At 33.8% G+C, this 72,089-nt stretch overlaps 1 protein-coding gene, 1 long non-coding RNA gene and 1 other non-coding gene across 3 annotated transcripts; 2 read left to right on the top strand and 1 right to left on the bottom strand.

Moving 5' to 3' along the window:
* The first annotated feature begins 38,890 nt into the window (after positions 1 to 38,890).
* On the top strand, positions 38,891 to 38,997 carry LOC131173693 (small nucleolar RNA R71). Its single transcript, XR_009144007.1, has one exon. It is a non-coding gene; the product is annotated as a small nucleolar RNA R71 (small nucleolar RNA).
* Positions 38,998 to 45,477: 6,480 nt separating this feature from the next.
* On the top strand, positions 45,478 to 46,461 carry LOC131173165 (uncharacterized). Its single transcript, XR_009143393.1, has 2 exons — positions 45,478 to 45,683; positions 45,769 to 46,461. It is a non-coding gene; the product is annotated as an uncharacterized LOC131173165 (long non-coding RNA).
* Positions 46,462 to 46,858: 397 nt separating this feature from the next.
* LOC110668357 (probable mediator of RNA polymerase II transcription subunit 26c) lies at positions 46,859 to 47,893 on the bottom strand. The gene has a single exon (XM_021829553.2). It carries the CDS (start codon positions 47,864 to 47,866, stop codon positions 46,859 to 46,861), a length of 1,008 nt encoding a protein of 335 aa, XP_021685245.2. The 5' UTR covers positions 47,867 to 47,893.
* Between the last annotated feature and the right edge of the window lie 24,196 nt (positions 47,894 to 72,089).

Genomic DNA, 72,089 nt, shown 5'->3' with positions numbered 1-72,089 from the left:
AATGCCAAGAAAATGCTTGGAAAAATTTTTAGATCGGTACAGATGTTTTTGGCTCAATAAGCCAAACGGAGGGCATTTTGGTCATTTCATCTTCAGAGATGATTTTTAACCGACTTGTCCAATTAAGTAAATAATTATTATGATATAAAATATGAATAAAATTAATGAAAATTACCAAAAAAAAAGGGTAGAAATGAAAAGAAATGAAAATAAAATAAAACTCACATTTATGACATTAACATGATGTCATAAATGAATGAAATTAAACCCTAACCAGTGGGAATTAACCAAGCCAATTAAAAGGGATAAGTATCACAAAACTAGACTAAAAAAATGAAAAAAGAAAAACATTCTGCTCATCTCCTTCAATTTTTGACAGCTCTCTCTCTCACTTCTCTCAACCTCCATTAAAGCTTCATTGTAAGCTTGATTTCCCCTTTCATCCCACCATAGAAACCCCATCTTCCCTTCACAAAAATTGGTCATCACCACTAGAGCAAGACTTGGGCAGCAAAAAGAAGTGAAAACAAAGGAGTTTGTCAAGCTTGGGTTGGCACACAACAAGGTTAGTGTCAATTAACCCTTTAAAATTTTATGTATGCATCATTAGGAGTGTAAATTGAGTGTGAATTTGAGAGAAATTAAACAAATTGTGCATGATTGATGTCCTTCAATTTTTGGCATCCATGTGAGGGGTAGAGTTTTGATTGTTTCCATTGAATAAATGTGGTATTTAGGCTGCCATTAATATGAATTTCAAGGTTAGGACTTGATTTATGAGTAGAAATGCAAGAATTCAAAACTTGGAAATTTAGGGTTTTGAGCTAAGTAGGGTTTGTTTGAATTGATACTCCATTGATGTTTAATTGGTCAATTGATGACCATTTGTTGTAGTTTGAACAGGAAATTGAGTGAATTGTGACCTTAAGTAAGGTAAAGAAGTGGACTGCCCTAAGTGTGCATTCTGGACCCAGTCCAGTGTACTCTTAGGGTTATAACTCAAGCTAGGTAACTCCAATTGGTGCAAGGCCAATTGGAGGTTAAATTAGACACAAAATTCAACAACTTTGATGAAGGAACTTGTTCTAGAAAGCCAAACCAAGTAGCCCTAAAAATTGACCTAATCCGGGTGGTATACATTCTGCCTGGGCAAAATGACCAAATGAACAGTATTCATTCATTTGATCATAACTCATTGTAGAAAGGTCCAATTGACCTGAAATTTATATCAATTAAAAGCTTAGACAATTTACAACAACTTTCATGTAGAACACAAACTCTAATTCTGGACTTAACCAAATGAAATTGTTAGCCAAATTTGAACTACCAAATCTAGCAGAATGGGATTTTGCCCAGAAATTCTGGGTAGATATCAATCCGGCCAGCCTTGTTCAAATTAGCATATCTTGAGTTGGAAAACTCCAAATGGAGTGATTCAAAAAAGAAATTAAAGAAGACACATAAAGGAACAACTTTCATGAAGAGAATTTTGTCAAATTCCTATTGTACAAATGACTAATGGAACAGTAAACTTAGTACTTGAAATCTGAAAATTTTAAAATAACCAACACTAAGCTTTATAATGGTATTAGCAACCAATGCCAACAATTTTAGAATGCAAAATGTGGTATGTTGGTGATATTAGAACCAATATACCTATTGTTTATGAAAAAGTCAACATTTTAGTCAACATTGTTTATGAAAAAGTCAACAATTTCAAAGAATTGCATAATTAAAAATGTTAAATGCCCTAGTAGGCCTAGTGTGATTGGGTTGGATAGGTTGGCATGCCAATAGGGTTCGATTAGCAGTACTGCATATGGCATCATGCCATTCTGTGATTTTATGGCTTTTAGCCATTTCTGACCTTATTGTGATACTTGGCCTTGTGCCTAATACTTATTACAGCTTATTAGCTGTTCTGTTGCACACCGGGAGACACATTGTGACCGATGGTGTGACGGCCCGAGGTACTTAGTACTCAGTGCTAGTTTACCTGTTATCCAGTCCAATCAACTGGTATAGGTTACTTGGGCAATAAAAAATAAATATTGATAAATTTTAATTAATTATTGATATAAAAAGTACCAAATAAATAATACTACAAATAATTACCAAAAAAAAAAATTATCTGTGTGAGAAATCAACATATACACTGCATGTTTATTTTTTTTAGTTCTTTTTATTTTATTATTAGCACCACTAAGTGATACTGCTTAGCGCGTTGCTTTTGTCACGCGTAGGTACTGGAGATGCAGAGCGTGATTCCAGTAGACCCCAGTCCGGGTGAGGATCAGATATGCGAGTGTCCTGTGTCACCTCACAGCTATAGTGCATTGGTAGGACACTAGATTATATTTTTGTATTTGAAATTTTTGTAAATTGTGTAATTAATCTTTTATTTTATCATGTATAGTTGCAACTTATGTAATGTAATTTTGTATTAATATAATTATCTGTAAATTTGTGTTCATAAATAAAATTTGAGTATTTGCTTATAATTTGAGTATAAACATGATGTGAATTGAATGATTGAAATTGTTGAGAAATGGATGAGAATGTGTTGAGAATTGATGACATATCTGGAGTTGTGGATTTGAATAATTATTGGAAGTGTTTTCTACTAGTTCTGAAGAACTGTTTTCTCCATTTTTAGCCGGAACTCTGCTGTATTTTCTGTAAAATCTTTGGAACCTCAAATTAATTTAAAAATTTCAATAAATGATATAAATGATACCAATTTCATAATTTCACTTAGTGACCATAAATAAATAAATTAAGAAATGAGAAATATCAATGAGATAAGATAAAGGAAGTGCTCCAGCACACTGTGTGACATGTTTTGCTTGCTTACACTGTAGATGGGTAAGGGGTGTCACATTTCTCCCCCCCTTTCGGGACTCAGCGTCCTCACTGAGGTTTGCCCCACCATCACCCAAAAGGACACGTGAGCGGCTCTGATACCAAATTGTAACGGTCAGGCTACAACCACTAGAGGAATTGTCCACTTTGGCCATAAGCCTCACGATTTTGCTGTAACGCCCCTCACTCGTCTACAGTGTAGCCGAGCGAGGAGTACCACATTCGGTGCCAGAGCACCCTATCTTATTTTATCATATCTATTATTAACTTTTAATATCATTTAAAAGTAGTAATCTATGTGTAGAATTTTTTTTTTTATATATATCTTATTTCTGTGGAGACCCGGACAAAGCCTCCCCTATTTTATTAGCATCTGGTGGGTTCCACTAATCACCTGTTAACATGTCCATATTCATTTCACACATTTCCATATCATATTCTCTTGTATCATATCATTTACAATTATTTATGAGATCTAAAAATGAGGTATCATCTATTGCATTCATATAGAAATTCATAGATAATAAGTTACAACTTTTCATTTCAATCTCAAGTTTAATCACAAGTCCAAAATGAAATACATCATGACTAGACATAATGAACCAAAATACTAGTCTATACATGGGCCCTACCAAAATACAAAAGACTGGTGAGGTGACTCTGGTCGGTGGCAGATCTGGTCGAAACTCTGTCCGAATACTACTGTGGCGGCTGCTGATCTTCAGTACCTACGCGATGAAAAACCAACGCGCTAAGCATAATGCTTAGTGGTGCATAATTTATAATAACAATAATTAAACAATTGAATTAATATATGCAAATCATAATTTCTGGGTCTTTTACATTTTCATTGCTCTTTGGAAACAATTAACATTATCAGAATCTTTTATTATTACTTATTGTATTTTAAGTCTTAATTAATTTTTTTATCAATGCCTAAGAAACCTATAACAAATTATAAAAGCTAGATGCACGGGTGTATACTGGTTAGACAGCCATATGTCTGTCCAGTATACGTCTGTCAGGCACGAGGCCAGCTGTCGGGGATGAGACCCTCTGTCAGGCTTGTAAAGCCAAAAATAAAGTAGGCACAATGACCAATGGGTAGGCATATAGCCTGTAGAACAATCATGCCGGACATATATTGTCAGTTCATGATTTGCTCTGTAAGCAGTACTGCTATCTGTGGTCCCTAATTGGTATACCAATCGATCCAAACTAAATAAATAAGTCTAGGTATACTATAGGCAATTAAATATTTTTTTAATTATTTTAGCACTATTCACTGTTACTATTTTCTGATACTGTTCAGTGGTACCATTAATTTCATATTAATAGGATATTAGTCCCAATTTACATATTCATATCATTTTTAATATTTAATTAGCCTTATGAGTATTTTAATCACCATGTATAGCATTTTTCCCATGAACCTTTCTTCAGGTTCATTTTAATGTGTTATCTTTATCTAGGAATTTGACTAGGTTAGGATGTCTATTTGGTCACACTTCCTTCATAACAAATGCTCCTCTATGTTTAAACTTGAATTTCAGCTTTTGAATCATTGAATTTGGGTTTATAAAACTCAAGTTATGGTCAAAATACCATAACTAGTCCCTTTGCCTCTAAGCTGTCCAGAATTTACAATTCCTAGTCAATAAACTTTAAACAGTCATTTGATCATTTTATGGTCATTTTTAGACTTAGGTTCCTTCACAAGATATGTTCCTCTATGTCTTAGGGACTCCCAGGTACAATTTCATAATTTTTCAAGTTTTTTGGAATTATTTATGGCCAATTAACTGACTTGGCTTCATGTACCCTGTGCCAACAGGGGCTCAGTTCCGGATAGCGACTGCAGGTCACTTTTTGAGATTCTTAAATTCATAATTTGAGGATGGTTCCTAAAACAAAGTTGTAGTCCTATTTCTTAGGTTTCTAGAAAGTTATGGTTCATCTCAATTGGATTTTTGTAGTGAGAGTTATGACTAAAAGACTGTTTTGGGGTTAAGTGAAGTTTGGTCAGATTGTAGGTTTTGATGCAATGACTTATTCTAACTGTTTGACCTAGTTCTCTTATTTTCTGGGTTTTGGTCAAAACACCAATTTTGTAGGTCTGTGTCTTGTGGACATTTTGCCACTAGTTTCATTACATTTGAGTTCATGTAAACCAAGTTATGGTCATTTTGCCAAAACTGGTCGGGTGAGGTTAGGTCCAACAGTTTCTGGGTAACCTAATTCTGGGCAGTTTTGTGACCCAATTTGGTCCAGCAATTTGGTTTGGTTTTTGGCATTTCTGGGTTTGGTGGTCTTCATGAAAATTGTAGCCCTATGTCTATGTCACACCCTACCCCTCTGTAAGGCATAACATGATCCCGTAGTATACCTAATGAATTACCAACTTCGTCTACTGATAACTCATTAAATACACTACAAGGGATTTTAAAACTTTTCTTACTTCTTTTTATAGTGGTGAGCACTATTTACAGGTGTTAAAAAAAAATTTGAACTGAAGTAAAACAACTAATACATTTTAAGAATTAATAATTTCTGTAAAAATTTTGGCAGAGTACCATATGTATTTTGAACAAAACAGTTCTTCAGAAATCCTGTAAAAAGCACTTCAAATAGATTTCTCAATCTCGACTCCAACAGTTAAACAACACAATATATTTCTCAAGTCAAATCCACAATAATTTTTCAAAGACTGAGATAAAAGAAATATAATACAAATTTTACAAGTTAAAATAACTCATAATTTACTTTACAACTTCAATGTACAATTTTGATTTACAACTTCAATGTACAATTTTGATTTACAACTTCAATGTACAATTTTAATTTACAACTGCTCAAAACCAAGAACACTATATACATACAATGAACATACATTACAATATAAAATGAAGAATATGGTATACTCAATATACCCGATGATCTCTCAGTGTAGTACTAACAGCCTAGTCTCACGCTCGATCATCTGTCACTGTGACAAAGAATGAAAAGCTATCGCTGAGTAAAATTTACTCAGTTGTGCACAATAATAATTTGAAATGCGATATATAAATCTTTTATTGACATTTCACAAATTAAATGATTCACAATTCCATTTCATAATTTACAAAATTCATATAACACAAATTTGATCAAATAACTGAGTAACACAGTTTTACCAATCAATAACACAATTTGATCAAATAACTGAATAACACAGTTTTGCCAATCAATAACACAATTTGATCAAATAACTGAATAACACAGTTTTGCCAATCAATAACACAATTTAAGCTATGACACAGTTTTTCCGCACATGCTGTGTTGTACACCACGACAAGACACACTCACCCCAATAATCGAAATCAATGAGGGAGGAAGCTAGCTAAATAATGAGTACTCATCCACACTCACCTCAGACTGACAAGTCAAAGAGGGAGGAACATAATCACACTCACTCCAGACTGATAAGTCAAAGAGGGAGGAATATATCACACTCACCCCATAAATGGAGGAGGAACATAGTAACAGTGTCATGCCAAGTGTGAATCAAAACAATTTCAAATCACAATATTTCATACAAACCATAAATCACATTTTATCTCAAAATTTCCATTTGCAATGTTGGCAACACAATAATTTCCAAATAATATTCCCAAAACCAAAGCAATAAAAAATTATTCATAATTCATTTCTCCAAATAAATTTGCTAGTAAAAGTAGTGAATATAAAAGTATTGTGCACGGACACAATTTAAAATAATAACATACAAATAATTATAATTTACTTCAATTGAAAATTTCAAAAGAAATAACTATTGTGCACAAACACAATTTAAAACAATACAAATAATCATAATTTATTCCAATTGAAAAATTCAAAAGAATTAATTATTGTGCACAAACACAATTTAAAACAATAACATATAAATAATCGTAATTTATTTCAATTGAAAAATTCAAAAGAAATACTTATTGTGCACAAACACAATTTAAAATAATACAAATAATCATAATTTATTCCAATTGAAAAATTCAAAAGAATTAATTATTGTGCACAAACCTTTGATATATGCCTCTTGGCTCTGACTCAGTGTTTCCTTCCCTTTCCCTGAGTCGTTGCTAACTGAGAAACACAATTTGAAGTGTTTCAGTACTCATTTAAACAGTCTCTAAGAATAAGGTTCAATAATTAATTTATCGAATTCTATTATTTCCTTAGTCAACCTAATATGTTGACCCTCGATACAGTCTAGGTGGATTAGGTTTTAATGTTACCAATATGTCACATTTGTAGCCTTTTAATTTCGGTACATGTTACCAAATTCATTTCCATGTATATTGCGCTTTATTGCAATTTGTTAGATTTCGGTTTACTAATTTGACCTAGCCGGACGACCTAGTTCCCTCGGTTTTCAGGTTTCGGTCAAAACTACAAACTTGTAGATCTATGTCTTATTGCACGCGAGGCAAAATTTCAGGTCATTCTGAGTTATGTAGACCAAGTTATGGTCATTTTACTATTGCTGATCAAATTGCATCAAAATTGGTCACTTTAGGTCATTTTAGGTCAATTTTGGTTCGGCCAGTTTTTGGACCCGAACTTGTGCAAGCTGTTTGACTTGCTTATGGTCATTTCTGGCCTTTGGTGTCTTCATAAGACTTGTAGATATTAGTCTTAACTATTTATGGTCAAAATTTCAGGTCAATTGTGTAACACCCTAGGCAAATCCCTCATCGACAAAACACGGGAGAGATGCTGGGTTCATAAGTTGATAGTTCGTAGCTTTTCTTGCGGACAATATCACTAGTGGGCGGGCAATTTGTGGTATCGCCGCTCTTGAGCGATGATGGGGCAAACCTCGGCGAGGGCCGAGTCCCATAAGGGGGTGGATTGTAACACCTATCGACAAAACAGAGAGATCTTGGGTTCATAAGTTGATAGTTTGAACCCTATTGGCGCATTTTAAAGCCAATATCAGGCCATTACAAATTGGACTGTTTTGAGTGAGTTATGGCCCAAACACTAACTGCTGCCCAAATGGTAAATTTTCGTGCCTTATTGCACTTAATCCGGATTTGGTCATTTTTCAAGCTACCTTGCAAGCAGAATTTTGGCAAGCTTCCTTCATGAAAGTTGGCACATTTTGTGCCTAGTTTCACCTCCAATTGGTCTCATACCAATTGGAGCCACACACTTAAAGTTCTAGGCCCAAAACACAAACTGCCTTATTGCATTTCTTTCATACACATCAAGGATCACTTTTAACCCTTACCAAACTTCACCATTCAAGCCAATTCTGGTTGTATCATAACCTAAACATAAGTCACAACATATTATAGGTCATTTTGACAGCTTACAATTACATTCAATGTGCACCATTTAGTACAGAATTTTTCAAACCCAATTTACAACAATTCAATCACCTAACCATAACACTTTTACATGTTCAACACCATCATACATACACTCAAACTGCCATAACCACTATCACAATTCAACATTAATATTCCATAATCCAAACATGAAATAACATCCTTATGGTTCACCAAACCAAGCTGCAGATTCATGCATTACATTCCATTAATTTCCAAGCTTCAAATTTCAATACACATTCACATATAATAAGTATACATCACCCAATATTTCCTACATACATAAACATTTAATCAATCATTTAATCTACCATATACAAGCAAAAATAAACTACCCTTAAAGAGTTTCCATGGCTGCCAAAAATAAGGTTCACCAATACTCAATCATTTCCTCAAATTTTCTTAGCAATTCAACTTACCCAAAGCTCAACACAAGGATTAATGAGGGAAAATGGAAAGATTAAGCACTAACCTCAACTTGGGCTTAATTAAACTTCACTAAAACTCCTCTTTCTTGCTTCCTACATGCTGCCCATGGTGTGTAGAACACTTTTAATGTAGAACAATTGGAGAAATTGTAGCTTGATCATTAGGAGTGGAGCTTGCATGCAAGGTGTGGCCATAGTGGTTTTTAGGGAAGGAAATGGATTCGGCAAGGTCAAATGGGGTGATGAAGAAGATGATGCTGAGTGCTATCTGTTGTCCCAAGGCTGTGATAAGGGTCCCAATATCCAAGTTAGGGGAGCACTAACTTGGATTTTAATGTTAATTATTCAAAGTTTCATAAATTGGATTTTATCCCCCATTTCTTTCACTATTCTTATAATGTATCACAATTTAATTTTTTCATGACATTTTCTAAGCGTAATATCATTTATTTTTAATGGACATTGAGGTCCAAAGGCAACCCTAGGTATCAAATGACCAAAATACCCCACTTCGGGTTATATTCCTGATTTTTCGGTAACACCGATTTTTGTCCGTTTTTCGATTTCTCACTTTTCTTTGTACTAATTAATTAATTTTTCTTTGATATTTCTAATGGTATTTGTACTTCAATTGGTGTCTGTTTAAGTCCTAAAAATATTTTCCAGGGTTCCCCGTGGTCCAGGGCTAGTCAACGGTCCACACCGTGACTTCCCGGTGCGGTCACCCATCGCTAGGGTTCTCGGCTCGTTTAACTTGGTTACATTTCATTGCTATTATTTTTCCTTTGTTTTTCTTGTATTTCCTTTTCTTGTATTTCATTATTCTATGTCTCCTCATCTATATCTAAGTGTAGTTCTAGGCATCCTAGCTGTCCGGACAACACTGATCACTGGAACAGTAGAACGCACTACCAAACATAGGGGTGTTACAATTCTCCCCCCCTTAAAATAAATTTCGTCTGCGAAATTTTACCCAATAGCCATCTTACAATAGTCATACGTTTATTTTCTCCTTTCTATATGATCGTATAATCTTCTTTTCCTCAAATTTGTATAAGACTTTTAACAATCTAATACAACGTTTAATTTATTTGTATAACACCAATCTTCTCTTACTATTGTGCTATCTAATATTTCAGTTCATGTTCTTTCTTGAATGACCCTTGAGGTCATGTTAGAATGATTTATCTAGTCATTAGTCCTCTGACCATTCTAGTCAATAGTCTTCCTCAAATTCGTTACATTTCTTTGTTATATCTGACCAATTGTTCAAATTTTTACTTCCCCAATTCTTTTTATCTATTAATATTCTATAACTTACTTCCTTTTGTATTAAACTATAACCTTTCGATATTCTAACTTTTGAGTTTTAACTCCCTAAGTAGGATTTTCAAACTTATTTCTAACAATTAAATTATGTTCTGGCATAACTATACCAAAACAGATGCCGTTGGCAACTATTCTCATCTTGGTGTACTATCGAGTAGTACGTAGCTCTACACAATAATCTCAAGTCAGTACTATAATCTGCAACTTACAGTACAAACATCAAGAACATTGTATAGTTACTACGATACATCCCAATAGATCAAATTTTCCTATCTTTTATCCTTTTCGAATTCACTAATACCCCGAACTTATTATGATTACAATATCCATTAACAATTACTAACAGTGACATCCTTGCCCTCATCTAGAGCAATTCTATTACTGTAGTTTACTTTTACGTCCTCTTGCCTTACATTAAGTAGGCTTGCCGTTTAGCTTTATAATTTATGGTGTGTTAGAAAATACTTTTCGCCGATAAACTCTTTCAAAACTAATTTCACTTATTATCACAATCCTTATCTTAAAGGACTAATCACTAATGCATCAAAATTTATTCCCCTGTAAAGGAATAACAATAGAACATATAGTTCTAACACTAACATAAAAGTATGCAGACCCCAGGTCAAACAATACATATATATATCTTAGTTACTATTTGAGAAAGTACCAGCAATAATATCAAAAGTCTAAGCCTCTTCTCTCTGCCGCATAGCGTATACTCCAGCTGGAGCATCACCTTGTTCTGGCTGATTCACAGTACTCTGACTTCTAGGTGTACTACCCCTACCTCTACCTCTGCCTCTACTAACTGATGGTGAACTCTTTGGGTAAGAAACTTGGGTTGATCCCTTTGGTGTAGTAAATGATCCAGAACGACATGGATTTACACAATCCCTAGCAAAATGACCAATCTCTCCACAATTAAAACATGCTCGTACGGCTCTATAACATACCCCACTATGTGGTTTACCACAAGTTTCACAAAGTCGATCTGACAGCGCATTTTTGGGTTTCTGTTGAGTTTGCTAATCGGATCGAGGTGGTTTCTATCTAGAAGATCTATCTCTACCGGACTTCTTACTACCTCTGTTGTATCCCCCAAAGTTTTTCCTCTTTCCCATAGGACCACTAGAACTCTGTTCTACTGACTTTCCCTCTTTTTCTGTCTTCTCTGATTTCTTTTTCTCAGGAGCCGCTTCAGATTCAATTCTTTCTAATTCTAGTGCTTGAGAAATAAGTTCAGAGAAGTTGTTATGTTTGAATCCGACCACTTGTGTCGATACTGTGCTTCAAGCCGGTTTCAAACCTCTTACATCTCTCCCTACTGGTAGAAAGTAGACTTACTGCATAATGGCTTAGGCGAAAAAATTTCCTTTCATATTCAGCCACCGATCTACTCCCCTATTTCAGACTTAGGAACTCTTGTAGCTTCTGGTCTACATAAGCATCGGAGACATATTTTTGTCTGAATTCCCTGAGAAAGTCATTCCATGTTAGCACTGTAGGTTCTAACAGACCGTGGGGAATGGTTTTCCACCAGTCATAAGCATCCCCAGAGCAAAGATACCGAGTATTCAAATCGAGCTCCTCATGCAAAGGCGCTTTCTTGAATACCCTATCCATCCTCTTTAACCACTGTTCTGCCTCTAGAGGATCTACTGTCCCCTTAAACTCTATAGCCCCATATTTCATCAATTTGTCATATTGTCTAGCAGAAGACTGTGGTTGTACCATTGGTGTCTGTATTGGGACTTGAGTAGGCACATTACTAGCCATTTGTTGAAACATTACTGACCATCTGTCACGAGCGAATCGAGCAGAAATCGCAGATCGGCGGTAGTGTCACTTGAACCACTGACATTGTGTAGGGCTGGGGCATCCCCTTGTACCTCAGCCTCTATAGATTGATCGACTGAATGATCATCCTCTTCCATAGTCAATGCGAGGATCTTAGACCTTTTGAACAAATAACACAAGGAGATTTCCTCCCGTTAGTGCATATTTATAATGTAATGTACTGTATGTATCAAACAATGATATTGAGCAGTTGTACTATGAAGAAAGAATATTCAAATTATAGGTGAAAACAAAATTTAAAAACTTTGCTCTGATACCACTAAAACATGTCACACCCTACCCCTTTGTAAGGCATAACATGATCCCGTAGTATACCTAATGAATTACCAACTTCGTCTACTGATAACTCATTAAATACACTACAAGGGATTTTAAAACTTTTCTTACTTCTTTTTATAGTGGTGAGCACTATTTACAGGTGTTAAAAAAAAATTTGAACTGAAGTAAAACAACTAATACATTTTAAGAATTAATAATTTCTGTAAAAATTTTGGCAGAGTACCATCTGTATTTTGAACAAAACAGTTCTTCAGAAAACCTGTAAAAAGCACTTCAAATAGATTTCTCAATCTCGACTCCAACAGTTAAACAACACAATATATTTCTCAAGTCAAATCCACAATAATTTTTTAAAGACTGAGATAAAAGAAATATAATACAAATTTTACAAGTCAAAATAACTCATAATTTACTTTACAACTTCAATGTACAATTTTGATTTACAATTTCAATGTACAATTTTAATTTACAACTGCTCAAAACCAAGAACACTATATACATACAGTGAACATACATTACAATATAAAATGCAGAATATGGTATACTCAATATACCCGATGATCTCTCAGTGTAGTACTAGCAGCCTAGTCTGCTTTGCCTGTCGATCTGTCTACTGCGGCAAAGAATGAAAAGCTATCACTGAGTAAAATTTACTCAGTGGTGCACAATAACAATTTGAAATGCGATATATAAATCTTTTATTGACAGTTCACAAATCAAATGATTCACAATTCCATTTCACAATTTACAAAATTCATGTAACACAAATTTGATCAAATAATTGAGTAACACAGTTTTACCAATCAATAACACAATTTGATCAAATAACTGAATAACACAGTTTTGCCAATCAATAACACAATTTGATCAAATAACTGAATAATACAGTTTTGCCAATCAATAACACAATTTAGGCTATGACACAGTTTTTCCGCACATGCCGTGTTGTACACCACGACAAGACACACTCACCCCAATAATCGAAATCAATGAGGGAGGAAGCTAGCTAAATAATGAGTACTCATCCACACTCACCTCAGGCTGACAAGTCAAAGAGGGAGGAACATAATCCAACTCACCCCAGACTGATAAGTCAAAGAGGGAGGAATATATCACACTCACCCCATAAATGGAGGAGGAACATAGTAACAGTGTCATGCCAAGTGTGAATCAAAATAATTTCAAATCACAATATTTCATACAAACCATAAATCACATTTTATCTAAAAATTTCCATTTGCAAAGTTGGCAACACAATAATTTCCAAATAATATTCCCAAAACCAAAGCAATCAAAAATTATTCATAATTCATTTCTCCAAATAAATTTGCTAGTAAAAGTAGTGAATATAAAAGTATTGTGCACGGACACAATTTAAAACAATAACATACAAATAATTATAATTTACTTCAATTGAAAATTTCAAAAGAAATAACTATTGTGCACAAACACAATTTAAAACAATACAAATAATCATAATTTATTCCAATTGAAAAATTCAAAAGAATTAATTATTGTGCACAAACACAATTTAAAACAATAACATATAAATAATCGTAATTTATTTCAATTGAAAAATTCAAAAGAAATACTTATTGTGCACAAACACAATTTAAAACAATACAAATAATCATAATTTATTCCAATTGAAAAATTCAAAAGAATTAATTATTGTGCACAAACCTTAATATATGCCTCTTGGCTCTGACTCAGTGTTTCCTTCCCTTTCCCTGAGTCTTTGCTAACTGAGAAACACAATTTGAAGTGTTTCAGTACTCATTTAAACAGTCTCTAAGAATAAGGTTCAATAATTAATTTATCGAATTCTATTATTTCCTTAGTCAACCTAATATGTTGACCCTCGATGCAGTCTAGGTGGATTAGGTTTTAATGTTACCAATATGTCACATTTGTAGCCTTTTAGTATCGGTACATGTTACCAAATTCATTTCCATGTATATTGCGTTTTATTGCAATTTGTCGGATTCCGGTTTACTAATTTGACCTAGCCGGACGACCTAGTTCCCTCAGTTTTCGGGTTTCGGTCAAAACTAAAAACTTGTAGATCTATGTCTTATTGCACGCGGGGCAAAATTTCAGGTCATTCTGAGTTATGTAGACCAAGTTATGGTCATTTTACTATTGCTGGTCAAATTGCATCAAAATTGGTCACTTTAGGTCATTTTAGGTCAATTTTGGTTCGGCCGGTTTTTGGACCCGAACTTGTGCAAGCTGTTTGACTTGCTTATGGTCATTTCTGGGCTTTGGTGTCTTCATAAGACTTGTAGATAGGAGTCTTAACTATTCATGGTCAAAATTTCAGGTCAATTGGACCTGTTTTGAGTGAGTTATGGCCTAAACACTAACTGCTGCCCAAATGGTAAATTTTCAGGCCTTATTGCACTTAATCCGGATTTGGTCATTTTTCAAGCTACCTTGCAAGCAGAATTTTGGCAAGCTTCCTTCATGAAAGTTGGCACATTTTGTGCCTAGTTTCACCTCCAATTGGTCTCTTACCAATTGGAGCCACACACTTAAAGTTCTAGGCCCAAAACACAAACTGCCTTATTGCATTTCTTTCATACACATCAAGGATCACTTTTAACCCTTACCAAACTTCACCATTCAAGCCAATTCTGGTTGTATCATAACCTAAACATAAGTCACAACATATTATAGGTCATTTTGACAGCTTACAATTACATTCAATGTGCACCATTTAGTACAGAATTTTTCAAACCCAATTTACAACAATTCAATCACCTAACCATAACACTTTTACATGTTCAACACCATCATACATACACTCAAACTGCCATAACCACTATCACAATTCAACATTAATATTCCATAATCCAAACATGAAATAACATCCTTATGGTTCACCAAACCAAGCTGCAGATTCATGCATTACATTCCATTAATTTCCAAGCTTCAAATTTCAATACACATTCACATATAATAAGTATACATCACCCAATATTTCCTACATACATAAACATTTAATCAATCATTTAATCTACCATATACAAGCAAAAATAAACTACCCTTAAAGAGTTTCCATGGCTGCCAAAAATAAGGTTCACCAATACTCAATCATTTCCTCAAATTTTCTTAGCAATTCAACTTACCCAAAGCTCAACACAAGGATTAATGAGGGAAAATGGAAAGATTAAGCACTAACCTCAACTTGGGCTTAATTAAACTTCACTAAAACTCCTCTTTCTTGCTTCCTACATGCTGCCCATGGTGTGTAGAACACTTTTAATGTAGAACAATTGGAGAAATTGTAGCTTGATCATTAGGAGTGGAGCTTGCATGCAAGGTGTGGCCATGGTGGTTTTTAGGGAAGGAAATGGATTCGGCAAGGTAAAATGGGGTGATGAAGAAGATGATGCTGAGTGCTATCTGCTGTCCCAAGGCTGTGATAAGGGTCCCAATATCCAAGTTAGTGGAGCACTAACTTGGATTTTAATGTTAATTATTCAAAGTTTCATAAATTGGATTTTATCCCCCATTTCTTTCACTATTCTTATAATGTATCACAATTTAATTTTTTCATGACATTTTCTAAGTGTAATATCATTTATTTTTAATGGACATTGAGGTCAAAAGGCAACCCTAGTTGTCAAATGATCAAAATACCCCACTTCGGATTATATTCCCGATTTTTCGGTAACACCGATTTTTGTCCATTTTTCTATTTCTCACTTTTCTTTGTACTAATTAATTAATTTTTCTTTGATATTTCTAATAGTATTTGTACTTCAATTGGTGTCTATTTAAGTCCTAAAAATATTTTTCAGGGTTCCCCGCGGTCCAAGGCTAGTCAACGGTCCACGCCGTGACTTCCCGATGCGGTCACCCATCGCTAGGGTTCTCGGCTCGTTTAACTTGGTTACATTTCATTGCTATTATTTTTCCTTTGTTTTTCTTGTCTTTCCTTTTCTTGTATTTCATTATTCTATGTCTCCTCATCCATATCTCAGTGTAGTTCTAGGCATCCTAGCTGTCCGGACAACACTGGTCACTGGAACAGTAGAACGCACTACCAAACATAGGGGTGTTACAGTCTAAGCTTTCCATTGATGTAAATTTTAGGTCATTTGAACCAGTATAGAGAGAGTTATAACTAAATTAGCACATACTGTTCATTTGGTCATTTTCTGGGTTTCAGTGTTTGGCCATTCGGGTTTGGGTAGAGAATTGGTCATGATTTTGACAGAATTTAGGTAGGGTTCCTTCTTGAAAAATGAAGGTTTAGATGTCCCAAAACACCTCCAATTGGCCTCATACCAATTGGGGCAACACAAAGGGAGATATGGCAATAAAAAGCTACTGGATTCAACAACAACACAACCTGCAGAAAATTCACACTCCCAATTTCAATCTCCTCTTTCTTCCAAACTGCAAATAAGCATATATGGCACTTCTATAAGCATCAATCTCAACTCATCCAAGTCAATTTCAAGAATTTACATAAAGTCCCCACATCATATGCATAAACCCTAATTCCAATCACCCAATTTACACAAACTCAACTCTTTTACACTTCTTATCATATCAACTATTCAAACATCCTTATGGAACTATTTTTCATCATTTAAAAATAGCAAATCTCACAAGATTCATAGCTGCCAAAATTTGGGTTCTTCAATTCCTTTTTATTTGTTTTCATTTTCATGAAATACTCACTTATCTCATCATTCTTACAAGATTTAAAGAAGAGAGGGGGTGATATTTTTGCACTTACCTTGTGACTCAACTTGCAAACTTCAATTTCTCTTCTTCAAATGGGTATCTAAAGCTTCCTTAGGGTGTGGGGAGTATTTTTTGTGAAGGGAGGTTAAGGTTTTATGGGGAGAAAGCTTGGGAAATCTAGCTTTGAGAAAGAAGAAAATGGAGGAAGAGAAAGCTTCCATGGTGTCAGCTCAAAGAGAGAGAAGAGGAAGATGAAGAAGACTTGTGATTGGTGAATTTTTGTCTCTTGTGTCTTATATATATTCTATAATTATTGTACTTTAATTTTTTAAAATGCCATAAATCTATTTCCTTTCTTTTCTTTTCTTTCCTTTTATTTTCTTTTCTTTTCTTTTCTTTTCTTCTTCTTTCTCTTCTCATTTTCCAAATTCAAATTCATAAATTTAATTTATATTAATTATTTTATTTCCTAATTTTAATTTGACATTTAGGTCAAAATTCACCTCTAGCGGTGAAATGACTAAAATGCCCTTCTTGGTGCTCATCGGGTTATTTTTATTATTTATACCGATTAATAAATTCTTTAAATTTTATTTTATTTCTCAAAATTTTTCCTATATTTTTTTAATATTTATTTCATTAATTTATGCCTTCTCACTATAGTTTAAGTGTAGTTCCAGACATCCTGACTGTCCGAACAGACATTAGTCGTTGGAACAGTAAAATGTACGGACTACCTACGGTGAGGGCGTTACATTTGCCCCATAGGTGGAATGGAGAACTTCCCAGGAGGTCACCCATCCTTGGATTTCTCTCAAGCGAGCATGCTTAACCCTGGAGTTCTTCCAACTTTTCAGGCCATTCCACCAAAAGGTGCCTCTAGTGATTAGTTCCCCTATTTTATATATCATTACTTTTTGAACCCAAGACCATCTCTGTGCTTTGCCGATGTGGGATTTGCCTAAGAGACCTTTCTCCCCCCCTTTCGAGACTCAGCGTCCTCACTGAGGTTTGCCCCACCATCGCCCAAGAGGACACGTAAGCGGCTCTGATACCAAATTGTAAGTTGTAACGCTCCTATATTCATTAGTGCCATACATCCCACTGTTCTGGTGACTAGTGTCGATCCAGACAGTCAAAGGGTTTAGAACTATATCTGTGTCATCTAGAAAAGCCATAGATAAAAATTAATATAAATTATATGTGACACCCCTTACCCGTCTACGGTGTAGCCAAGCAAAGCATGTCACACAGAGTGTCAAAGCACCTTATCTTGTCTTATTCCATATTCCACATCAATTTATTATTTCTTAATATATTTATTAAAAGTCACTAAGTGAAATTTTTTGTCATTTATGTCATTTATTGAAATTTTATTTAATTCGGAGTTCTTCAAAACCTGTTAAAAACACTCCCAACATGGTTTTCAATTCCACAACTCCAATATATATATCAACTCAATCTCCAAATTTCAACACAAATTCCACAATTTCATTTTCTTTCAGTTCATGTCACATTCAGGCTCAAATTTAATAAGAAATACTCAAATTTTATTAATTAATAAAAATTTACAAAAAATTTACATCAACATATAATTACATAAGTTTATAATGTACATGAATTCATAACTTACAAATCAAAACTAATATTTACTACAAAATGAAAATACAAAATCCAAAAGGAACCTAAGGGTCCTACCAATGATGCACTGTAGATGAGAGGTGACTCTGACTCTATGCAGATCGGGACTCCCTCTCAGTCTGGGCTCTGCTGGGATCTCTCTCTTTATAACTCCTGTACCTACGCGTGGCAAACAGCGACGCACTAAGCATAAAGCTTAGTGGTGTTAATATAAAATAATAGTAAACTGAAATAAAATAAAATAAATGTTTATGCAGATTTGTTATTGATATTTTATGCAGACTAAAATTTTTGGTAATTATTAACAATTTTATCAATTTGGTACATTAGTTATTAATAATTTATTAAGACATAATTTAATTGCCCAAGTAACCTATATAGTTGACAGAACTGGATAAACGGATAAACTGGCACTGGGTACTAAGTACCTCGGACCATCACACCATCGGTCACAAAGTGTCTTCCGGCGCATAATAGAATAGCTAATGAGCTGTAATAATCATCGGGCACAAGGCCAAATATCTCAATAGTGTCAGAATGGCTTAAAGCCATGATATCACAGAATTGCCACAAAAGCCATAAATCACAAAATGGCATAATGCCATATGCAATACTGCTATTAGAACCCTATTGGCATGCCAACCTATCCAAACCAATCACACTAGGCATACTAGGGCATGTTATAAAATTTTATTATGTAATTCTTTGCATTTGATATACATTAGTTACTATTCACTTTGCTAGTCAACCAAAATGTTGACTTTTTCATACACAATGGGTAAGTTGGTTTTAAATACACCAACATACCACATTTTTGCATTTTACAAATGTTGGCATTTGTTGCCAATTCCATTTTAAAACTCATTTAACATTATTTCAAATTTCCAAATTTCATAGCTTATGTTTACTATTCTATTGGTCATTGCTACAGTAAAAATTTAACCAAACTCTCTTCATCAAAGTTGTTCCTTACTGTATCTTCTTTAATTTCCTTTTTGAATCACTCCATTTGGAGTTTTCGAGCTCAAGTTATGCTAATTTCTTTAGGACTGGCCGTATTGGTATCTACCTGCATTTCAGGCGAATTGGTTCTGCGCTTTGGTACCTGACTTTGGCTAGCAATTCAGATGGGTTATGGTCAGAATTTGGGTTAGTAAAATGTACAGACTACCTACAGTGAGGGCGTTACATTTGCTTCATAGGTGGAATAGAGAACTTCCCAGGAGGTCACCCATCCTTGGATTTCTCTCAAGCGAGCATTCTTAACCCTGGAGTTCTTCCAACTCTCCAGGCCATTCTACCAAAAGGTGCCTCTAGTGATTAGTTCCATTATTTTATATATCATTACTTTTTGAACCAAAGACCATCTCTGTGCTTTGCCGATGTGGGATTTGCCTAAGAAACCTTTCTCCCCCCCCCCTTTCGAGACTCAGCGTCCTCACTGAAGTTTGCCCCACCATCGCCCAAGAGGACACGTGAGCGGCTCTGATACCAAATTGTAAGTTGTAACGGCCCTATATTCATTAGTGCCATACATCCCACTGTTCTGGTGACTAAACTAGTGAACACTTGAGCCCTTCATTGGTGGAAGGTAGAGCAACTTCTAGACACAATGCCACGTGCTACTTTTAGATCCTTCACTCTCATTAGATCCTTCACTCTCATTAGCGGTCTACATTTTTAAAATTGTTCTTTGAAACAAAAAAAAAAATTTCAAAAGATTCAAATTATGAATTAAAAACATAAAATTGCTAGATCTAAATGTTGCATTCGTTTAACACCAAACTCGAGGGTTGACAACCCTCCAAAATTATAAATTTTAATTTAGAGTGCTTTAAATGTGGGTGTAACACCCCTTGCCCAGTCTACAGAGTAGTCGAGCATAGCATGTCACACTCTGTGTCAGAGCACCTTATCTTATCTTACTACATTCTGTAACACCCCTATGTTCGGTAGTGCGTTCTACTATTCCGGTGACCAGTGTCAATCTGGACAACTAGGATGCCTAGAACTACATTTAATTGTTAGTGAAGAGACATAAAATAATGAAATACAAAATAAGAAAATACAAGAAAAACAAAGGAAAAATAATAGCAATGAAATGAAACTAAGTTAACGAGCGACCGCAATGATGGGTGATCGTGACGGAAGTTACAAATACAGCAATAGCCGACCCCAGGACTGTAGAGAACCCTCAGAATTTAGTTTCGAGACATAATTAAAGACTTATTGAAGTATAAATATCATTAAAAATATCAAAGAAAAATTAATTAATTAGTACAAAGAAAAATGAGAAATCGAGAAAACGACAAAACTCAGTGTTACCGAAAAATCAGGAATGCAACCCGAATAGGGGCATTGTGGTCAATTGACACCCCAAGTTGCCTTTTGACCTAAATGTCCATTAAAAATAAATGATATTAAACTTTGAAAATATCATGAAAATTAAAATGGTGGTCCATAATTTAAATAGTAAAAGAAATAAGGCTAAATGTGGGAATTGTGAAACTTTTGATTAAACAAATGTTATAACTTCATTAGTGCTCCACTAACATCATACCACTTGAGAGTTAAGGATCTATGAGAGTGAAGGATCTAATGAGAGTGAAGGATCTAAAAGTAGCACTTGGCGTTGTGTCTAGAAGTTGCTCTACCTTCCACCAATGAAGGGCTCAAGCGTTTACTAGTTTCCAGCCGATATACCACTTTGTTGAGAAAGAAGATGGCAGAAAACAGAAAAGAGAAAGGATGGGAAACATTTAATACAATATTTAGAAATTATTATTTCTTAACCAGATATCTAAGAGACCTACAATGACACGGAACAACACTAAAGTCCTTTCATGTTCTCGACAATCACAATAGATGGTGTGGGTTTCTAGATGTTGATTGCATAGATCAGTGCCATTTCTTACTAGTTCTTCTCTAAGATTTTCTACTTCTAGTCTATCAGTTAAATTAATGCATAGTAAATAAAAAACAACACGCTCAATATAAGTAGACATAAGTAAACATAATTAACAAAGAGATTTCTGATGCACAGGGTCCCTATTTAGGGCAAGTGCAGAGCATACTTATCATAGTATAATGAACAGTGTTATGGAACAATATTTAAATAGTAATACTTACAAAGCTACAGTCGTTGTCCCAACCAGTAGGGGTAATGGATGAGCTTGGTATGGCTGCAGATGGTGGAGAAGAATAGTAAACCTAGTAATCATACTTACCAGATGGTTGTCCAAGAAGAACCACAGTAGTCAAGGATAGTGTTTCAAGTTCTTGGTTAAGTTCTTTTGCTTGATTAATTAAAACATCTATCTCATTACTTACTCGAGAGAAAGCAGATTGAGATTGAGAAAATACCATATATTTTATTTATAAAATAGTATACACTTAGAACACTTTGAACAAAATAGAAAGCGGAATAGAGAAACTTAGAACAAGATCTTTTACAGAGAAAAACTTAAAGACTTTTATTGCATACTACATTCTGCTTGTTAAGCAGGTCGGGAGTCCTTCTTATAGGAGCTAGAGAGAATCTTCTGGCGTCATTGAGGACATCACTTAGTGGCAGACAAGGATGAGTGGGTGGCTGGCAGTAGTGGATGGCTTCTACAGTCCATAAGGGTCTTGACTGTCTTCAAAGTATTGTCCTTCCATGTCAGTGTCACTGTCACTTTCTTCTTTATCGTGGGCTCTTGAACATTCAGCCGAATCTTTTGCTTTTGAGCTAGCAACTTTTGAGCTGGCTTCTTTGTCATCTTCTGATAATGCATTGAACAACTGTCGACGAAGCTCGTCTTTTGGTACTAACTTGAGTAGATCTTTGAATAGGTCAGTAAGATTGGAAGCGACTGATGGCTTTTTAGCCAGATGAATTAGTCCTTTGGAGGAGTAGATTGAAGGCGGTTCAAAGAACTCACATTTATCCCACCATTTAATTAGGACTCTTCGAGTTAACCATGGAACATGCTCTGTAAAGAAGTCGAAAAAATTTTTATATTTCTTTTTTGAGATAATATAATCCCATCTAACGATCCAGGAAATTTTATATAGGATAGTGAATAATAGTCTTGGATCCTTTAAGGATTTATTTGAGTCAGCAAACTGCTCATAAACTTCTCTGACCTTATTAGGTAGAGCTATAGGAAAAAGTCCCCAATTGAAAAACCATTCATAGAACCAAGATGGAAATTCCCAAGAATCTTTGTCTAACTGGAACTGTATGAACCAGCTAAACTTCCTTTGCCTATTTTCATATATTAAGGCTCCAGTCCAGGCTTGCATATAATCAAAATAATTAAAGTACCTGGGTTTTCTGAAATTTAATTCCTTTTGCTTGAACAGAGAATCTCCCCATTCATCATAGGATATTATCCTTTTAATTATTAATTTGCTGAATGCCACTCATTAGCGGACCTTTCTGTTGGAGAAAAGACAACCGAATTAGTTTTGGCTAAGATGGCTTGGTAATAAGTGTAGTCCTTGGGTAAATAAGGATTCACTGTATGGTGCTCAGTGTAAAAATTAGCAACCTCATAAGGTTTTAGGTCCTTATGTTTTTTATCCATTAGCATAAGGAAACAGTAGCTGATAGGGATGTAGGGATAATTAACCTCTTTTGCATTATTAGCTTCGATGCTGACAGCATAAGCATCTTCTCTGAGTTTATGCATTATTAGCTTCGATGCTGACAGCATAAGCATCTTCTCTGAGTTTATCCACCATTTTAGGCGGAAGAGGTGATACCTCATGGGTTCGCTTTGAGGGAATCATTGGTGCCTTTGAACTCATGTCCTGTAAGAAATTCATGAGTTAAAAAATCAGGTAAAGAATTATTTTCTCCCTTGATGAATTTTATATCAAAGTCAAATGCAGATAAGATGGCTTGCCATCTAACGAAGATTTGTTTTGAAGCAATGTTTTTAACATCTTTTAAGAGTATCTCTTTAGCACTCGTACAATCAACCCTTATAAGGAATTTCTGATTTAATAAATCAGATTCAAACTTTTGTATATAGAGAACTATAGATAAGATCTCTTTTTTAACAGTAGGGTAATTAACTCTTAGTCCTATCCATATACCGCTGGCAAATCTAACCAGGGTTTCTTTGTTAGCAATTCTTTGTTTTAGAATTCCTCTGTATCCTTTGTCAGATGCGTCTATTTCCACTATTTTAAAGGCTTCAGGATGAGGAATAGCCAGGCAGGGTAATGATTTGACTCTTTATTTTATTTTTTTGACAAATAAGGTGTGTTCTTGGGTCTAGGGTATTGGATTCTTTTTCAATCATTGGAAAAGTGGTTTGGCATCTTGTGCTAAACTTTTATAAAAGTCAGCAACATAATTGAGGCTGCCTAAAAAACTCTGTAATTGGGTCTTGTCTTTTATTTCGTCAGGAAATTTATCGGCAAACTCAATGGCTCGATCTTTGAGAATAATAGATCCTTTTTCTATGTTATGTCCTAAACTTGGCTGAGACTACTAAACCATTTATTTTTACAACTTTGATAAACACATTGATGTGCTTAAAAGCAACATCAAGAATAAAGAAAATTTTATAAATTCCCTAAAAAGAGAAGTAGAATACAAAACCATGGAAGAAAAGGTTAATGAACCTAAAATACAAAGAAAAATCAAAAGTTTACATGATGAAATGCTTAATAGCATTTGTGCTGACATTCCTAATGCCTTCTGGGCTAGAAAAAGACATGTGGTTAATCTACTATATGAGCCCGACTTTGATGAAAAAATGATACCAACCAAGGCCCGACCCATTGCAATGGGTCCAAGACACTTAGAAATCTGTAAACAGGAAATTGCTGACCTCGAAGCAAAAGGGCTTATTAGTAAAAGTCAAAGCCCATGGAGCTGTCCAGCTTTTTATGTTGAAAATGCTGCTGAATTAGAAAGAGGAGTTCCTAGACTAGTCATCAATTATAAGCCTTTAAATAAGGCCCTTAGATGGATCAGATATCCATTGCCTAATAAAAGAGATCTGTTAAACAGACTCTATGAGGCCCAAATATTTTCAAAATTCGATATGAAATCTGGCTATTGGCAAATCCAAATAGCTGAAGAAGATAGGTATAAAGCGCTTTCTTTGTACCATTTGGGCATTACGAATGGAATGTGATGCCATTTGGGCTTAAAAATGCCCCATCAGAATTTCAAAAGATTATGAACGAAATATTTAATGCTTATTCAGCATTTGCAATAGTATACATTGATTTAAGGGGTTTAGAACTATATCTGTGTCATCTAGAAAAGCCATAGATAAAAATTAATATAAATTATATGTGACACCCCTTACCCGTCTACAGTGTAGCCGAGCAAAGCATGTCACACAGAGTGTCAAAGCACCTTATCTTGTCTTATTCCATATTCCACATCAATTTATTATTTCTTAATATATTTATTAAAAGTCACTAAGTGAAATTTTTTGTCATTTATGTCATTTATTGAAATTTTATTTAATTTGGAGTTCTTCAGAACCTGTTAAAAACACTCCCAACATGGTTTTCAATTCCATAACTCCAATATATATATCAACTCAATCTCCAAATTTCAACACAAATTCCATAATTTCATTTTCTTTCAGTTCATGTCACATTCAGGCTCAAATTTAATAAGAAATACTCAAATTTTATTAATTAATAAAAATTTACAAAAAATTTACATCAACATATAATTACATAAGTTTACAATGTACATGAATTCATAACTTACAAATCAAAACTAATATTTACGACAAAATGCAAATAGAAAATCCAAAAGGAATTTAAGGGTCCTACCAATGATGCACTGTAGATGAGAAGTGACTCTGACTCTATGCAGATCGGGACTCCCTCTTAGTCTGGGCTCTGCTGGGATCTCTCTCTTTATAACTCCTGTACCTACGCGTGACAAACAGCGATACGCTAAGCATAAAGCTTAGTGGTGTCAATATAAAATAAAAGTAAACTGAAATAAAATAAAATAAATGTTTATGCAAATTTGCTATTAATATTTTATGCAGACTAAAATTGTTGGTAATTATTAACAATTTTATCAATTTGGTACATTAGTTATTAATAATTTATTAAGACTTAATTTAATTGCCCAAGTAACCTATATAGTTGACCGGACTGGATAAACGGGTAAACTGGCACTGGGTACCAAGTACCTCGGGCCATCACACCATCGGTCACAAAGTGTCTTCCGGTGCACAATAGAATAGCTAATGAGCTATAATAATCATCGGGCATAAGGCCAAATATCTCAATAGTGTTAGAATGGCTTAAAGCCATGATATCACAGAATGGCCACAAAAGCCATAAATCACAGAATAGCATAATGCCATATGCAATACTGCTATCAGAACCCTATTGGCATGCCAACCTATCCAAACCAATCATACTAGGCATATTAGGGCATGTTATAAAATTTTATTATGTAATTTTTTGCATTTGATATACATTGGTTACTATTCACTTTGCTAGTCAACCAAAATGTTGACTTTTTCATATAGAATGGGTAAGTTGGTTTTAAATACACCAACATACCACATTTTTGCATTTTACAAATGTTGGCATTTGTTGCCAATTCCATTTCAAAACTCATTTAACATTATTTCAAATTTCCAGATTTCATAGCTTATGTTTACGATTCCATTGGTCATTGCTACAGTAAAAATTTAACCAAACTCTCTTCATCAAAGTTGTTCCTTACTGTATCTTCTTTAATTTCCTTTTTGAATCACTCCATTTGGAGTTTTCTAGCTCAAGTTATGCTAATTTCTGTAGGACTGGCCGTATTGGTATCTACCTAGAATTTCTGGGCAGAATTGGTTCTGGTAGTTTTGGTACTCTAGCAATTCAGGCGGGTTATGGTTAGAATTTGGGTTTGTGTTCTTATGAAAGTTGTTCTAAATTGTCTAAGCTTTTTATTGACATAAAAATCAGGTCAATTGGACATTTCTACACTGAGTTATGACCATTTGAACAAACATTATTCATTTGGTCACTTTTCCAAGGCAGCATGTGTGTTACCCGGATTAGGTCAATTTTTAGGTCAACCTAAGTTAGTGTTCTGGGCATGGTTTCTTCACTAAAAATATTGCATTATGTGTCTACTTTCACCTCCAATTAACCTTGCACCAATTGGAGCTACACAAATTCAATGGGGGCTGTCCAAATACACTGGACTCTAATGGTCCAGCATGCATCACATAGGGCAGCCTACACATTTCAATATCCAAAGCCACAATTTGTCTCATTTTATGGTCAAACCTCACCAAATGATCACTAATTGACCTTTAAAATGTTCATCAACCACCACATGAGCAAACCCTAATTTTGCTTAAACCCAAATTTTCAAAGTTTCAATTCTTGCATCAAACATACAAATTAGTGTTCTAATTCATAAATTCATGTTAAGGTATCATCAATTCCCAATCAATTCATCAAAATCCTAACCTAAACAAGGCTGCCGAAATTGGGATTTTCATACACATGAATTTCATTTATTTTCTCACTAATTCTAACTTTAATCAAGCTCCTAAGTAAGAATTAAGAGAGAGAGATGAGTGATTGGACACAAACCTCTTTCGAGAGATTTTCTCCCTTCAATTTCCTTCACTTTCTTTGGTTTTCTTGGCAGCCAAACACCTTCCCAAGTGGTGTAGACAAGTTTTAATGAAGAAGGTCTAGGGTTTTGTGGAGGGAAATCAATGAAAATTAAGAAAGATGAAGAAAATTTTCATGTAAGAGAGAGATGAGAGATTTTCGGCCATGAGAAGGAAATGAGGAAGATGGCTGTTTGGTTTTTGTTTTTATCTCATTTTTATTTCATTTTTATCCCTTTATTTAATTTGTCAAATTGTGATTGGGTGTTGCTTTTTAATTGCATCATGCTTAGGTCATAAATCTAATATAATTTTAATTTCTTTTCTCATTTCTTTTACTCATTTCTAGTTAAATATTTAGTAATAGTTATTCACATTTTATGTCATATAATTTATTTACTTAATTGGACAAGTTGATCAAAAATCATCTCCGAAGGCGAAATGAATAAAATGCCTTTCGTTTAGCTTAATGAGCTAAAATTGTCTATACCAATTGTTTCAATTTTCCTTGGCTTTTCTTAGCAATTTATTGTCATCGAACCCTCAATCACTCCTCCCTGAAGTCCCAAAAATTATTTCACAGAATTCTCCTAGGGTTTAGGATTGCTAACTGTCTTCACCGCAACTTTCCATTAGGGTCACCCATTGCTAGGGCTACGGCTCATTTAACCTTAATGTATTTTATTTCTAAAATTTTTCCTTAATTTTTCTTGACATTATTTGGGCTATTTATGACTCCTCACTCTAGTCTAAATATAGTTTCAGACATTCTGGCTGTCCGGACCGATATTAGTCATCGGAACAGTAGAATGTACGGACTAGCTAAAGTGAGGGTGTTATAGATCTTCCCCTTTAAATAAAATTTCGTCCTCGAAATTTACCTGATGTAAATGGTTGAGGAATTTACTACCTCCTTGCTTCTCCACTTCCTTGTGTTGTCTCATCAATGTCTAGGTCTGGTTCCTCCCGAGCTTCCATAGCATATACCTATGGTGCCATTCTAGCCTCGGGCCTTTCGACTGTCTTAGAAACAGCTTTTTGTGAAATCTGAGCCATCTCTGCTCTACCAGGTCTTCTACCCCTTTGCATTGTGGGGGCAGGTCTATCGGCTTGTGCTGGAGCTGATAAATCACTCCTCTGGGGCAATCTCTTATGTAATGATCCGTAGCCCCACGCTTGAAACACTCTCTAGTTAACAATCAACACTCCCCTCCGTGTCTCTTACCACAGTGAGTACATTTAGGCACTGGGGCTGATTCCCTTGTTACTGTGCCTGGGGAGCTAGCTACAGATAGCCCAACCTGGCCTCTCTGGCCCTGTGTTTGTTTCTGTGAACCCTTTAACTTCTTACTATCAAACGGTATACTTGACTGCCCTGATCCAAATTCCCTCTTAAGCTGTCTATCTTTCCTGCTTTGTTCACTTACTCTGACCCTTTCCACTTTCAGTGCGGCTTCAACTAGTTTTGCAAAATCCAAAATCCCCAAAGCTGTTATCATAATTTTGATATTATCATTTAGGCCCTCTTCAAATCTTCTACACCTCTCTTCTGTGGGGACTATCTCCCTTCCGTATCTGCTCAGTCTAACAAATTCTCTCTCATTTTCTGCTACTGTCAGCTGTCTCTGCCTCAAACTAAGGAACTCTCTTCTTCAAACTAATGAACTCTCTTCTTTTGTCTTCTAGATATACATTTCCAATGTACTTCTTCCTGAACTCCATACGGAAGAACTCCCAAGTAATTCTATCTAGCTACACCTCACTGGATACTGTGTCCCACCACTGGTACGCATCATCTTGAAGTAGGAACACAACACCCTCCACGTTCTGCTCTAGGGTGCAATGAAGTTGGTTTAGTACTCTTATGGTTCGATCTAACCAATTCTCAGCTGCCACCGGGTCATCTTCTTTCTTACCCACGAAATCCACAGCTCCAAACTTCCTAATCTTTTCCAGGTGAGATTTCTACTATGGAGGTGGTTGCGGTGGCATAGCTCCTGCTGTCTGTCTAAAAAAACTCAGCCATTTGCTGAAACATGGCTTGTGGAGGCTGTGTAGGTGCCTCATGTACTGGTGGAGCATGTCCCCCCCTACCTCCAGCTTCAGTCACAGGCGGAGCATGACTCTCCACCTCTTCATTGACTGCTCTCTATGATGTTGGGTCCATATCCTAATCAAAATAACCAAAAACAACAGATCTGCATCAGTATCACCTCCACACTTACAAATGTAATGCAATAGTATACACTCTATCTAGACCCAGAAACACCTAAATCGTGCTCTGATACACGCATAGGAGCCTGGCTTAGGATGGACGTAGCGTAAAGCTCCTTTGAAAGACAAGGAAACACGTCCCACATCGGAATAGGAGGATAAGGTAATGATATATAAAATGGGGGAACTAATAACTAGAGGTGCCTTTTGGTGGAATGGCCTGGAGAGTTGGAAGAACTCCAGGGTTAAGCATGCTCACTTGAGAGAAATCCTAGGATGGGTGACCTCCTAGGAAGTTCAAGGCACTCAACTAGTAATATGAATAGTAACACCATAACATTAAGTGCAAGGCACTCAACTTAGGAAACTTTATAAGTGAATTTAAAATGCAAAGTTCAATTATTGGAATTATTATTAGAAATAATTTGAATGGATATTGAAACACTCTAATTATGTGTTTCAGTGGGAAAGGAGCCCTCCAAGGAAGGAGAAAAAATTGGACCAAGTCAAGATTAGTTAAGAGGTTTGTGCACAACAACTACCCCTTTTTGATTTGCAAATTGAATTTTGAATGGAATGAGTTGTGACATTAATTTATGGCCTTATTTACATTGAATACTTTGATTGACAAAAATTATATGTTGTTTGCCCAATTTTAGGAAATTATAGGAAATGAAATAAGAATGTGAATTGATGAATATTTTTGATGCTTGCAAAATTATTGAAATGGTTTGAAGCCACAGTATCATGGCTATATGTTTGAATTCCTCACTAGCTTGCCTAGTGGGACGAATTAGATTTATATTCCCTCTTTAGCTGAAGTGTTGAGGTGTGTGCCAGCTGAGGATGAATTGAATGAGTACTCATATATTTATGCTAGCTAGCCTTTGCATTCCCCATTAGCCTTTGGTTATTGGGACGAATTGGATATTTGTGTCATGATCAAGCTGTGTGACTTTACAAAATTTTGTTTTATGATTTGTGGAATGAAATTTGATTTATTTAAGGAATTTTCTGGCTTTAGAAATAAAGCATGATTTTCTATGTGTTAATAATTTAATTGATTTAATTTGAAAATTTGTGATTTTGGAAGTGTGTAAATTATTATTTTCTTTAAGTTGTGCATCACTGAGTCTTTGACTCAACGATAGCTTCTTATTACTGTCGCAGGTAAAGAGATAGATAAAGCAGCAAAGTAGGTTGCTGGTGATATGCAGTAATCATTATTTTGGAGACATCACAGGGTATATAGAAAATGCCCTCGTAAATATTTCTTTTAATGTATATATATCTGTGTGTATGTACATACTGGACTTGAGCAGTTGTATAAAAATTTTAGAATTTTATTTTGACCAGTGTAAATATTGATAATGTAAGCCAGTTATTTCTTATTAATGAAATCCTTGAGTTTCTTTTGAAATTTTTTTTTAAAATGAATTGCTTGAAATTGTGTTGATTAAGAATGGATTGTGATGAGTTTGTAAATGGAGTTGTGGTTTAAATGTATATTAGGAGTGTTTTTCACAGGTTTTGAAGAACTGTTTTCTCTATTTACAAACGAAACTCTGTCAAAATTTTTGTAAAAATTCTAGAAATTCCGAAAAGGTTAAAATGTATTGTTATGATATAAACCCCAACTAAAAGTTCTTTAATGATAATTATCTTCTCTTTTCACCTTGAAAGAAATTGAAATTCTACAAAATCTCTTGTAATATATTTAATGGACTACTGGTAGGTGAAGTTCAGTAATTCATTGGATATATTACGGGATCATGTCATGCCTTATGTGAGGATAAGGTGTGATATGATAACCATAACTTCCCAGATTTTCTATCACGGGCAATTCTCATGCCAATGTTTGCTGGTTTACAACCTCGTAAGTGCACGGATCGTGATTAAGTAATATAGTAATGAGTAGAATATCATTCCCATAAGGAATTTATAAGTGCTAGTACCAAGCTAAACAGTAATTTTAATTGTTTAAACTACCGAATGTTTTGAGAGAACAATTCTAAATTACTACAGATGTTGAGAATTGAATGAAGATAAAGCTATAAACTTAAATTTAAAAATCAAATGACTAAAACAATTTCAGAATTAAGATTTCACAAATCAATTTTATTATGGACTTAACTTCACCTATTTAATAGATTGAGAATTGCTATTTTGATGGAAATTAATCCTAAGATATCTTAAGTCCTCTTTCAAGGCACCTAAGGTGTATTTTAATTAACTTGAACTCTACTTTTGCAGCGATCAATCTTAATTAAAACCCTTTAAGCTCTTTGATTAATTATGGGATTCCACAAAGGATCTCAGCCTATCTCTAAGTCAGATTTCCTAGGTTCAAAATTCTGATTCTAATACTAATCTTCACATTTCAGTTCTTTAACTAGTGTTTTATATCATCACTAAGTGGGTACCAACACATAGCATGCATTAAGAATATAGAATATTAAATCAAAAAACAAAACTCAAATCCATTAAATAACCTTAGTATATATCCATAATAAAAATTGAAAGTGCTACTCTCCTAATCTTAGAATTAAACAAACTGCTCACTCATGATGAGTTTGACAGACATACTGAAATTAAAATAAAAGAACATAAGATAATTTGAAAAAATATAACAAAAGAACTAAGAATAAAGATTTGCAGCCTTGAACTTTTAGAACTTTAGCTGAGAGTCCTTCTCCTAGAGGTTAGTGCAGATTCTCTCCAAGTTGCTTAGAAAAACTAGGGTTTGTATGTAAACTAAAACCGACTTAACTCAAACTAAAAGCTCTCCTACATGTTTTGGTCTTCTAGTATTTATATCAAGTGCCTCAAAGTCATGTTTCAGAGTTTTAAAAACTTTAAAAGTCTATTTAGAATGAGTGGAAAGAAATTCAAATCGAAACAGAAGTCTATCTCTTGTAAAGTACATGGCCGGTGTGGCACTACGCAGCCCTATGTTGTGTAAGTCTCTTGACTACTTTAGGTTTCATTCATGAGGGAGACAACAATTTACATGAGGGTAGAAAGGTTACACATGGCTATTAACATGGCTCGTGTACTGTTATCTCTCCTTGGTTCTCTAAGTCTTAACTTCCAAAAGGTTACATGGGGTTGGGTGAGTTACACGGGGTCTGTTACACGACTAGTGTAATGTAGCTTCTCCATGCCTCTTAAATTTCACTTAACCAAGGGGTTACACGGGTCAAGCTCCATGCTTACATGACTCGTGTAATGTTATGCAGCAGTCTTTCTTGCTTTTTCTGTTTCTCAAACTTGTCTAATTGACTTCCATGCCTTGGATCTTCTGTAAAACACCTGAAAAGATATAAAAAATACGAAAATAAGCAGAGATTAAAAAAATTAACAAAAACTAATGAAATGAAGTAATATGTATGCAATTAACTACCTAAATGCTATGAAATATAATGCAGTAGTGCCTTAAAATACTTATATGATATAAGTGTATCAGCTAAGAATTTGCTTTGCTGGCCCCAAGTCCTTAATTGCAAAAGCCTTGCTCCCCTATAACAGAATCAATTTTCTTGTACCATTACCTTGGCACTTGTTTTAAACCATACAAGCACTTGTTCAGTTTGCACACATAATTCTCTTTTCCTTTGTCCTTAAACCCTGTGGTTGCTTCATGGAAATTTCCTCTTCTAAATCACCCTGAAGAAAAGTTATCTTCATAACTATTTGCTTAACTTCTAAGTCAATACCAGCAATAAGACCCAATACCATTCTAATTGAAGACATTTTCATAACAAGTAAGAAGATCTCCTTAAAATCAATCCCTTTCTTCTGGCTAAAACCCTCTTCCACCAATTTAGATTTTGTACCGTGGATGTGAAGAATTTTCTTCTTGCTTTAATATATAGATCCACCAATTTTTCAAAGCTCTTTTACCCTTAGGTAGTTTCACTAAGTCAAAAGTGTGGCTGTCATGCAAAGATTTCATTTCATCTCTCATAGCATCAACCCAACATTGTTTGTGCTCACATTCTATTGCTTCTTCAAAACATTCAGGTTTTCCCCCATTAGTTAAAAGCACATACTGGTTAGAAGAATACATGGTGGATGGTTGTTCATCTCTAGTAGATATCTTAGGTGGATTCACTGAAGGAGCAACTTGTTCATGATGTTGACCACTAGAAGTGTCATCTGCAGAAGCGTCTAAATCATCTTCACTTTGCTAGTCACCTTGAATGCTTTCTTGTACATCATCTTGAACACCACCTTGAGCACCATTCTCAATTACAACTGGTAAATATCTTAAAGGGATTGGATCTAAAACACTTAATTTCTCATTATTTTGAGGAGTTAGACTTTCTACCTTCTCATGTCTTTAATGGTCTGATCTTCAAAGAACACTACATCTCTACTTTTGACAAGTTTCTTTTCAATTGGATCATACAATCTATATCTAAATTCATCTTGAGCATATCCAAGAAAAATACTTTGCCATTTCTTGGAATATAGCTGATGGGTGTCGAATCCACCTGAAATTACTAGTAATGAAATATTTTCTACGGCAAGTGGTAAATCCAGGTCAAACCCTAGAGACTAAATTATTAAATTTCGTGCACTTGTGTGTAATGGAAAATGAAAGAAACAAAGATTGGGGGCGAGGGGGGTTTGTAACACAAAATCAGAAGAAATCAGAAATTCAAGAACTAAATATGAAAATCTCAATTTAAACAAACTTCAGTCCAAGGTAATTCACATTCCAATGCATTGATTTGATCATAGACAAAAGAATAACAATTATATCTTATTGAATACTTAACGTAGATTTACCAAACAGCGAGGTAAACCCCTGACTTCCCTATATTCATCAATTCGAGCCCAGCACTCTTATTGACTCTAATTATTAACTAAGTTGGTATTAAGCAATCCTCATAAAATTAATAACTGCTTTAAGAAAAGGAAGTAGTTAAGCTGAACCAAAATTTATGAAGCATAAATCATTTAATCCACCCTATTGTTTCCTTAGGTTATTATCAAAAAATGGGATCATAATAAATAAAACCTAATTGCTACTCATGTTCAATCTTACACAACAATTACGGATTATGAAGATGAACTAGCAATTGATCAAATCAAACAATTAACTAATAGGCCTTTTTAGCAAATCATTCAACAGATCAAAAACAATTAAATCAGAAAACAATAGATATTCAAAAACACATAAATTAAATTAAAAACCTGGTCTCACAAATCACACATAAGAACTTGAATCCCTTGAACTGAATTAAAAACTTAGCCACTCATGCTCATGGCTTACAGAAAATTAAAGAAGAAATAAAGAAGAAATCTAGAATGTAAATGGAGAACGAAAGTCTGAATTGAGATGCTCTTAGCTGCTGCCCAAAGACGTATTTATACTAAAAAAACCTAATCCCAAAGATAGGAACCAAACCAAACTAGGAAAGGTTTTGAAATTCAAGATGCAGATTTTCAGCCTACATTCACGTTTCTAGAATCAAGGCAGATTTTCAGCGAATTTCTTTCCAAATCTGCCTCTACCCTCTCCAGGAAAGTTGTAGCTCTATTTCTTAGCTTTCCAACAGGTACTCATGGACCTAAATCCGAGGTCTACAGCCCAAGTTATAGCCCAAAAACCAGGACTGGTTCAGTCAGACAGTCCAGCCCATTGTGACGACTTCATTGCCATTTTTGACAATTAAAATGGCCTCATCTAGCATCCAACCCTTCATAGAAGTTGTAGAGGTAGCTCTTAAGGTTCAATTGGGCTTGGCCTTGCTTCATTTGGACGTCTGAAACTCCAGATACAAAATAAATACTAAAACTAGTTGTGACCCATCGAGTCTGAGCTTTTGCAATAGATCCATAGCTCATTTTGTCAACCTTGGAGACTGATTTTGTAATGGCTCGGCCCACTAGTGATATTGTCCGCTCTGGGCCCACAAATGTAATGGTCTGACCCACTAGTGATATTGTCCGCTCTGGGCTGAAGCCCTCAGGGTTTTAAAACGCGTCACTAAGGGTTACGAACCATCAACTTATAAACCCAGCATCTCTCCCGTGTTTTGCCGATGTGGGATTTGCCTAGGGTGTTACAGATTTGGGCTTTGGTCCCTCTTTATCATTTGAAGTGCTCTATCTTAGCTTTTCAATGGATTAAACAGCAATCAATTTGGAGACCCACAACTTTAGAAACACCTAAAAAATACAGCAAAGGTCAAATGCTGAAAATTTCTCCATTTAACACAATTATTCCACAACTATCTAAAAATATGTCTAAATGATAAATATATTTTAACCAACTGAATTAAACATAAAAACACACTAAAAACACTAAATGTGATGGGAGTAAAATTAATAAATTATGCACTTATCAAATTCCCCCACACTTATTCTATGATTGTCCTCATGCATGACTTAAACTCTCAATCAACTCCACTTAAAAGTTCCTTAACTTCACCCTATCACAAAATTTTCTAACAAAAGATTAAAAGTTTAAAAGAAGAGGCAAGTAAGGTAATAACCATCATAATAAATTTCATCAACACCATACCAGTATATCAATAATTTTTCAACACAAAACAAAAGGCTTGAAATCAATTAAGCTCACACAATTAAAGTTTCATAAAATTTTAAGTCAATACACACCAAAACACAAGGCTAATTTATCAAGGCACAACAATTATAGCTCTTTACAAATCTTAGGGGAGATAGAATTGCCCTTTTTTTTTAATTTGAAATTGGTACTTCTCTCTTGTTAAAATTATCACTTTTTTTTTTTATTTCAACCGTCACCTTCAGAAAAGTACCTTGCTCATATCCTAGCTAGCTTTTGGCCTGAGAATCGACATGGGGGTCATGAAAACCCCTGGTTAGTTTGCTTAACTAAAATAGCTGAGCAATTTTCAAGTTTAACCTTTTATTTCCCCCAATTTATGCATCTACATATTATAAAGTGCCCAGATAGATTAAACAAAGTTCTGAAATGTGTATGACACTAGTTTAAAGCACATATAACTAATCATTTCACCATCAAGCCTGAATGATTTATGCAGGAAAAAATTGCTCTATGGTATGGAGAAGAGGGAAAATCCATAATTAAAGTTACTATTACCTTGCCTAAAATCTCAAAAATTCAATCTAAAATAGAAAATTCATTTCAAGGACAAAGCACTTCTCTCCGAGAGTTAATATAGAATCATGAATTAAGCTTATAAGAATAATTTTTATTTTATTTTTAATTTTATTTTATTTTATTTTTTTATTTTTATTTTTATTATTATTATTTTTTTTAACAATTAAAAAGATTGCAGTAACAAATTTCTCCTTCCTCACACTTAAAACTTACATTGTCCCCAATGTAAAGCCCAAATGAAAAAGAAAAGAAAAAAAATGCTAGAAAAATAAAATAAAATAAAATAAGGGAAAGAAAACAAATCTGATTGTGGCTAACAAGCCACCCATGGGTTGCCTCCCAAGAAGCACTTTTGTTTATCGTCGTTAGCTCGACATGGCAAAGCTCCTTAATCCACTGAATTCTCCTGAAACCCCTCATAAAATAAAATAAGGGAAAGAAAACAAATCTGATTGTGGCTAACAAGCCACCCATGGGTTGCCTCCCAAGAAGCACTTTTGTTTATCGTCGTTAGCTCGACATGACAAAGCTCCTTAATCCACTGAATTCTCCTTAAACCCCTCATAAAATGGCTTGAGTTCATGACTGTTGACCTTGAATATTTTGTTAGTTCCTAAACTTTGAATTTCAATTGCACCATAAGGAAACACATTAGTAACAACAAAGGGTCCAATCCAACGATAATGCAACTTACCAGGCATCAGCTTCAATATGGAATTATACAATAAAACTTTTTGCCCAATCACAAACTGCTTCCTTAGTTTATCATGGAATGCTTTTGTCTTTTCTTTATAGATCCTAGAATTCTCATAAGCCTTAAGGCGAATTTTCTCTAATTCATGCAAATGTGATTTTCTTTCTAACTCATCCTCCATGCTTAACTCAAAAACATCCTACACAAATGTATCAACAACATCAATAGAAAAAACAGAATGATTATCAGCAGGAAACTTTATGGCATCAAAGATATTAAATTTGACAGTCTCTCCATCAAACTCCATAGTTAAGGTACCCTCATTCACATCAATTTTTGTCTTGGCAATTTTTAGGAAAGGTCCTCCAAACAAAATCAAAGCTGAATTTGATGAGAGAGCAGTATCATCCTCCATATCCAGAATGTAAAAATCGGCAGGAAAAATCAATCCTCTAACCTGCACTAACACATCCTCAACTACTCCCAATGGGTAAGCATTAGAACGATCAGCTAACTGAATAATGACACTGGTTTCTTTCAAATGACCCAAATTTAAAGTTTGAAAAACTGATTTTGACATAACATTAATAGATGCTCCTGAATCTGCCATTGCACTTTCAAATCTAGAATCACCTATTTTGCAGGGAATAGAAAACGAACCTGGATCCTTACACTTAGGAGGTAATTTTCGCTGAATTAATGTTGACACATTTTCCCCCACACTGATCTTCTCATTATTCCTCAACTTACGCTTTGTAGTGTATAATTCCTTAAGGAATTTAGCATACCTAGAAATTTGTTTGATCGCATCATGTAAAGGTATATTGACCTCTACCTTCCTGAAGGTCTCTAAAATTTCTTTCTCTTGTTCTTCTTTCTTCGTCTTAGCCAACCTGCAGGGGAATGGAGGAAGAACAGAATTATTAACCTTATTCAGTTTAGGTTAAGTATTTACCTCAACTTCAGGAACTTCAGACTCTTTTGCTCCTTGCTTCTTCTTTTTTATTGACTCGTGTGGAGTCTGATTATCAACTTCTTTCCCACTCTATAACAGTATCGCACTCGCATTTTCTCTAGGATTCATGACTGTTTGTGATGGAAGCTTTCCAAAACCTTGAGCTTCAAGCTTGCTCACAGATAAAGCTAACTGACCAATCTGCCTCTTTATGTTTTGAATGCTATTTCTGGTCTCCTATTGGAACTGTTGTGTATTGTTAGCCAAAGCCTTAACAATTTCATCAAGTGACATACCTTGATTTGAGGGAGGCAGAGTTGGAGATGGTTGATTCACTTGTGGTCTTTGCTGATGGTATCGGTTTTGCACCGGTTGATTCCCATAACTCAGATTAGGATGATCTCGCCATCCTGGATTATAAGTATTGGAAAAGGGATTATACCTATGTTGTGGCTGTCCATAATTTCCTACTGCATTAACATGTTGCATTGATTCATCCTCTTGTAATGCAGGACACATATCAGTAGCATGACCCAAACTCGAACAAATCCCACATACCTTAACAGTTTGCATTTTCCTTACAGCCAATTGCCTCACCAAAGAAGTTAAATTAGAAATCTGTTTCTCAAGGTTAGATGTACTTACCTTATTAACCTTCATAGGTGTGTGATCCATTCTCATTCCAAACTACTGAGAATTAGATGCCATGTTAGCAATCAGCCTCCTTGCTTCATCTGGTGTCTTATCAACCAAAGCTCCTCCACTAGCAGCATCTATCATACTGCGGTCCATTGGTAGAAGTCACTCATAGAAATATTGAATCAACAGCTGCTCACTTATTTGATGATGGGGACAGCTTGCACACAGCTTCTTAAATCTCTCCTAATACTCATGCAAGCTCTCTCCATTGTACTGTCGGATGCCATAAAATTCTTTTCTAATGTTGGCAGCACGGGGAAGCAGGAAAATACTTCTCCAAAAATAGCTGCTTCATCCCATTCCATGAGTTAACAGATCCAGAAGGAAGGTAATACAACCAATTCTTAGCTGTGCCCTCCAGTGAGAAAGGGAAAGCCCGAAGCTTGATCTGAACCTCTGAAACTCCTTGAGGTTTCATGCTGGAACACACAACATGAAATTCCTTTAGATGCTTATGTGGATCCTCACCTGCAAGACCATGAAACTTAGGCAACAAATGGATTAGTCCAAATTTCAATTCAAAAGCAACATTTAAAGCAGGTTATTGGATACACAAAGGCTGTTAGTTTAGATCAGGAGCAGCCAACTCTTTCAAAGTCCTAGCAGTAGCCATGGCCTCGTTTTTGAAACTTGACTCTGAATCTGAATCTGAACTTAGCTCCTTTGGAGATTGGACTCCTTCAGATGTACTTAGAATCTGCCTAGCTTGCTTAGCCAATTTTCTCAACCGTTTAGCTGTTTTTTCTACTTCTGGATCAAAGATCAACTCACCAGATTGAGAAATTCTTGTCATAAACAAAAAAATCAAAGTAAAAACAAAAAAATGCCTCAAAACCCTAAAAAACAATGGAATTTGGCCTCAAGAGGGTGGGGCCAAGGAATCCTATGAATTTATCGATCTTGATCAGAGCGTCGTTTCCTTCAAAATAGGTATGGGCCGCCCTCCAAATTCAACCAAAATCCTTAATGAACAGTAACAATGAACAGTAACACCGTAATTAATTTTCTTTTTTTAAAAAACTGAAAACAGCAACACTTCACAAACAGAGTTAATAACAATATATCCTAACACCAAAAACACGAATTTCAATAAATTTCAGTCCCCGGCAACGGTGCCAAAATTCTTGATGGGTGTCGAATCCACCTGAAATAAAATTAACTGAAATTACCAGTAATGAAATATTTTCTGCAGCAAGTGGTAAATCCATGTCGAACCCTAGAGACTGAATTATTAAATTTCATGCACTTATGTGTAATGGAAAACGAAAGAAACAAAGATTTGGGGGGGGGGGGGTGGTTTGTGACACAAAATCAAAAGAAATCAGAAATTCAAGAACTAAATATGAAAATCTCAATTTAAACAAACTTCAGTCCAAGGTAATTCGCATTCCAATGCATTGATTTGATCATAGACAAAAGAAATACAATTATATCTTATTGAATACTTAACATAGATTTACCAAATAGTGAGGTAAACCCCTGACTTCTCTATATTCATCAATTCGAGCCCAGCACTCTTATTGACTCTAATTATTAACTGAGTTGATATTAAGCAATCCTCATCAAATTAATAACTGCTTTAAGAAAAGAAAGTAGTTAAACTAAACAATAATTTATGAAGCATAAATCATTTAATCCACCCTATTATTTTCTTAGGTTATTATCGAAAACTGAGATCATAATCAATAAAACCTAATTACTACTCATGTTCAATCTTACACAATAATTACGGATTATGAAGATGAACTAGCAATTGATCAAATCAAACAATTAACTAATAGGCCTTTTTAGCAAATCATTCTACAGATCAAAACTATTAAATCATAAAATAATAGATATTCAAAAAGACATAAATTAAATTAAGAACCTGGTCTCACAAATCACACATAAGAACTTGAATCCCTTGAACTGAATTAAAAACTTAGCCACTCATGTTCATGGCTTACAGAAAATTAAAGAAGAAATAAAGAAGAAATCTAGAATGTAAATGGAGAACGAAAGTCTGAATTGAGATTCTCTTAGCTGCTGCCCAAAGACGTATTTATACTAAAAAAACCTAATCCCAAAGATAGGAACCAAACCAAACTAGGAAAAGTTTTGAAATTCAAGATGTAGATTTTCAGCCTGCATTCACGTTTTTGGAATCAAGGCAGATTTAGCGAATTTCTTTCCAAATCTACCTCTGCCCTCTTCAGGAAAGTTGTAGCCCTATTTCTTAGCTTTCCAACGGGTACTCATGGACCCAAATCCGAGGTCTACAGCCCAAGTTATGGCCCAAAAATCGGGACTGGTTCAGTCAGATGGTCCAGCCCATTGTGACGAATTCATTGCCATTTTTGACAATTAAAATGGCCTCATCTCGCATCTAGCCCTTCATAGAAGTTGTAGAGGTGGCTCTTAAGGTTCAATTGGGCTTAGCCTTGCTTCATTTGGACATCTAAAACTCCAGATACAAAATAAATACTGAAATTGGTCGTGACCCATTGAGTCTGGGCTTTTGCAATAGATCCATAGCTCATTTTGTCAACCTTGGAGACTGATTTGGGCTTTGGTCCCTCTTTATCATTTGAAGTGCTCTATCTTAGCTTTTCAATGGATTAAACAACAATCAATTTGGAGACCCACAACTTTAGAAACACCTAAAAAATATAGCAAAGGTCAAATGCTAAAAATTTCTCCATTTAACACAATTATTCCACAACTATCTAAAAATATGTCTAAATGATAAATATATTTTAACCAACTGAATTAAACATAAAAATACACTAAAAAAAATAAATGTGATAGGAGTAAAATTAATAAATTATGCACTTATCAATAGCTTTGACCTTTTAATCCTTTGGAGCATGTGCAAAGGCCTTAAAGCCAAAAACATGTAGGTGATCATAAGAGACATCCTTTCTAAACCATATTTTGTCTAATACTTCATTTTGCAAAGGAAAATTGGAAGACAAATTAATTACATATGCCATTGAGTATAGTGCTTCACCCTAAAAGGAATTAGGTAACATTGCTCTTAAAAGCAAACATCCAACTCTCTCAATCTAAGTTCTATTCATTCTTTCAGTTACACCATTCAGCTGAGGAGTCTTTGGAGGAGTTTTTTGATGTTTGATACCTTGTGACTTGCAATACTGATCAAATGGCCCAGAATATTCACCACCATTGTCAGTACATATGCACTTTAACTTGTTTCCAATCTGTCTCTCAACTGAAGCTTGAAATTGTTTGAGCACATCAAGAACTTGGTCTATTATTTTCAAGCCGTAAACCCAAAGCATTCTAGAATGATCATCAATAAAGGTGATGAACTACAAAGTACCACTATGTCATCTCACCTTCAAAGGACAACAAACATCTTAATGAACTAACTCTAAACACTCTGGTTTCCTCATAGGATGATGAGTTTGAAATGAAACTCTAGTATGCTTTCTGACCAGACAATGATCATATTTCTTCAACTGTGATGTCTACACTTTGGGAAGTTAGTTCTTCTTTGCCAAGCAATCAATTCCTTTCTCACTCATGTGACTAAGTCTCCTGTGCCATAATTCACATGTACTTGCATTTTCTACCACATTTATAGTGCCATTAGAAATTGAAGCTTACATGAAATATAAATTAGAATACATATTTCCTCGCGCTATAACCAAAGAGCCTTTTGTGAGTTTCCATTTACTTTCACCCATGATATTTAAATAGCCCTTATCATCAAGTCTTCCAGCATAAACAAATTTCAAATGAACATTTGGTGCATTTTTGACATCTTTGAGCATTACTTTCATTCCATTGCCAGTATCCAAACAAACACCTTCAATACCAATAACCTGTGGCAATCCACCATTACCCATCCTCAATATGCCAAAATCACCAGAGGCATAAGAATTGAAAAATTCCTTCTTCAGTGTGACATGATGTGAAGTGCCACTATCAACCAGCCAAGTAGTCTCATTGAATTCTAAACTGACTATATCCTCATCCCAAATAATAGTCAGATAGTTAGTAGTAGTAGCAACAAATTGATTAGGCTTTTTTTTATCATTCCTTTCTTACTTAGCACCATTTTTCTTATTTGCCTTCATCCATTTGAAACACTTTTTTTATATATGACCTGTCTTGCATAGTAATAAAACTCAACATCCTCATTTCTTGACCTTAACTGCCTCCTGCTTTTATCTCTGCCCTTTTGAGCTTTTTTTTTTTGCTTCTCCCCCTATTCTCAGTGACCAAAACCTCTGTTTGTGATGAAGAACCTTGAGATCTTCTCATTTCTTCATTCAATACACTTCCCTTAGCCATTTCAAAGGAGACAACACCATTAGGGGCTGAATTAGTAAGTGAGACTCTAAACATCTCCCAAGAGTTAGGTAGAGTGTTCAGCAACCATAGACTAAGAACCTCATCATCAAATTTGATACCCATGCCCAATAACTAATCCATAGTTCCATAAAATTCACTCTTTCTTTGTATTTTATCTGTATCATTTTCTTCAGTAAAAATAACTTATTAGCCACTCTTCGAGGTGTGTAACAACTCAAGCTTATCCATAGTGTTCTTGCATGCCTTTCATTACTAATATGATTATAAACATTATCATCAACAAATTGCTTAATATACTTGCATACTTGCTCATGCTCAAACTCCCAATCTTCATCACTTTTTAATTAAGGTTTTTGAGTAGCAAACACAGGCAAATGCAATGACTTCACAAATAGCAAATCTTTCATTTTGTTCTTCCAAAGGTGATAATTTGTTCCATTCAAACAAATCATTTTACTCAAATTCCCTTCCATCATTCAAGTAGGTAAGCTAACAAGAAAACCATGCTTTGATACCACTTTATTGGGGTTTTTCACAATGCAGAATCAACAAATTAACCCAAGCAAGTAAAAAATAATTCAAACACAAAAAGAGCAAGTACATCAAGAACACAAGATTTTTTATGTGGAAAACCTCTCTGATGTGAAGAGGAAAATCATAGGACTTTAGGAGTCCACCCTCAAATCTCCACTATCACCAAAATAAGATTACAAACACCCTTCAAAAGGTCTCACAATAGATTCACCAAATAATCTCAACAACAAAGAGATTAAATACAAGAGAAATGGAGAACAAAGAATAGAAATACACCAAACTAGAGGACAAAATTCATGGGCCCAATCACTAGGCTAGAAGTTTACGATCTCCATCATCACCGTTCAAATTGAAGAACCGAATGTCAAGAATATGTAGACAAAATTTGAGCCTGATCTAACGGTTAATGAACTGCCAAAGGCCAAAAGAGTGAAGCTGGTCCACATTAAAACTAAAAGACACCTCTGACTTTTGTAAATTCACTTCCTAACCTGAAAACTACTCATATCTCTATAGTACTTAAGAAATTTCACTTCCTTCATTGAGTGTAGCCCACAAAAAAAAAAAAAGAACGCAATCATCGACAAAAAGCAAATGAGACACTTAGAGAGCTCCCTTGCAAAGATAAATACCATGGAGTGAACCAGACAACAGTGACTCTATTGGATAATGGCTTCTTATAAAATTTTATATTTAATTGAATGCCCAATAGGCAAATTATGTCTATAATTATTGTAAGAATCACGAACTCGAAAGTTAACTTAACCACTAGTGCTCGAGCAGATATGAATTGGCCAATAAGATAAATTAGCATAAAGCTATTATGTGTCTCGACTGGAGTTTCTTTCTTTGATTGAAACTTTACTTGGATTTAGACATATTTGAAAAAAGTGTTCAAGAATGGATGAATGAGAAAATTATTAAACTAATTCTATAAAAAAATTCAATCATAAATAAACTATATAAAAAGATTCAATTATATAAAATTTTCAAATTTAGAAGTAATATATTATATATTGACTAACAAAATACTTAAATTAAACTGAATGGAGGAATTAAATAGTAAACAGTACAAAAATATAGGGACAAACTATTTTTTTTTTTAAATTGGAGGATCAAGTAATTATTTCATTAAAATAGAAGGTTTAAATAATAATTTTCTTAAAAGTAATAATTTTTCATTTGGATGAAAAGACAATTGTTAATAAAATGGCAAGAAACCAATGGTCATCGATATGTGAAGGGTAAATTATTATTTAGTCCCTCAATTATGTCGTAACTAATGACTTGATTATTTTATTTACTCCCTCATATTTGATTCCATTAACTATTTGGTCATTCCATTCATTTTAATCAATTTAACTATATGCCAAGGAACTAAAACGTAGTCAATGAAAGACAAAAGCATTGGCAATGATAAAAATAAAAAAACCACACTGAGGGATAAAAATGTTTACAATGATAAAAACTCAAAGACGAAAATGTTTACCATTAATGCAAAAGTTTAACCAAAATAGACAAAGCAAGGAAAGTGTGCAAATCAAAACTTATAAATTAGCTAATGTGTTTGGTGGTATTCCAAGTGAGATCGGTGCTCTCCAACAGTTGATAATTTATCTCTCTTTGGCACATAATAAATTCCAAGGACCTATACCAGGTTCAATTGGGAGCACCTGGATCTCTCCAATAGCATACTCTCTGCTGTGATTCCCAAGATTGTAAATGGTCCTCTGCAAGGAATTTCTCCTTCTAGTCTGTTGTAAGACAGACTTGGGAACAGCTCTTTTAAGCACAATCTTGGACCCAGCGGAGCTCCTCAGCTAGGCTTCAATAAGATTTCTGAAATATGTTTTACCGGCTACAAAATCAGCAATATTGGTACTAGCCCTTGTATATGTGCTGGCAAGGCGGCAAAGAAAAAAGGAGAACAGTCCTTTCTCTACTCAACCTGATTTGCTACGTATAGCAACATATAGAAGGTTTTCATACCAGGAACTCATGCAGGCTACAAATGGATTAGACGAAAGTAACCTACTTTTGGATATGGAGGGATGCTTGGTATGGCTGTTGCAGTAAAGGTATTCAATTTGCAACTAGTTTTGACGCAGAATGTGAAGTTCTTTGAAGCATTCCTGACAGAAATCTTATTAAAATTATCAACAGCTGTACCAATGTTGACGTCAAAGCATTGGTGATGGAGTTCATGCCCAATGGAAACCTTGAGGCATTGTTGCACTCTAATTCCTATTGCTTGGATATGCTACAGAGGTTAAACAGCTTGGTAGATGTTGCACTTTCTTCGGAATATCTTCACTACAATTTTGTTTTGATTTTCATGATTTCTCTACATTTTTTATGTCATATGCAGAGTCTGGATCACAGGGAATAGTGTCTTATGGAATCATGTTGATGGAAACATTTACAAGGAACAAGCCCACAGGAGAAATGTGCTTGAAAGATTGGGTATTAGACTCATTGCAGAGTGGTGAGATGATGGATTCCAAACACAAATGAGAGTGATCTGGCAGCTAATGTGTATAATCTGTCATGAGTTTGGCTTGTGAAATGAGGATCAACATTCTACACAGGCTGAAGAAAATAGAGGACAAGTATGAAAAGAACATGCAAGCGACTTGCAAATTACCATAAAATCTTTTCTTTTTCTCTACAAAAGTGGAATTCTTTTTGCTTCTATAATGGTTAAGCTACTATATAGTCTCAACTTATGCTTACGTAAAACAATTTATTCCTCTAAATTCTGGAGTGTACGAACTAGTTTTAGGAAAAGTGGTGTCCTTTGTAGTGCTGTGCATCAGCTTCAATATATAATTGAAATGAAAATTTTTATGAACCAAATTGAATTACATATTACTGATTTTTCAATTTCATTTGACATGTTCTTGGCAAATTGTCAAGAATTACATAAGACCAAACCTCTCAAATTCTCATTGCAATTTAAAAGCAAGCAACCATGAACTATCTGCAGAAATTAACATGCAAATGTCCAAAATTTAAGAGCTTTAATATCCAAAATTTAGGGCAAATATGTTAAAAGATCAAATTGGAAAATAATCAAATTATCATAGAATGCAATAATTTCATGTTCACAAATATGATTTTCTTTTAAAAAAACCGACACAACTTACAAAAATAACGCATCATCCTCAACCTTACTATATAAACCATCTTTAAGGGTATTGCAAATATAAAAGATCTGAATAAGCAGAGCCTGTTAAAGACCCTTCTGCCAAAATCAGTAATGCCTCCCCAGAGAACCACCACCTTTGTTCTTTGCAAAAAAGGCAATCTTGGGTTTTGGAATATCATGTATGTCTATCACTTGAATTGTTCTTTGCTTCTTGGCATTTAAGGCTTCTTTGTAATTCTCTTGAAGCCTCTTGCTTGCTGAGGCCAGCCTCTCATAATCAACTTCTCTCTCTCTTTGCTGCTGCTGCTCTCTCTGTCTCTGCACATTGTGAGAAACAGAAACTGATTGATGGGTAGGTCTACGAGGAGCTTCTTTTCGAGGAACCGGTTTTGGCTTTCCTTCTGGTTCACAAGTTTTCTTGTCTGAATCAGAACTCTCTTTGTGAGTATTTGGAGAGTATGCAATATCAGGAACCTGGTTCCGGGAAATTTTCTGCTGTGGGGAGTTCCCATCAGCCGTTAGAGTAGAGGATGCTTGCTCTTCTTGAGGATTTAGCCTCAACCATTCATCTACAATTTCTCTCCATTTCCTGACAAGTTGCTTCACTAATCTCCGAACATCATCGGATGAATGCTTTCTCAAACTACTGACATGTCTTCCAATGCCAGTGTCCTTGAGTGCCTCGAAGGTCATATCCATATCTGCTAAAGTTTGAAGCAAATCAACCAGAGAATCTTGAGACTGATCAGGATTTTCAAGATGTTGTATAATCTCCAAAATCTTCTTCTGCTTATCGTCGAACAATACCGCAAATGGATCCAATTCATCATCGTTTTCTTCATGTTCATCTCCATAAATCGACCCACTTCGACATCCATCTCCACCTTTGGCTTCATTTCTGTTTTCTCTCATTTCATGCCCATCACTAATCCTGCCCATACTCCTACATCGACCAGACGAGCTCAATGCGCATAGCATTTCAACAATCATATCTCTCCGCTGCTTCAAGTCAGCCCCGAAATCCAACGAAGCCACCAATATCGCAGTGTCAATAAAAGTCCAGACGTCAACACCCGTAATCTCCAGAATCCATCGAAAATCATCTATATCCATTCTATATATCTTGATAAAAAACAAAGAACAAAGAATTGATATACTGGAAGAACAAAGAACTTGTATATTTTCTTGGGTATATAATATGAATCTTCGGCGATAGAAGTCTGATGGAGAAGCAAAACAATAAGTAATAATCTGACTCCAAATTTCGCTAGGAAACCAGACTCCTAAATTCACTGGGAAAACAAAATAATAATAATAATAATAATAATAATAATAATAATAATAATAATAATAATAATAATAATTTCTGCAATTATTTTAAACAAATAAATTTTCATAAAATTTTGTAAATTTTATTTATAAATTCATTTTAAATTTTATATCTCTATTCCTATAAAATCTATCATACTTCTAATTCTATTAAGGTTGGTAAAATTTACAATTAAAGCAATAGAAATATCGTAAAAATTTTACAAGAATTGATTTAGACTAAAAAAAATAATAAGAATAATAACAGAGATAATACTAAAATTTAAAAAATACGAATAGTTGACGAAATCAAATGTAAGGGTGTAAATCATGTATTTTTAAAAATATAAGATCAAGTCATTAATTTTGATATAATTGAGAGACTAAATAATAATTTATTTTTATAAAAAAAAAAAAAAAGAAGTTATAGCTTTGGAGGACTATGCATTTTACACACTTTTAAACTTAAGCATGTAATGGCCCGGCCCACTAGTGATATTTTCCGCTCTGGACCGAAGCCCTCACGATTTTAAAATGCGTCACTAGGGGTAAAGGTCTCTTAGGCAAATCCCACATCGGCAAAGCACGGAGATGGTCTTGGGTTCAAAAAGTAATGATATATAAGATAGGGGAACTAATCACTAGAGGCGCCTTTTGGTGGAATGGCCTGGAGAGTTGGAAGAACTCCAGGGTTAAGCGTGCTTGCTTGAGAGAAATCCTAGGATGGGTGACCTCCTGGGAAGTTCTCCATTCCACCTATGGGACAAAACCGTGAGACTTATGGCCAAAGCGGACAATTTCTCTAGTGGTTGGAGCCCGATTGTTACAATTGGTATCAGAGCCGCTCACGTGTCCTCTTGAGAAATGGTGGGGCAAACCTCAGCGAGGACGCTGAGTCCCGAAAGAGGGGGAGAAAGGTCCCTTAGGCAAATCCCACATCGGCCAAGCACGGAGATGGTCTTGGGTTCAAAAAGTAATGATATATAAGATAGGGGAACTAATCACTAGAGGCGCCTTTTGGTGGAATGGTCTGGAGAGTTGGAAGAACTCCAGGGTTAAGCGTGCTCGCTTGAGAGAAATCCTAGGATGGGTGACCTCTTGGGAAGTTCTCCATTCCACCTATGGGACAAAACCGTGAGGCTTATGGCCAAAGCGGACAATTTCTCTAGTGGTTGGAGCCCGATCGTTTCATTGCCTAGGGTGTTACAATCCACCCCCCTTATGGGACTCAGCATCCTCGCTGAGGTTTGCCCCACCATCGCTCAAGGTTGCACGCGGAGCGGCTCTGATACCACAAATGTAATGGCCCGGTCCACTAGTGATATTGTCCGCTCTGGACCGAAGCCCTCACGGTTTTAAAATGCATCACTAGGGGTTATGAACCACCAACTTATAAACCCAGCATTTCTCCTGTGTTTTACCGATGTGGGATTTGCCTAGGGTGTTACAAAGCAAGCATAATTAATATAAATGAGAAAAGAGAAGAAGAGCAAAAGAAGCAAAAGAAAAAGATTCAGAAATTAGTTTTAAAGAATATTATGTCCATTGAATGATCAAGATAAAATGCATCACATCTTCACATTAATAATTTCAATGATAAAATGCAAAAGTTACTTTCTAAACTTTTTGGTAAATAAATAAAGATTTTTATAAACTGTAACAGCGTGATATTCCAGTGTTAATAGACATCCTAAATTATCTGATCTTTGAAATGAAAGGAAATAAAGTTAAGAAAATGTCTCTATGAAAATATTTTTTTATTGTTTGATTGTAATATAATTTTAATTTTATTTAAAAATTAAATTATGATATTAAATATTTTTTATTTTTAATATTTATAAAGAATATGAATTTAAAAAAATCTATATTACTTATTCATGTTAAAATATATATATATATATATATATATATATATATATATATATATATATATATATATATATATATATTAACACTTTATTTGTTTCACATAAAATAACTTATATATGAAAAATATTTTTCATGGATATGAAAGGATTTTCCGTTGTTTGGTTGTAATGTTAAACAAATGGTATGTATTTATATCATGTATATATAAATATTTTTATATTTCAATAAAATTATCATAATTTAGAAAATAGAAAATGATTTAGTTTTTCCTTTGATCAAGAAAATTTTTCCTTTGACAAAAAAATATTTTTCATTAATTCATTTTTCTAAGTGCTCTAAACATTAAAAAATGAGAAAAATATTTTCCAAAAAATAATTTATGTAAAATAAATGGAGCCTAAATATCTTATTTTATTTAATTGATATATCACATTATTATGAATAAAAAGATTATAGTCAAACATCTTATTTCAAATGGATTGATAAAAATATATTCATTTTAATTTAATACATAAAAAGTTAAATCTATATTGATATATTTTTAAAATTTTTAAACCAAAAATTTTAATTAATTAACACTTGGGTCATTAAATCACATGGCTCCATTTAAAATTTGATTGAATAAATTGAATTTTCATGAGGTAATTTCTTATTAGATTCAATTAAAATTTTAATAATATATATATATATATATATATATATATATATATATATATATATATATATATATATATATATATATATATATATATATATTGTTACGAAAAGTTGTGTGAGTGAAATTGAAATTAATTAATAGATATTGAATTTGTTATATAATCAAAAAATAAAAAATCTAATGGGCCTAAGCCCACTCATAGTGTACTATAGGAATAAGAAGAATGTTGGGTGTTTTGAGATTTGAATGTTGGGTTTTTATTGTTCTGAAGCTTTACCCAATGTATTTAGGTTTCATTCTACTTATATTTTTAGACTTTGAACCCTTTATGAAATTATAAATTAAGTTTTTATTAGAAAAGATAAATAATTATGCCTTAAAAAAATTGCGACTAAAATCAATCTCAAACATATAAGCTAAAAGAGAGGGAATAACTAAATGAGTATTTTATTTTTAATATTTTCAAACACACTCAATATGTTAGACAATAATAACAATAATTAAGTATTAATCTCAAACAAGTTGTGCCTGGTTATATGGACCAATATCCAACAACAATATCTAAAATTTGTATTTCCCTCCACATCACCTTATTATGTCTCCCCCTCCCTATTCTCACTTCTTGTCTAACTAATTTATCACACTTTAATTTATTGTTATTGCAATTGAACCAGTTCATGATCTGTATTGTGGCATCCCATTAATCTTTTGAACAAGACAAGCACCTAGCAAATTTCATGGCAAAGTAGCTCATAGAGTACTTGATATAACTCATATGTGAGTTTTGCTAGGACAAAAGCCCAAAAGAGAAAAGTGATCCACCCAATAACAGGACAAAGAAAAAAAACAAGTAAAACTATAGCCAAAGAGATGCCCAATAGGCGAATTATGCCTATCATTGGATTGTATGAATCACAAACTTGGAAGTTAACTTCAACCATCAGTATTGTAGAGTATATGAATAGGCTAATAAGACAGATTAGCATAAAAATGTTATGCGTATCAAATGGAGTTTCTTCCTTTGATTGGAACTTCACTTGGATGAGAACAATTAAACTTGATATTATAAAGACAAAGACCATATGCTGTGCAATTAAGTTGTTAATAAAAGGAAAATTAGATGGATTTAGACATTTAAAATAATATTTAAGAATGGATGAATGAGAAAATTATTAAATAAATTCTATCAAAAATTAAATTATAAATAAACAATATCAAAAGTTATAGCCTTATTGGATTGTGTACTGTACACACTTTTTAATTTAAGCAAGCATAGCCTTAGTGCTTATTAATCAATGTTAAAAAAAGAAGAAGAAGAAGAAGAAGAAGAAGAGTAGAAGAAAAATGTTCAGAAATCAGTTTTAAAGAATATTATAGATAGTCACTGAATAATCAAGAGACAGATTTGAAGCAAAAGATAATTGCATTAGTTTAATGAATTTTAGAATATATAAACTTGATTTAAACAATGAATATATACTAATTAATCAATGTAAACAACAAAAGAGGAGACGAGCAAAAGAAAAATGTGCAGAAATTAGTGTTAAAGAATATTACAGCCATTGAAGGATCAAGTAACAAACAGAGTTAAGCAGAACTTGTTTGCATTAGTTGAATGAATTTCAGAAGTTGTAAACTTGATTTAAACAATGAATATACTAATTAACCAATGTAAATAAGAAAAAAGAAGAAGAACAACAACAAAATAAAAATGTGCAGAAATCAGTGTTAAAGAATATTACAGTCATTGAAGGATCATGAAGCAAACAGAGTTAAGCAGAGCATGTTTGCATTAGTTCAATGAATTTTAGAAGTTGTAAACTTGATTTAAACAATGAATATACTAATTAATCAATGTAAATAAGAAAGAAGAAGAAGAAGAAGAAGAACAAAATAAAAATCTGTAGAAATCAGTTTTAAAGAATATTACAATCGTTGAAGAATCAAGAGAGAAACAGAGTTAAGCAGAACAAGTTTGCATTTGTTTAATGAATTATGCAAGCTCTAAACTTGATTTAAACAGTAAATATACTAACCTTTCAAACCAACAATTGTGAGAAGCCATGTCTGGTTTTTCTTCTTCCTCTCAAAAATTTTCTTTCTCTGACTCTGTGTAAAGGAAGCATTCCCTCCTTTTAAAGTCATTTCTTTCCCAGAGCCTTAAATAAGACGTGTATTAAACTTCGCGTATTAAACTCTTTTGTGCCAAAGTAAAAGAAAAAATAAAATTAAATAAAATAGAATTTCATTAGTCAAATTCAAATGATACAAATTGTACATGTAGGAAAGACCATACATAGAACAAATTGTCATAACAAATAAAATACAAATTGTCATAACAGAGTGTGACAAAAATAAATAAATCGTCAAAGTGGCTTGACGTTTCTCTGTACTATCTGGTCTGATTATTTAGAAACTAATTGCGAATAAAAGAAAATTGTAACTATTAATTTTAGAAACAGAACCGTATATTTAATATCTGTCAATATGTATAAATTTAAAGATTTATTTACTTTAAATATATCAATAATGATACATCTAAAGAAATATGTCTAGAATCCATCTTAAACGGATAGATATATATGAGATTTATATATATATATATATATATATATATATATATATATATATATATATATATATATATATATATATATATAACAGAGAAAGAGGAGGAGGGATTACCAGCGGAAAAAGAAGATAATAGAATGCCACCGATAAAAATACTCACAGATAATCATCTAAACAGATATTAAAAGAAAAAAAAAAGGTATGAAGAAGAAAAATAATATGATAGATTCAGTTGAGAGAATAATAAACATTTTAAGAGAGAAAAAGAATTTATAAGAGAGAAAAAAAAAAAAAAAAAAGGCAAGCAAGTCAATCAAGTTACTTTCCAAGCATTTTAAGAGAGAAACAGGATTTATAAAATGCAAAAGAAGATTTTTTTTATATTGATTTATCTTACTAAAATATATTGATTAATCCAAATTTTTTATTGAATTAAAATAAAATAAAATAAATAATTTATTATCATAATAGCTATAACATCCCATGCGGCAAGAAAAAATAATTTATGGCTAGAGGCTAGGCCTCGCTTGAGATCTTGACCAAATGGGGGGTAAGAATGAACCAAATCATACATTAAAATGGAGGAAACTAATAACTAGAGACGCCTTTTGGTGGAATGGCCTGGAGAGTTGGAAGAACTCCGGAGTTAAGCGTGCTCGCTTGAGAGAAATCTTATGATGGGTGACCTCCTATGAAGTTCTCCATTCCACCTATGGGACAAAACTGTGAGGCTCCAGATGGAGGAGGGCCAAAGCGAACAATTCCTCTAGTGGTTAGAGCAGGGCCATTATAATAGCAAATTATCATGCGCATTTTTTAAATCTCATTATTCCCCTCTCCTATTTATATATATATATATATATATATATATAGATTATAGGTAAAAAACTACAATTATTTTAATTATATCTTATAAATATTAAATTTTAATTATTTAAATTAAAATATTAATGTTAATATTATTTTAATTAATTTTATAAATAATAATGTTTGTTAATTTAATAAGATTATATTTTTATGAAATTTTATTTGTTATAATTAATCTAATTAATTCTGAATATATGATATTATTTTAAAAATTAAAAACTAAATTAACCACATGGTGTTTAAGATATGGTTATTGGCCACGTAAATCATGTTTATCAATGAGCTTAATAATGAAAAGAAGCTAACTTGTATTTGTGCTCGACATATCGTGATACCGACATGATTTATTTTTTTAAATTATTCTCCTTTTTATTTTAAATAATTAGATATAAAGCTTTAATTTTTTTTACATGTATTTAAATTATTAACATTTTTATTTTAGTGGCCAATTTTTTTAATTTATTTCCAAAATTTCTATTATGAATAATAATTTTATCAAATTTAATATTTAAAATTAGTCTTATTACCAATTATGAAAATAAATGAAATATTTGAAGTCAAAAAAATCCAATTTTTTTTAGTATAAAAATTTCTTTCTATTTTTTTTATTCCTATAGAGTCAAAATTTTTAGTTACTATTTGTTATAATAATTATAAATGATTTTAAAATTTTAATTAATTTAAAGATATCCTTACACATACTTAAACTTTTAAAACATAGTTTAGTTTTTCTATGGTACTTTAACTTTTTAACTTTCAGACTCTAAATTAAGTTTTCTAAAAATTAATCTTCTACCTCACAACTAAAAAATACTGCAATAAATATTGATTATGATTTATTGAGCTTTTTAGTATATTTTTTCTAATTATTTAAATTAATAAAATATATAATTTATTCAAAAATAAAGAAAAATATTAATTTTTGTTTGATAAAAAATGCAATTTATAATTTTTCAATGATTATGATAATTGATGAAAGGATAAAATATTAGAGGGTTGCATTTTATGATGCTTTCACCATCGGCCTTTAATTCTCAAAGCAAAGAGAAGAGTAAGGAATTTATAAAATTGCATAACTACATTGTAGAAATGTATAAGAACTTATAGATATTATAAAAATTATAGAAAAAATAAGAAGGGCAAAGGTAAATAAAATTTCACCCTAAATTGTTTAGGGTTACTACCATCAAATAAATTCAAAAATAAAATGCACTAAGAATTTGACCAGATAGCACACACCTAGAAATTAATAAAATCACAGCCCATAAACGATGGCAATAATATTAATTGTAATAGGCTTAATATTTGCAGACACCAAATATATCATGTGATGTGTCTCATAATCAAATTTGAGCCAGAGAAAAAGGTTAGACATGTCTACATTAAATTCACCAGCAGCTTCAAGATCCCTATTACTAGAATATTTTTTTTCTAATGTATCCAGTTGCAAGATGATGATCAACTCAATGGAATTTCGACTACTTAGAAATTGAACAAAATAAATAATTAATTAATTAAATAAAATGTTTAGGGCTTTAATCTTTGAGAAGTAGGAGCATATAATTTTGTATATGAAAGTTAGTTTTAATTAAAAAAGAATTTATAAATTCTATTTTCTTGTTAATTTTTTTTAAAAATGGGTAATTTTTTTAAAACAATCGAAGGCATGAATTTTATTTTTAAATAAGAATTTCTTAGTTTACTTAATTCTTACAATAAAAAAATTTTAATTAAGAAGAAGTTAAGTACAAGTAGGACAAGCTAAAAATTTTAAATTTATTTAAACTCTAAAATTAATATTTAAATAATAAAAAATATAATTGTAAATAATACAATAGCTTATTATAAATTTTATATTTATTTGAAATTATATATAAGTAGGACTAAGACTTTTAAATTTATATAAACTATAAGATTAATTTAAATAATAAAAAAAATATTGTAATCAATTTGAAGAATAAAGGGTATTTTTGGCAAACCTAATGTCCCCCCAATGTAACACCCTAGGCAAATCCCACATCAGCAAAACACGGGAGAGATGCTGGGTTTATAAGTTGGTGGTTCGTAACTCTTAGTGACGCGTTTTAAAACCGTGAGGGCTTCGGTCTAGAGCGGACAATATCACTAGTGGGCCGGGTCATTACATTTGTGGTATCAGAGCCGCTCCGCGTGCAACCTTGAGCGATGGTGGGGCAAACCTCAACGAGGACGCTGAGTCCCATAAAGGGGGTGGATTGTAACACCCTAGGCAAATCCCACATCGACAAAACACGGGAGAGATGCTGGGTTTATAAGTTGGTGGTTCATAACCCCTAGTGACGCGTTTTAAAACCGTGAGGGCTTCGGCCCAGAGCGGACAATATCACTAGTAGGCCGAGCCGTTACATTTGTGGTTTCAGAGCCGCTCCGCGTGCAACCTTGAACGATGGTGGGGCAAACCTCAGCGAGGACGCTGAGTGGCCTCAGCCCTCACGGTTTTGTTCCTGGGCCGAGCCTCTGCCCAACCCAAAACGCGTCTAACCAAGCAAGGCCACCCCCTTCATATAAGTCGAGGAACTCCCCCATACTTGGTCGATGTGGGATTGAGTCACCTCTGTGACATCTTCCCCACCCGATCCTGCAACGACCTCGTTGCAGTTCGGCCACCCTGCCTACACCTCTGTGCGCTTGGCGTGAGTCGACCAAGATGGGTCGGCTCTGATACCAAATGTCACGGGTGCCTCACGTGGCTAGATATTGTCCGCTTTGGGCCTCAGCCCTCACGGTTTTGTTCCTGGGCCGAGCCTCTGCCCAACCCAAAACGCGTCTAACCAAGCAAGGCCACCCCCTTCATATAAGTCCAGGAACTCCCCCATACTTGGCCGATGTGGGATTGAGTCACCTCTGTGACATCTCCCCCACCTGAAATGTAATGGCCCGGCCCACTAGTGATATTGTCTGCTCTGGACTGAAGCCCTCACGGTTTTAAAACGCATCACTAGGGGTTACGAACCACCAACTTATAAACCCAGCATCTCTCCCGTGTTTTGCCGATGTGGGATTTGCCTAGGGTGTTACAATCCACCCCCCTTATGGGACTCAGCGTCCTCACTGAGGTTTGCCCCACCATCGTTCAAGGTTGCACGTGGAGCGGCTCTAAAACCACAAATGTAACGGTCCGGCCTACTAGTGATATTGTCCGCTCTAGGCCGAAGCCCTCACGGTTTTAAAATGCGTCACTAGGGGTTATGAACCACCAACTTATAAACCCAACATCTCTCCCGTGTTTTGTCGATGTGGGATTTGCCTAGGGTGTTACAATCCACCCCCCTTATGGGACTCAGCGTCCTCGCTGAGGTTTGCCCCACCATCGCTCAAGGTTGCACGCGGAGCGGCTCTGATACCACAAATGTAATGGCCCGGCCCACTAGTGATATTGTCCGCTCTGGATTGAAGCCCTCACGGTTTTAAAACGCGTCACTAGGAGTTACGAACCACCAACTTATAAACCCAGCATCTCTCCCGTGTTTTGCCGATGTGGGATTTGCCTAGGGTGTTACACCCAACCCCCTCAAATATTTATATATATGATAGATAGATTACAGATATTATATTATAGAAATGCATTAAATTACCTTATAATTCTTAATTATAATAAACTATTATTATATATATGCTTAATTCATAATTATAGATGCATCTTATAGTTAATGATTAAATAATTAAGAAATAGCTAAAAGGTATATTATACATAAATTATAATATGTACCTTATACTTAAAGATTATATAATTTAGAAATAGCTAAAAGATATGTTACATAATAAATTGTGAAAATAATTGTATAAAATTATTTTAAGAACTAAAACCCGAATCAGAACTAAAACCATAACTGTAACCGTAATTGCCCACCCCTAGCACTGAGAGGCCACAACTGGGCAACAAGTGTGGGCTCATAAATATGTGTGAACAGGAGACCATGAGACCAACAGGTCAAGATTGGGTATGGGTGAGTCCATTGGCAATTCGCAAGGAAGGCTGGGAGGGTGGAGAAACAATAATGATTTAAGAATCAAGAATGGCAAATAACTATCCTTAGCAATGACAACAAGGGAGGAGGGAGATGAGAAAAGTGGAGAGGAGTGATGGATATGAATCTATATGGGTTTGGGTTTTGTTGGATTAGGTTTCCTTCCAATTTGGAGGATGCCCCAAGCCTATGTGTGGCATAATTGTGAATGCATTTAATTTTTTGGATTTTATTGTCGTTATGAGTGGTCCTAACTATTAATATAAAAGGAAAGAAAAACTTGTAGATTTTTGAGAGAAAATATAGAACAAAGAGAGAGCAAGAAGTGTAGAATTTTCTGCAATTTTTTTAAGTGGATAGCTTACTATACACTTGTTTGACTTTTGCGAGTTTTTTTATTATTGGATTGAGCTTAAATTTGGCCTGCAAGTTTCCAACATCTGGTTTTTCATTGTGAATCGTGGAAATGGGATTTTAGATCTCTAACTTGATGTTTTGGTCCATTTTCTGCACTCTATTTTGGTGATATTTCTAGATCTCTAGCTTTTTGTTTTGGCCCATGATTTTCTACCCTCTGTTTTGGTGATATTTCTTCAATTCTCACTTGTTGCTTTGTTCATTGATTTTGTTTATCAATGGCTAATTGTTGGGAGATGTTGATGTAATTTTTGTGGTGGGAAATTATGTATTCCTCTAGTTATTAATTGCTAGACATGAACTTTTGTATTTCTAGTTTTGTTGATAGTGTATTATTTATTGCTCCATGATTTTAGCTCCTCTAAATTTGAGGAGGTTTTCCATGTAAAGTTGGCATTGGACTTGTTTTTTTTGCTACTGTGTTTTTGTTGATATTGTCCTAAATTTCTGCTTGAGTTAATTAGCTTTAAGGTTGACACAAGAAGGAAGAATTAAATTAATTTTTCTTTGGGATAACAACTTATTATTGGAATTCTAATGTATGTAATCTATTGGCTACTTTCCTATCAAGTTTGTGGAGTGTGGATAGAGAGGAGAAGAAGTGTCAAAGATAGAAAATAGTTAGGTGTTCTGCAATTCACATATAGCTTAGGTATTATTGGTACTCCTTTGCTCTCAAGAGCTTGGTTCCGTTGGTTTTCAGATTTGAATGTTGGGTGTTTATTGTTTTGACTTTACCCAATACATTTGGATTGAATTCTATTCATGTTTTAGACTTTAAAGCCCTAATGAAATGATAAATTAAGTTTTTATTAAAAAAAAAGGGCAAATGATTAATCCTTAAAAAAATTTGTAACTTAAATCAATCTGAAACACATCAGCTAAATGAGAGATAATAATTGAATAAGTATTTTATTTTTAAAATTTTCCAAACACATTCAATATGTTACACAACAACAACAAGAAGAATAAGCTCAATGTCTATGCAATAGGCTATAACAAATCAATTTATAACAACAACAACAATAACAACAACAATTAAGTTTTAATCCCAGACTAACTAATTAGACTTCCTCCTATGTCATGTTAGGTCTTCCCTTCCCCTTCTCGCTCTTTCCTGTATTAATTCATTACAATTCAATTTATTATTATCTAATCTACACATGCAATTGAACCAGTTTATCATCACTGTTGTGGCATCCTATTACTTCCATTAGTCTCTTCAACCAGACAAGCATCCAGTAAACTGCATTGCAAAGTAGCTGATAGAGCACCAGATATAAATTATATGTGACTTTTACTAAGACAGAGGCCCAAATGACAAAAAAGTCCACCCAGTAATAAGAAAAATAATCAAAATAAGTTAAACTATGGCCAAGGAAATGCCCAATTAGCGAATTTGGCCTATAATTGGGTTGTATGAATGAGGAACTCGAAAGTTAACTTCAACAACCAGCGTTAGAGCGTATATATGAATAGGGCAATAAGGAAGATTAGTATAAAGCTGTTGTGTGTCTCAAATGGAGTTTCTTCTTTAGAATGAAACTTTACTTGGATAAGAGCACTTAAACTTGATATTATAAAGGACAAATTCGCATGTTGTGCCTTTAAGCCATCAATAAAAAAGAAAATTAGATGTATTTGGACACATTTGTACAAAAAATATTTAAGAATGGATGAATGAGAAAAATATTAAATAATTTATTAAAAATTCAATTGTAAATAAACTATGAGAAAATTTCAATTATAAACGAAATTAAAACTTTAGAATTTAGAATTTAGAATTTTAACATATATATATATATATATATATATATATGAAATAAAAGTGAGGGAAAATTGATATTTAGCCTCTCTATTTTAATGAAATTAATTACTTAATCTTCCTATTTTAAAAAATACATTAGTTAGCACTGTATTTTTATTTTGTTTACTGTTCAGTCTTTCCAGTCATTTTAAATATTAGTTTGAATTTCATCCAATCTTTATAATTCGAAAAACAAAATATATATATAATTCCTCTACTTTTTTAGTCTTGAACTATTTAGTCCTCATAACGTAATTTCTCTCATCTTTGATTATATTAACTAACAGAAAACTTAAATTAAACTGGACAGAGAGACTAAAGAGTATAAAAAACAAAAATATAAGGACTAAGTAATATATTTTTCATCAAATAGTTAGTTTAATTAAAATAAAATTTATAAGTAGTAATTTTTTTCCTAAAACTAATGATTCATGAAAAGAGAGTACCACCAAATTTAATCATTACTCGAAAATTTTATCCATGTTAACAGAATTTGGTTAAAGTATAGTGAATTTTATGAAAGTGAAATTTTGATTTTATAAAAATTCATTTTATCTCTATATACCTTACATTCTTAAAAATTAAATTTAGTTTTTCTATAATACTTCAACTCTTTAGCTTTCAAACTCTAAATCAAGTTGTCTAAAAATTAATCTCCTAACTGTCAGCTAAAAAATACTACAATAAATATTGATTATGATTTATTAACTTTTTTTAGTGAATTTTTTTTCTATTTTTTAAAATTAATAAAAAATATAATTTATTAAAAAATAATAAATATTAATATTTGTTTAATAAAAATACAGTTTATAATTTTTCAATGATTATCATAATTGATGAAAGGATAGAACATTAGAAAGTTGCATGTTATGATACTTCCACCATCGCCCTTTAATTGAAGCAAAGAGAAGAGCAAAGAATTTATAAAAATTACAGAAGTAAATTGTAGAAATTTATAGAAACTTATAGAAATTACAAAAATTATAGAGCAAACAAGAAGGGCGAAGGTAAATAAAATTTCTCCCTAAATTGTTTAGGGTTACTACCATCAAATAAATTCAGAAATAAAATATACTAAGAATTTTCTAAGATAATACATACCTAGAAATTAATAAAATCACAGCTCATAAACAATAGTGATAATATTAACCGTAACAGGCTCATCTTTGTATGTACCATATATATACCGTGGTGTGCCCCATAAGCAAATCTGAGCTAGAGAAAAAATTTGGACATATCCACACTAAATTCATCAGTAGCTTTCAAAAAATCAAGATCCCTATTGCTAGAAGATTTTTTTTTTTTTTTAATGCATCTTGTTGTAGGATGATGACAAACTCAATGGAATTTCTATTACATAGAAGTTGAACAAAATAAATAAATAAATAAAATGTTTAGGACTTTAATCTTTGAGAAGCAGAGTATATAATTTTGTACTTAAAAGTTAGTTCTAATTAAAATAGAATTTATAATTCTATTTTCATGTTAATTGCTTTTTTTAATCGATAATTTTTTTAAACAATGGAAAGCACAGAGTGTTTTTTTTTTAAATGAATTTCTTTTTTTTTTATAAGAAAAACCAAACCCCCTTCATCCTTAGAACGACACAGATGCTTCCAACTATACATATGTAATTTCCTCTCACTATTTTTGTCCCCACCGGTATTTGACCAATCATAGGCCAAATTTCATGGCAGAAGGAGGATGGTAAAAGAAAGCACTGCATCATGTACAATGGGATAACCTTAACAACTGTCACACCTTACCCTTCCATAAGGCATAACATGATCCCGTAATATGCATAATGAATTATCAAACTTTGCCTACTGATAACCCATTAAATACACTATAAGGGATTTTAAAAAATTTCTTACTTCTTTTTAAAGTGGTGAGCACTTTTGACAGGTGTTAAAACTTTTTAATCGAAGTTAAATCAAATAACAAATCTGAAGTATCAATAATTTTTGTAAAAATTTTGGCAGAGTGCCGTCTGTATTTGAAGCAAAACAGTTCTTCAAAAACCTGTAAAAAGCACTTCCAATATATTTGTTTCAATCTCCAACTCCAATAATAGCTCAACTCAAATCAATTTTCACAACACAAGTCAAACTCAAATTCAGCAATTTCAAAAAAAATAAGTGCAAAATAACTGAGTATTTCAAAAGCTGAAATAAGAGAATTGTAATACAACATTTTGACAGGCCAAAATAATTTACAACTTTATTTTGTAACTGCTCAAGACCAAGTATAATATATACATACAGTTCACATACATTACAATAATATTTACAAGGAAGTGGTATACTCAATATACCCTACAAAATCCCAAAGTGAAGTCACAAACAGCCTACTCTGCTGCTTTATCTGTCTGTCTACCTGCGATAGCGATGAAAAAGCTATCGCTGAGTAAAATTTACTCAGTGGTTTACAATAAAAATTTCAAATGCAGTATATAAAACATTTATTGACAATTCACAATTCAAATAATTCACAATTTCATGTCACAATTTTCAAAGCTCATATAACATAAATTTGATCAAACAATTTAATAACACAGTGTTGCCAATCAATAACACAACTTAGGTCATGACACAAATTTTTCGAACATGCCGTGTTGTACACCACGACAAGGCATACTCACCCCACTAATCAAAATCATTGAGGGAGGTGGCTAGCTAGATAATGAGTACTCATCCATACTCACCTCAGACTGGCAAGTTAGAGAGGGAGGAATATAGTCATTCTCACCCCATAAATGGAGGAGGAACATAGTGATATTGCCATGCCAAGTGTGAATCAAAAATAATTTCAAATCACAATATTTAAATATTTTATACAAACCACAAATCACATTTTATCTCAAAATTTCCATTTACAAAGTAGGCAACACAATAATTTCCAAATAAAATTCCCAAAGCCAAAACAATAAAAAATTATTCATAACTCATTTCTCCAAATAAATTTTCTAGTAAAAGCAGTGAATATAAAAAGTATTGTGCACATACCTGATTTGAGTCACCTCTAGGCCTTGACTCAATGTCCCTTATGCTTCTCAATATCTTTTTCAACTGAAACATACAATTTAAAGTGTTTTAGTACTCATTTAAATTGTTTCTAATCATAAGGTTCCATAATTAAATTTTATTGATACTATTTCTTTCATTAGTCGACCTATAATGTTGACCTTTAATGCACACTAGGTGTGTGACGCCCCTTACTCGTCTATTGTATAGCCGAGCAAGAAGTGCCACATTCGGTGCCGGAGCACCCTATCTTGTCTTGTCATGTCTATTGTAAATTTTAATGTCATTTAAATCAGGTAATTTATGTGTAAATTATATATATATATATATATATATATATATATATATATATATATATATATATATATATATATATATATATCTTATTTCTGTGGAGACCCGGACAGATCCTCCTCTGTTTTATTAGCATCTGGTGGGTTCCACTATCACGTGTTAACATATTCATAGTCATCTCACATATTCCCATATCATATTTTCTTTTATCATATCATTCACAACTATTTATGAGATCTCAAAATGAAGTGTAATCTATTGCATTCATATGGAAATTTATAGATAATAAATTATAAGTTTTCATTTCAAGTCCAAAATAAAATACATCATAAACTAGTAATTACATCATGACTAGACATAATGAACCAAAATACTAGTCTACACATGGGCCCTACCAAAATACAAAAGACTGATGAGGTGACTCTGATCGGTGGCAGATCTGGTCGGAACTCTGTCCGAATACTACTGTGGTGGCTGCTGATCTTCAGTACCTACGCGATGAAAAACCAACGCGCTAAGCATAACGCTTAGTGGTGCATAATTTATAATAACAATAATTAAAAAATTGAAATAATATTTACAAATCATAAATTCTGGGTCTTTTACATTTTTTTTTATTACACTTTGGAATCAATTAAAATTATTGGGGTCTTTCCTGTTTACTTATTGTATATTCAGTATTAATTAATTATTATCAATGCCCAAGAAACCTATAACAAATTATAAAAGCTTGATACACGGGAGTATACGGGTTAGACAGCCATATGTCTACCCTGTATACATCTGTCAGGCACGAGGCCAGCTGTCGGGCATGAGACCCGCTGTCAGGCTTGCAAAGCCAGAAATAAAGTAGGCACAATGGCCAGTAAGTAGGCATATAGCCTGTAGAACAATCATATCAGACATATATTGTCAGCTCATAATTTGCTCTATAAGCAGTACTGCTATCTGTGGTCCCTAATTGGTATACCAATTTATCCAAACTAAATAAATAAGTCTAGGTATACTATGGGCAATTAAACATTTTTAATTATTTTAGCACTATTCACTGTTACTATTTTCTGGTACTGTTCATTGGTACCATTAATTTCATATTAATGGGACATTAGTCCCAATTTACATATTCATATCATTTTTAATATTTAATTATCCTTATGAGTATTTTAATTATCATATATAGCATTTTTCTCATAAACCTTTCTTTAGGTTCATGTTGATGTGTTATATTTATCTAGGAATTTGACTAGGTTAGGATGTCTATTTAGTCACACTTCCTTCATAACAATTGCTCCTCTATGTTTAAACTTGAATTTCAGTTTTTGAATCACTGAATTTGGGGTTATAGAACTCAAGTTATGGTCAAAATACCATAACTGGTCCGTTTGCCTCTAAGTTGTCCAGAATTTACAATTCCTGGTCAATAAAATTTGACCAGTCATTTGATCATTTTATGGTCATTTTTAGACTTAGGTTCCTTCACAAGATATGTTCCTCTATGTCTTAGGGACTCCCAGGTACAATTTCATAATTTTTTAAGCTTGGTATAGTGAGTTATGGTCAATGTATTAACCTGGACTCTCAGTCCTATAAGGGCAAAAACTAACTTCAGGGCAGTATGTTTGACCCTCTTTTTAGGGTCTTTACACTTGGAATTTGGCAAAGGTGTCTAAATCAATGTTGTAGCCGTAAGTATCATGTTTCTAAATCATATTGGCACATCTCAAATGGAATTTCCTAGTGGGAGTTATGGCCAAATGAACACACGGGTATCAAATGGCATTCTGGGTTCAACTTAACATTTTCTAGATTTCAATTCCTAACTTTGGCTAATATTTTCCCTAGGATGCAATGGTTTCTAGAGCTTGGTCAAAACATAAAAATTGTTGTGCTATGTCTTATAAAACTTTTGGCACTAGTTTCACTCAATTTACAACTTTGGAGGCCAAGTTATGGCATTTTTACCAAAACTGGTCAAGCATACCAAATGAATAGTATTTTGGACAATTTCTGGGTTGGCAGTTTTAGTGACTCAACTTGTGCTAACAATTTGATTTGGTTAAAAGCAAAACTGGGTCAAGTGGTCTTCATGAAAAGTGTAGCCCTATGTCTAAGCTTTCCATTGATGAAATTTTAGGTCATTTGGACCAATATAGAGAGAGTTATGACCAAATGAATATGTACTGTTCATTTGGTCATTTTCTGGGCTGGCAGTTTCAGTGACCCAACTTGTGCTAATAATTTGAATTGGTTAAAGGCCAAACTGGGTTAAGTGGTCTTCATGAAAAGTGTAACGGCCCAGCCCACTAGTGATATTGTCCGCTCTGGACTGAAGTCCTCACGGTTTTAAAATGCGACATTAGGGGTTAGGAACCATCAACTTATAAACCCAGCATCTCTCCCGTGTTTTGTCGATGTGGGATTTGCCTAGGGTGTTACAATCCACCCCCCTTATGGGACTCAGCGTCCTCGCTGAGGTTTGCCCCACCATCGTTCAAGGTTGCACGCGGAGCGGCTCTGATACCACAAATGTAATGGCCCGGCCCACTAGTGATATTGTCCGCTCTGGGCCGAAGCCCTCACGGTTTTACAACGCGTCAATAGGGGTTACGAACTATCAACTTATGAACCCAGCATCTCTCCCGTGTTTTGTCGATGTGGGATTTGCCTAGGGTGTTACAATCCACCCCCCTTATGGGACTCAGCATCCTTGCTGAGGTTTGCCCCACCATCGTTCAAGGTTGCACGCGGAGCGGCTCTGATACCACAAATGTAACGGCCCTCACGGTTTTACAACGCGTCATTAGGGGTTAGGAACCATCAACTTATAAACCCAGCATCTCTCCCGTGTTTTGTCGATGTGGGATTTGCCTAGGGTGTTACAAAAAGTGTAGCTCTATGTCTAAAATTTCCATGGGTAAAATTTTAGGTCATTTGGACCAGTATAGAGAGAGTTATGACCAAATGAACACTTACTGTTCATTTGGTCATTTTCTGGGTTGGCAGTTTCAATGACCTAACTTGTGCTAACAATTTGAATTTGTTAAAGGAAAAACTGGGTTAAGTGGTCTTCATGAAAAGTGTAGCCCTATGTCTAAACTTTCTATGGGTAAAAGTTTAGGTCATTTGGACCAGTATAGAGAGAGTTATGACCAAATGAACATGTACTGTTCATTTGGTCATTTTCTGGGTTGGGTTGCAGGGTAATCCGAATTTAGGCAGAATTTAGGTCAAGTTTTGGACAGAATTTGGACATGGTTTCTTCATAGAATATGGGCTATTTTGGGTCTAGTTTCACCTCCAATTGGCCTCATACCAATTGGGGTCACACAATTTTATTTATGGCCTAAAATGTACACTGCCCTCAACAAACACAACCTGCAGAAAATTAACACTTCCAAAACTCAATCTCCTCCAACTTCCTTACTTCAATTTGCATGCAATACACTTCTATAAGCAACAATCTCATCCCAATAGGTCAATTTCAACATTTTACACAAAGTCCTCAACATTTACACAAACCCTAGTTTTCAAAGTTTCAAATTTACACAAACACTACACAATCAAACACCCAAACATTTCAACTAATTACACATTCTCATGGAACCATTTTTCATCACTTAAAAGCAATAAACTTCAAGTTCCATGGTTGCCAAAAATTCAAGGGTTCTTTCCTCTAGATTTTCTTTTTGTTTTAATGGTATTTATGCTTAGCTAAACATGCTTTTCATGTTTAATAAAGAGAAGAAGAGGGATTAGTGCACTAACCTCTTGGGTAACTTGTTAAACTTCAACTTTTCTTCTTCTTTTCACTATCAATGGCTTCCTTATGGAGTGGGCTAAATTTTTAATGAAGGGGTCTATGGGTTTTGGTGAGGAGGAAGCTTGGAAAATCAAGCTTTAGGGAAGACAAAAATGGAGGGAGAGAGCTCCCATGGTGGACGGCAAGGAGAGAGAGAGAGAGAAGAGGGAAGAAGAAGATGGTTGGTGGGGTTTTGTCTCTTGTGGGTATTTATATATATACATTTATGTGTACTTTATTATTTTTAAATTTCATAAATCTATTTCCTTTCTTTTCTTTTCTTTCCTTTTTTTTTTCTTTTCTTCTTCTTTCTCTTCTCATTTTTCAAATTCAAATTCATAAATTTAATTTATGTTATTTATTTTATTTCCTAATTTTAATTTGACATTTATGTCAAAATTCACCTCTATGGGTGAAATGACCAAAATGCCCTTCATGGTGCATATCGGGTTATTTTTATTATTTTTGTACCAAATAAATAAATTCTCTAAATTTTATTTTATTTTCTCAAAATTTTTCCTACATTTTTTTAATATTTATTTCATTAATTTATACCTCCTCACTATAGTTTAAGTGTAGTTCCAGACATTTTAACTGTCCGAACAGACATTAGTCATCAGAACAGTAAAATATACGGACTACCTTTGGTGAGGACGTTACAAGGTGAATTAATTTTAATGTTACTAATATGTCACATTTTATAGTCCTCAAGTGTTGGTATATGTTACCAATTTCATTTCAAAGCTTATTGCATGTTATTGCAATTTTCCAGATTTTGTATGCTAGATTGCTCTAGCTAAATGTCTTGTTTCCCTTGGTTTTTAGGTTCTAGTCAAAAGAGCAAAATTGTAGGTTTATGTCTTAGTGACATTTTGGCACTGATTTCATGTCATTTGGAGTTTTCTGGACCAAGTTATGGTCAATTTACTATTGCTGGTCAAATTGCCTTTCTATTGTAAACTTAGGTCATTTTTAGGTCACTTCTAATTCTGGCAGGTTTTATACCCGAACTTGTGCAAGCCTTTTGACTTGCTTATGGTCATTTTTGGGTTTGGTGGTCCTAACCAAAATTGTAGCCCTATGTCTAAGCTTTCCAACGATATAAATTTCAGGTCATTTGGACCTGTTTTGACTGAGTTATGGCCAAAAGACTGACTACTGTTCATATGGTCAGATTTTAGGGTTACCAAGTTTGCAATTCCGGATTAGGTCAATTTTACGGGCAGTTTTCGGACAGAATTTTGGCAACATTTCTACATGAAAGTTGGCCTATTTTATGTTTAGTTTTGCCTCCAATTGGCCTCATACCAATTGGGATCACACAAATTCACTTATGGCTTAAAATGTATACTGCCCTTAAACACAATTCTCATACCCCAACCAATGCACATTCAACTTGTTATAATTTCACTTCCTATACCTCATTCTGGATTTGTACCAAACCATAACCATTCATCACATCACATTATGGTCAATTTGGGCAGAATATACAAACTCTCCATACACCAAATACAACTCAGAATTACAAAGTCCAAATTTAATAATATATACACATAACACACCTAATTAACAAATATAATTCCCACTAATGATTTACATATATATATATATATATTCTTCAATCCTTGGTACCATAATGCATCAAACCATTCCCTGCAAATTGAACACTCCTAATTACACCATAAGGCTACCGAATTATCCAATTGCAAATGTCTCCCTCAATTGCTTTCAAGCTTCCAAAATCAATTGCTCAAATACATAAACACATGGAATTAACTAACCAATACATCAAATTTCTTTAATCAAACTTAATTCCCATTAAACATCATCAATTACATCAATTACAAGTGAGAATAATCTGCTCACCTTTCCTTTCCATGGCTGCCAAAAGTTACACCTAACAATTACTCAAGTAATTCTTTCAAATTTTCAACCAAAATACTACCCATAACCTCAACACAAGTTTTAATTAAGCAAGGGAAGAAAATGGACACTTACCTCTTATTGGAGCTTGCTAAAACCTCACCAATCTTGCTTCTTTTTGCTGCCATAACACTTCCCAAGCTGTGTAGACTAAATTTAATGAAGGAAATTATGGGGGGAATGGCTTGAAAATGGATGCATGGAGCTTGGTTTGGGAACGTCAATGGAGGTTTCTTAGGTGAAGATAAATTCAGCCAAATGAAGTTTTTGAGGAAGAAGAAGATTCATGAAGTGTTAGTGGAAAAAATTGTCTTTATATAGTTTATATAATCCCACTTAGTGCCCCACTAACTCACATTAAACATTTAATAATCCAAGTTTCCATATTTGCAAATTAATCCCCCATTTCTCTTTTAATTGTACTTCATTTTTAAATTTCATTTTTCATGGCATTTTCAAAATTTAACACTACAAATTTTTCATGGACATTTAGGTCAAAAGTCCACTCTAGGTGTCAAATGACCAAAATGCCCCTTTTCGGGTTGCATTTCAAATTTTTCGGTAACACCGATTTAATCCTTGTCCTGTCGATTTCTTAAATTTTCGTTTTTATTTTTACTGACTTACTAATTTTTCTTTAACATTTTCTAAGTCAATTATACCTCAGTAGACCTTTAATTAGGTCCCAAAAATATTTCCCTGAGTTCTCCGCGGTCCAGGGTTAGTCAACGGTCCTCGCCGCAACTTTTCGGTGCGGTCACCCATCGCTACGATTTTTGGCTCGTTTAACTAAATCACATTTCATTGCTCTTATTTTTCCTTTGTTTTTCTTGTATTTTCCTCTATTGTATTCCATTATTTTATGTCTCCTCACTAACATTTAAGTGTAGTTCCAGGCATCCTAGCTATTCGGACAGACACCGGTCACCGAAACAGTAGAACGCACTACCGAATATAGGGGTGTTACAACAACAGTTTTTATAAATAATTCCCGCCCTGCTCCTAATAAAAATTCTTCCTTCCACCCTTGGAGCTTATTCCAAATCCTCTCCTTAATTCTTGAAAAAGAGCTTGTTTAGACCTCTCCACTGCTAGGGTTTTTACAATGTGGAATCAATAAATTAACCCCCAAATAATTCAGATTATAAATTGTCAACAAGTCTAACACCAAATTATCACAATCCAAGTAAGTAAAAAATAAATCAAACACAAACAAAAACAAGCACACCAAGAACACAAGACTTTTACGTGGAAAACCTTCGCAATTTGAAGAGGATAAACCACTGGACTTTAGGAGTTTTCCCTTAAATCTCCACTATCACTCAAATAAGATTACAAACACCCTTCAAAAGGTCTCATTACAGATTCACCAAATAAATCTCAATAACAAAGAGATAAAATATAAGAGAAATGGAGAATAAAGAAGAGAAATACACCAAACTAGAGGACAAAATTTGTGGACCCAATCACTAGGCTAGAAGTCTAAATCACCATCTCCACCATTAAAATTGAAGAACCAGATGATAGGAATATGCAAAGAAAATTTGAGCTCAATCCAACGGTTAACGAGCTCCCAAAGCCAAAAGAGTAAAGTTGGTCTAGCACACAAAAATACAGAATTTTCCTCTCTAAAAATATTTTTCTCTACCTTTTTATTCTCCCAATATTTTCTCTAAAAATAAAATTTTTAGCCACCTTAATTAATGTGACATGGAGACTCACAAAAAATTAATTTTTCTACTAATCTCTTTGGCCTCTTTTTTTTTTTCTTTTTTCTAATAAAAATACTTACTAATTTAATTGGTTTCCCGCCAAATTGGTTTTCCCCCACATGGGCAAGAACCAATAACCCAACAAATCTTCCCCTCATGCCTATGTGGAGAGTGTCCCCAATCCAGCCATGAGTAGACAGTAGGTGTGAGCAGTTTTTAGTTCAAACCAAAAATCAAACCAAACCAAACCAAACCAATTCAGTTCAATCGGTCTGATTTTTAGTTTGATTATTGTGGTTTGGTTATTTATTTTTAATAATTTCGTTTTTTGGTTCGGTTCATTTTTTTCTTCAAAAAAATCGAATTGACAGAAATCTTAAAACTATGTAGTTTTAGGAACATATATATATATATATATATATATATATATATATATATATATATATATATATATATATATATATATATATATATATATATATAATTTCCTTCATAACCCTATTTTCTTTCCATTCAAAAACAATTTTTTTGCTCACTGGACTTTAGGAGTTTTCCCTTAAATCTCCACTATCACTCAAATAAGATTACAAACACCCTTCAAAAGGTCTCATTACAGATTCACCAAATAAATCTCAATAACAAAGAGATAAAATATAAGAGAAATGGAGAATAAAGAAGAGAAATACACCAAACTAGAGGACAAAATTTGTGGACCCAATCACTAGGCTAGAAGTCTAAATCACCATCTCCACCATTAAAATTGAAGAACCAGATGATAGGAATATGCAAAGAAAATTTGAGCTCAATCCAACGGTTAACGAGCTCCCAAAGCCAAAAGAGTAAAGTTGGTCTAGCACACAAAAATACAGAATTTTCCTCTCTAAAAATATTTTTCTCTACCTTTTTATTCTCCCAATATTTTCTCTAAAAATAAAATTTTTAGCCACCTTAATTAATGTGACATGGAGACTCACAAAAAATTAATTTTTCTACTAATCTCTTTGGCCTCTTTTTTTTTTTTTCTTTTTTCTAATAAAAATACTTACTAATTTAATTGGTTTTCCCCCAAATTGGTTTTCCC

The sequence above is a fragment of the Hevea brasiliensis genome, chromosome 14 (assembly GCF_030052815.1).
Source record: "Hevea brasiliensis isolate MT/VB/25A 57/8 chromosome 14, ASM3005281v1, whole genome shotgun sequence".
Lineage (NCBI taxonomy): Eukaryota > Viridiplantae > Streptophyta > Magnoliopsida > Malpighiales > Euphorbiaceae > Hevea > Hevea brasiliensis.
This window is presented reverse-complemented; position numbering and strand designations above follow the sequence as displayed.

Excerpts from the sequence above, each read along its gene's own strand:
- LOC110668357 (XM_021829553.2), bottom strand. The coding sequence starts at position 47,866 with ATGGATATAGATGATTTTCGATGGATTCTGGAGATTACGGGTGTTGAC.